The 72,089-nt window shown below is 40.4% G+C and overlaps 3 protein-coding genes across 5 annotated transcripts; all 3 read left to right on the top strand.

Annotated features, from left to right (window-relative positions):
* Nucleotides 1–1,482: 1,482 nt before the first annotated feature.
* On the top strand, nt 1,483–7,157 carry LOC135617307 (WEB family protein At5g55860-like). Its single transcript, XM_065117382.1, has 3 exons — nt 1,483–1,616; nt 4,116–4,302; nt 5,266–7,157. Exons 2-3 carry the CDS (start codon nt 4,141–4,143, stop codon nt 7,045–7,047), a joined length of 1,944 nt encoding a protein of 647 aa, XP_064973454.1. The 5' UTR covers nt 1,483–1,616; nt 4,116–4,140; the 3' UTR covers nt 7,048–7,157.
* A 7,128-nt stretch (nt 7,158–14,285) lies between these two features.
* On the top strand, nt 14,286–29,856 carry LOC135617306 (altered inheritance rate of mitochondria protein 25-like). 2 transcript variants are annotated; one of them, XM_065117380.1, is made up of 12 exons: nt 14,286–14,435; nt 14,709–15,299; nt 16,225–16,311; nt 17,847–17,888; nt 17,993–18,037; nt 20,448–20,513; nt 20,609–20,665; nt 20,767–20,828; nt 21,869–21,989; nt 22,263–22,340; nt 22,419–22,525; nt 29,425–29,856. In XM_065117380.1, the coding sequence occupies exons 2-12, from the start codon at nt 14,745–14,747 to the stop codon at nt 29,453–29,455; spliced, it is 1,251 nt and encodes a 416-aa protein (XP_064973452.1). In that variant the 5' UTR covers nt 14,286–14,435; nt 14,709–14,744; the 3' UTR covers nt 29,456–29,856. The 2 variants fall into 2 exon arrangements, with proteins under 2 accessions (XP_064973452.1, XP_064973453.1); XM_065117381.1 differs by lacking the exon at nt 22,419–22,525 and having other exon boundaries at nt 22,263–22,371.
* Nucleotides 29,857–30,780: 924 nt separating this feature from the next.
* LOC103991993 (transcriptional repressor ILP1) lies at nt 30,781–49,821 on the top strand. 2 transcript variants are annotated; one of them, XR_010488672.1, is made up of 4 exons: nt 30,781–30,957; nt 31,119–33,981; nt 34,867–34,960; nt 49,742–49,821. XR_010488672.1 is itself a non-coding variant. In XM_009411545.3 (2 exons), exon 2 carries the CDS (start codon nt 31,140–31,142, stop codon nt 33,957–33,959), a length of 2,820 nt encoding a protein of 939 aa, XP_009409820.2. In that variant the 5' UTR covers nt 30,782–30,957; nt 31,119–31,139; the 3' UTR covers nt 33,960–34,214. The 2 variants fall into 2 exon arrangements, 1 of the variants encoding a protein (XP_009409820.2); XM_009411545.3 differs by lacking the exons at nt 34,867–34,960; nt 49,742–49,821 and having other exon boundaries at nt 30,782–30,957; nt 31,119–34,214.
* Nucleotides 49,822–72,089: the final 22,268 nt, after the last annotated feature.

Genomic DNA, 72,089 nt, shown 5'->3' with positions numbered 1-72,089 from the left:
AGGGCATTCATGATAATGTCCCATGTTAGTAAATAATTCAGATTATTTGACTAGATTTTTGAATAAAGAATAATAATGTATAAAAGTCCTTTTATAATGAGCTTTGAAAACTATTATTAAAAAAAAAAAAACGTTAGTTATACAGAACGATGTGTGTCTCTTCCGATTCCGAGCTCAATTACAATCGTGGCATATCAGATCCGGAACATAGTAGTAGTAGCTGATCCATTATGCTTGCTTATAGATTTTCGATTAGTCTAATGCACATTTTAATAGATAATATATTCGTAACCATCTAAAAACATAAAAAAAATCACTTATTTAATCAAATCTTGTTATCTTGATCATCCATACGATTAAATATATTATGAAAACTAATCGAATCAAGATGAGGGCCCACCACCATCTTAACCATTGATTTGTTTTTCTTTTAAAAAATAATGATCGAAGTAATTAAATAGTTTACTCATTGCTATATTTTGATATTCGATGCATTAGTATCATTAATACCCATCCTTTGATATGATGATGTTGAAATTGAAATTGACATTACTAATTAAAAAAAAAAAAACACTCAAAAACATAACAAAGGAATTTTTAGTAATTAAATCATTTAGTTTATTGAACGGATCTCCCAGAGAAATAATACATATTTGAAAAATGTTGGTATCAAAATTGACTGCTGATTCACGTCACGGGATCAAACTGTTGTGGCTCACTTGTGAAAAATCGTATGTCATCGGAACGCTGTGCCGTAAGCATCGCCCCCATACAACGAGCATACTTGATGATGAGCCACTTACCCAAACAATATCCCCTTCCCAACTCATCATGATGTGGTAGGCTGACTAATTAGGCTCCCCATATTAAGTTACAATTGGTATGAAATACTAACTATATTAAAAGTAAATTATATAATATAATATAATATAAATATAAATATAAATATAATATAATATAGAGGAACGAATGTCCTATTTTTAAACTTTTAAAGGATAGAGATATAAAACCTCAGACCAAAAAAAAGGAGGAGAAACAGCTCCGTGAGACGGGAATCCAAATCCAAATATATTACAACTTCAAATCGTCCCAACACGCGCACTTGCTGCGCTTTTCATTTCAGTTTTCGGCTCAACTGCCTCCGAGCAGATACCAGACAAGAAAGGAATCGTTTCCATTGGTCGATTCCCGTGGGAGCACTGCTGTAACGTGCCGTATCACCCGGGACCCGCGTGGTCCTGCCTGTTCCAAATCAATCATAACAATACTAGGACGCATTAGCTGTGCCGAACTTTTTTTGGGATCCAAATCCTTACGCACATCCCGACGAGTCCGCCTTTACCCCCTCCCCTGCCTTCGCCTTCCTTTTCTTCACCCCTTGCGCTCTCTCTCTCTCTCTTTCTCTTTCCCTGGCGTCGCTCCACTTCTCCTGCTCTCTCCGAGACGCGCCCGGCGTCCGACGCCCGACGCCGCCGGCTTCTTAGCTTTCGGCGCCGGAGTCCCCTCCGGCGGGCGTGTTCGCCGTCGACCTCTTTGATCGCGCGCTGTCGCTCCTCTCCGTGGCCGTTCTCTCCTCGCACCCTCGACGGCCGCTTCTCGCCGACTATCCTTCCGAGGTTTGCTCTCTGATCTCCTTTTCTCCCTTCTTCTCCAACTCGTGCTATTATCCTCGGTTGGAGCCGTAAATCCAAGTCTCTTCTGTGACCCGGTGCTTTTATGACTCCTCTCCCTTTCCTCTCATGCTTCGCGGCTTCTAGCGTACTCGATTCGATGGAAAGATAAAATTATGTTGTCAATTATACGTACGACGGCTATTTTTTGGTTGATTTTATCAGATAAGTTGCTCCTCCTTTTTGTGAAATCAGTATCTTTATGATGATAGTTATTAAGAAGAGGCTCGAGAAATTTGAATGTTTCGGTGAAGGGACGAGACTGCAATGATTTTGGAGTAAAAAAACTAAATTTTATTCGACTCGATAATGTTTTGTTGATCTGGTCTAGTGGTTCCTTTGCTATGGTTGATCACTTCAGGAACTAAAAGAGAGATTGCTTTTCATTTTGGTGTGTGTCAAGAGAGCAACGAACTGCATGTTAGAATATTATGATTTTACTGGCTGAGGACGGAGAGTTGACTGTATCGTTAGTTATATAACTAGTTGTTATCTTTTTGAACTACATATGATCCTTTCAAATTGGGATTATAGGCTTTACAATCAATGCCCAGAGAAATGTTTGTTTAACTTTCATTTTTCTTGTGAAAAATTATGATTACATCAGCAAGCACCATTTGATCTACTTTACTACTTATTTCATGGAATTATTTGTTAGATTTGTTATATCTACCAAGCTTAGTAGCCTTTTAGCCCCTCCTTTGACTTCTACTTCTGCCAAGACATCAAATTATTTATTTCTTTGACAAGAAAATAAAACCTACAAAATTCAGGTCCTATGCCATCCATGAAGCTGTCTCGGGTTTGTTTAATGAAAAACAGAAGAAAGAAATTCAAGCCTGAATTCTTGAAAGAACTAAACTGAAGGGGAACATTCATAATATCTTCCTTTTAGTGAGGTGATTAAGAGTCATGGTGTTTACAAGGCTGTAAAGATTTGAGCTTACACCATTGGGAAACCATTAAAGACAACTTCTTTCTCTGCATTTCAACATTTGCTACAGGCAAAAGTTTGTTTGTTTTTATGTACTTTTATGATTACTTCTAATTCTAGCATCGTCTTGCATTAGCTGGATATTTCAACAGAATAGTCTCAGATGTTCAAACGTGGATAACAATTTATCTGTTGACTTGCAAGATCCCCATTTTCAGTAAGCATATTGTCTTCATGAAATCCACATCTGTTTATAAGTGGTTGATGACAATGTTGTCTTAGAGTGCTTTGTAAAAGTCAATTTATGCTTTGTAAATGTCAATTTATAGTTTATGTATAAATAATATATTGCAAGATTCTTCTCCATCTTAATATTTATTCTTGACTGTCAACTGCAGTATTAATCTAGCTCACACTGATATCTGTGCGTATATGTGTCTATACGATATCATTATGGATATCTCATCATGTACTTTATACTGTTTATTATTAGCACTAGACAACCAAGAATATTTCATGCTAATTACAACTCATGTGCATTTTATAGTAACATAAATTATGTTGCTTCTCAAATTTGTAAAATGTATGTATATAATTTTTTAAGCATCATGACTATTTTCAACAAATAACATAACCTACAGAAATGCTTTGCTAAGAGCTTCATTGTATATCAAATCTCATTAGCTCATATTTTGCAACTTACCCATTCATTTTTGTAATAATTTATAGGTTTGAGTGGTTCTTAAACTTTTACTTACAATTGAAAGCTCAAGATGTTTAGTAATGCCATGAAAATCCTAGAAGATATAGATAATTAACTGAAAGTTAAAGAATTGCGGCGAAACTTGTTTTGTTTAGTACAATAGAACCGAGTTTATTATCTTTATTTAGCTTTAGTACTTTAGGATGTGAAGGTCTAAGACTTCCATGAACTGAAGGATCTTTTGAGTAGTTGTCCCTTGGTAATAGGGCAAGATCTACTATGCCAATCTAGGGTTGAATGTTCCTATAGTTTGAGATTTAGTCATCGAGATACTCAGAAAGGCCTGGATGGAGCAACGTTTGCTCATTTGATTATTCATATCTCTAACAAATGTGTTCTGCCCGAGGTTGATCAACGATGTCTGACGTTTTGATGGCTAGCCTTTGGTCACTGTTCTAATATGTTTTTTCCATTGATATCATTCCTTAGAGACTTGTACCAATCTGCTTTAATCCTATCACTGAAGTAATTATTATTGACCCTCATGTAACCCATCAGTTCAAATACTATGTTGCTCTCTTGAGTTTCTAATCTCGACATTTTTTGGTGTGAACGTAGTGTTAGTAGCATAGACATGAATCATTGAACATGCTCAAGCTTCTCAGACAATTTTTTTCTTTTCAGATCTATGCATATTAATTATTTTAATTTTCTGTAATTGCTTACGTCACTTAGAAACTGAAGTTAATAAAATTCTTGAGACTTTTATCAGTCCAGAATGAAAACTCTTTTGCTATTGGTTGTGCAGGCTGACACAGGTTAGAAAAAGCAGCATGGGGACAAAAGTCCAACAAAATTCTATAGATTCACCTAAAGCAGAAATAGACACAAGGGCACCTTTTGAATCTGTCAAAGCTGCTGTCAGCCTCTTTGGTGAGGTAGCATTTGCATCTGACAGATCTACTGCGAGAAAGCTAAAGCCTCCACCCATTGAGGTTTATGTTACATTTTTTTCTCTTTAAATTTAGATTTAAATTAACTCCATCACAAACGACATTGCTATCTGTTTTTTATATTAATATATTTCTTTTGTGAAAAAGTCTATAAGATACCCCTTTCTTGTGAAGTAATTTGGAGCTAATCAAGCAAAGCATATCAAAGATATTTAATTAGGATGAAAAGAAAATGCAAAACTTCGAACTCTGGAGGTCATTTCGAGTTTTCATCATCGCTTCATTTGCATTACTTCTTGAGTACTTTAAAGGTCTAGCAATTATAGCAAAATTCCAAAGCATAACTGTATTCACCATGATACATAGCCATTGTGACTGGATACCATCTTTATTGATGTTTGATTACTTATCTTTACCAAATTCTGTTTCAGCTGCCTAAGAGAATATAAGGAATGATATTTGGCTTTGAACTTCTATTTTTTCATTTAAAGTAGATGATCATCTATGGAAATAATAACTTTTTTCTTTTTTGTTCTTTGGAATCTTGTAGAATATGAATGGAATATCTGACGCTATTTGTAGCAGGCATGATATAGATGCTGATATTTTATCATGTATTAGTCCTGCCAAATTTTTAGCATAGTAGCTTTTGGCTTTTATTTCAAAACTGGTAGGTCTTAGAGAAAAGCACATTGTTCACTGTGATTCATCTCAAACTGTGATTCAAGATTGCTCAAGAAGAATAATACATCATCAATCTCATGCATTTAAAAAGCAAATGGTTTTTGGATTCTGGGAATTGCCTAATTGGCATTCATAATTGAGTCATAATCTAAAGAGTAGTCAAATTCTCTCTTGGACTATGTTCTTTGTGTTCAACCTAGGACAAACTTTTTCTGCTCTTGTTGTTGGTTTTATATAGGTTAGTGATAGACTGCTTTCTGCAATTTTATCAATCAATTGAATTGCAAAAATTATGCTCCAACATTCTCTATCTTTTAATAGAGGGCTTTACCCAAGGAGACACAGCTTCACTTGGCCAAAAAAGAGCTTAACAAGTACAAGGAACAGCTTAATAATGCTGATATAACTAGGATCCACGCACTTGCTGAATTAGAGAGGGTTAAAAGAACTGTTGAGGAACTGACTAACAAACTCAGTACTCTAAATGAGTCGAAGGAGCAGGCTTTAAAAGCTACTGAAGCTGCAGATAGTCAAACTAAGAAACTTGAAGATGTGAGCTCTGTTGAGAGTACTACTCGTAAGGATGCTGGCTGGGAGCAGGAATTTGACAATGCAAGGGAGCAGTATGCAGCTGCCATCACGGAGCTTGATGCAGCAAAACAGGAACTTAGGAGAATCAAGAAGGATTTTGAGACTTCGATGGAGGGAAAACACATTGCCATTCAGCAAGAAGCAGAATCAAAGCGGCTATTTGATGCAAACACTGAGAAAGTTGCTCAGCTTTCTAAGGAGATATCAGCTGCTCAGGAATCACTTATGCATGTGAAGCTTGCCGCTGATCAAGCCCGACAAGAGGAGTCAAAGATTCACATTGACAAAGATACTGCCAAACTGTCCTACAAACAAGCTCTAGAAGAAACTGAAAAGAAATTGGCATCTCTGAAGAAAGAGTTTGATCCTGAAGTTCATTATATGCTTGAGGCAAAACTGGCAGAGACAACTGCTGAAATTGGAGCTGTGCAGAAGGAAATGGAAGATACCAGGACCTCAGATCTGGAGTTTGTTACTACAGTGACTTGTGAGCTCGATGGTGCTAAAGAAATGCTGCAAAAACTTGCTGAAGAAGAGAGTTCACTCAGAAGTTTGGTGGAATCCCTGAAGCTTGAGTTGGAAGGTCTAAAGAAAGAGCATGAAGAGCTCAAAGAGAAGGATGCAGAAACTGAATCTGTTGTTGGTAACCTTCACCTTAAACTTCAGAAATGCAAAGCTGAGCTTGAGGCAGCCATGGTTGCAGAATCCAAAGCGACTTCAGCATCTGATGATCTAGTATCAACCCTTCAGCAGCTATCATCTGAATCCCAGAATGCATTGCAGGAAGCAGAAGAAATGAAGAAAAGTGCTGAAGAACTGAGAGCTGATTCAGAGGCAGCCCAAACCACCTTACATGAAGCAGAAAAGAAGCTGCAGGTTGCTTTGAAGGATGCCGAAGAAGCAAAAGCAGCAGAGGCAAGAGTCCTTGATCTTATCAAGGAACTTTCTGAGAAAGCAAATGTTGCTCGTGCATCAACTTCTGAGTCTGGGGTGAACATAACAATTTCAAAAGAAGAGTATGAGTCATTGACCCGAAAGGTAGAGGAGCCTGGGAAGCTGGCGGAGATGAAGGTTGCTGCTGCGATCGCCCAGGTGGACGCTGTAAGGGCCAGTGAGAATGAGGCAGTCAAGAAACTTGAGGCTGCTCGGAAGGAGATGGAGGACATAGAGACAGCGACAGAGGAGGCACTGAAGAGGGCAGAGATGGCTGAGGCTGCAAAGAAAGCTGTTGAAGGAGAGCTGAGGAGGTGGCGAGAAAAGGAACAGAAGATGGCTGCCAAGACTGCCTCAAGGATACTGGCCGAGACACAGATGTTGGCAGAAGCACTACCACCAAAACCGATGGTTCATAGTGCAAAGGGTGTAGAGAAGATGGAAGAGAACCGAAAGGTTGTTAGACCAACGGTTTCAAAAAAGGCACTTCTCCCAAACTTGAGCGGCATATTTCATAGGAAGAAGAACCAAGTTGATGGTGGCTCCCCTTCTCATCTCCCAGGCGAGAAGCCTGTATGATCTGATGCTATCTTATTCTCTTGTATGATTTGACAGGGTTTTTAGACCTGAGGGGATGTGCAAGATATTTGTGTATGTATAATAGTTCTGAAGGTTTTTCTCTTTGTTCATTTCTGAACTCTGTTCTCGTGGTTCCAGTTTCACTGTTGCTACATGCTCATCACTTTTATGGAACTTGTCTGGCTTGCTCCTATTAGTTTCTCAATATAGATATTGAAGAAAGATGAGAGTTTTATTATCTCGTATTAGAGACATGGAACCCAACATGTAAATTACCAAAACCCTTGAAGCATAGAGAAAGATAAACAGCATCCTGGCTGGGCTGTGGTTGATGTCGTTAGAATTGTTGAAGTGGGTATGAATGGATTCTTAGAAGATTTGAGTCATGGTAAAGAGGTTGTGGCGTTGCTATAAAAAATGAATACTATTTCTGAATTAATTAAGGATCAAACTAGAAAACATAAAGCCACCTCATAATGAAAATAATTATATTAGTGATTCCACAAAAAATGAGTACAAAATTTACATACAATGTAATTAATTAAGACTTTCAACAATGCATAAGAGACAAAATCTTCAATTGTGGATGTGTGTATTGAAACGAGTTAGTGTGATGAAAATAACATGACATTTAGATGTAACACCCAAGTTTGAGAATTGATTAAATTAACTAAAGAAGTTACTCAAGTCAATGTAAAATAATTTTTACAACTAACAAGGCTACAAGATAATTTTGACGGATATAAAATTAGATTGGAACTACTATGGTTTATATTTTGATCCATCATATTTTTAGAGGTCAAGATACAGGGAGGGACCGGGCAAAACTTGATGCAGCAGCACATCATGCTTTGCGTGATTAAATGAACGATTTAGGTGAAAACATTGGTTGCATTGCATCAAGTAATACTATATTAATATATGGGAGACGGGACTTGATAGAAGATAAGATTTTCCCAATAGAAGATAAAATTTCTCCAACTATATAAGGAAATCTCTCTATTCTGTTTATTCTGTTGAGGGAAATCTTTCCTCGTAATATGTATAAATAGGAGAGGGAACATGTTAATATATTGGTAAAGCTATTTCAATAAAGCTTCTTGGTATCAGAGCAGTGAGAAAAGCGAAGCTTCGCTCTTGATTTTGGCCAACGACCAACGTCGCTGAGAAAAGCAAAGCTTCGCTCTTGCCTTTGGCCATCGACCAATGCCGTTGAGAAATCGAAGCTTCGCTCTTGCCTTTGGCCAGCGACCAACGCCATTGAGAAAAGCGAAGCTTCGCCCTTGCCTTCGGCCAGCGACCAACGTTGCTGCAGCCACATTCCAGAGAGGCTCCACGACCAATCCTCATCTTCCTCACCGCGGTAGTCTTCGCTGATCTACCAACAGTCGGCGAACTTAAGGAGAACGAAGGGCGGACTGTCACAGACAAACTTCTAAATAGGATGTTTGATATAATGCTTATGTATGTCCGTGTCTTTTGGCATGTTCATGCCTTGTACAGCATGTAGAGGGGTGGCCGAAGGCTTAATGGTCCCATTTTAGTTGGGTTGGTGGCCTCTTTAGGCTTGTAAATACAGGTTGTGTCATGTGGACACGTGCGAGAGATTTTTGATCTGTAATGGATAATTTTACCCTTTGTTGTGCAACAGTTCAGAGCTTGTAAAGTCTGTTTGTAATTTGCATTGTCTATGAAGTGTTTTTCGGAGATGTTTGTTTGTGAATCCCGATTGAGGCGTTCTCTCGAACCCGTTCTCTCTTTTGTTGGTCCTAAGGGACAATGAGAGGCTTCGGGGAAGCTCACCTTTGCGGACGGACATGCAAGGGTGCCGCACGACTTATGCAAAACTAGCTAAGTCCGTGACAGATGGTATCAGAGCGGGACAAGCACTCATAGAAACACTTAGCATGCAAACGTGGGGGACCTAGCGGGGCTGCGTTGAGGGCAGTCAGCACACGCGCGACCGTTTGGGGGGAAAATGGGCATGGAGATGTAGGGAAAAGGAGTCGCTCAGAGGAGTGGACATCTGATATTGACATTCAGAGGAATGGCCAACCCTTCGCGCAAGAGGTACCACGAGAATATGCAAGCTTGGAAGAATGCAGAGCGCACAAAGGTTGGGATGGCTGAGTTTGAGCTACGGCTCAACGTTGACAACTATACTTGATGGTGCTCAAAGCAAGTGAGGCGCTTGGTAAAGGATGAGACCATGCAAGGTGGAATGAGTTGCTCAACGACCAAAAGAGTTATGCAAAGCTCACAGAGGTGAGGGGAATTGCTAACTTGAAGAATTTAGTACTCATGCATGGGCTTGTATGCGGACGATGGAATGTTCGTGGCCATCCCAAGGCAACCGAAACTCGGCGCCATGGAGCATTGAAACTTTCTCTTCGGCATGTGATGGATACGTCCGTAGGAGGCTGAAGTGTGCAACGAGTTCAGCATGTTGCTTGGCCTTGAGTGGTGCAGCGGGGGCTGTATTGACGTGGAGTCACAATCTAGCAAGTGCGTTTGCAGGAAGTAGAACAATGCACAGTTTGTTCAGCAGATCGGAGTAGTCCAAGGGGATGGTGGTCTCCGAAACGAAGAGAGATGTTGCTCCAACGGGACAGTTATCCAGGAGGGATAAGTCCCGGTTCTCCAAAGGGAGAATTATGTGAGACAGACCTCACATGTTAAGGAGGAGTACCTCAACAAACAACGACTCCACGAAGCTCAATGGATTGAGCAAGTGACGAGGAGTTGTCGCATGATCTCGCACGAGAGAATGCATTGGTGGATACATTGCCAGATCAAGTGGGAGAGCAACCCAAAGTAACCCAAATGAAGGCACACTTAGAGTCGATGTGGAGATCAGACTCAAGGGAGGGCTGACCCGTGGAATGGTGGGCGCGAGGGCCACCATCGACTCAATGCAAAAATGAGGAGCGGAGCAACTTGGGTGTAACTTAGCGAAGTACCCAAGCCGCATGAAGGAAGCCAACATAGAAGTTGAAACATAGAGCAGAGGCACAGTGCTTTCCTTAGACAGAGGTCAAGGACATGAACTCTTACAGAGACAAGAGTAGGATCATGTTGTTCCATGGGTCCTTCCTTTTGACGGAGCGGACTCATCTTGCATGGTGCCAAAGACGAAGGGAGCTTCTGGGCACATGCACCTTATCTCGGAGAAGCATTTGATGGAGGAACTAAGGTGACTCAATTTGCGGAGGCGAAATTGGGTTCAGAAGGCCTTAGCACGGGGCAAGAGGACTTAGAGGTGGGTACTCTTGAAGAATATGCCATAGTGTTGCCATTCAAGTTGCCATGAAGGAAACGGTGTGCAACGGAGATTGTGCTGGTAGGGGCAGAGGCCCAAGATCCAGACAATGGTGCACAAATTACAATGAAGTCGGTGGACTTCGGGAGCTACTAGGCGATGGACTGTCCTAGAGCGGTGCTTCATCTAGGTGTGACCCAAGAGTGGGTGGATGAAGGTCGATTGCCAAAGGAGCGAACGAAATCGAAGGTGGAAGAGACCCTGTGATGTATTGGTAGAGGCCACACATGGAGGGTTCACAATTCGAGTTTATTCCACAAGGATCAGAATGCAATGGAGATGTCACCAGGAGGCAACATGGTGTAGCGGATCGTGGTGGAATGGTTCGTGGCAATGCGATACACACGACATAGTCCCGTGAGGGATTAGATCATATGGAGGTATGATCGGGAGCTACTGGAAGCTCCACTTCGGTGAACAACACGACGACAAGAAGGGCTATGGATTCAAAGAGTGAAGGCCATGGTACCGCAGAGGCGGGTCTTCCATGCGTGCATCGAATTTTGCATCGGATGAAAACCTTGGTCATCAGCATATGGGGGCTAGGTTCCACCAAGGGAAAAGTTCGAACGCAAGTACTAGTGAGTTCCATGGGAGGGACTTGATCATGCAGAGGTATGATCGAAGCAACTGGAGAGTTGGACTACTCCAGAGCTCATATTCGCTTAAGGGAGCCCGGCAAGTCAGAGGACAAGGTCGAGTAAGCGAACGTTGCTACCAAGGAAGCTGAGGAGAACAGAATCGGTGCAAACCCTACAACGCGATGGCAGAGGCCATGCATGGGAGTTGCAGTCTGTCTTTCCATCGACCAAACAGACTGTTTGGAGAACACAGAGGTGTTGAAGCAAGGGGTCGAAAGGGGCGAGGAAGCAACGACGAGTCCAGAGGGACTTAGCTACCCAAAATCAAGCATCAGTTAGAATGAAGGTGGACTTAGAGGAGTGCCACGGAGACATATCTACTGATCGTGAAGAAAAGGGATGCAGATGCGAGGCGACGGATAGTAGGGCCATGGGCATGGCAGCGCCATGGTACCGCAGAGGCGGGACTTCCGTGAAAGTCATTGATCCCTTGCTCTCATGGAGGGAGAGCGCTTGGTCGTGAAAGGGGCCGAGGAGGTGAAGCATGCAGAGGCAATCTCCAAGTATCGAGACAAGGCTAAAGGGCAGAGGCCGAGGAACTTCGTAAGACCGGTGTCAATGAGCTTCTCAACAAGATAGCCGAAAGTGAAGTACTTCGGGTCATGCAAGAGTGCATAACCAAGGAACGAAGTAGGCAGTACGCGGTGCTGTACCTTTGCTACTCAATGGAGTAGGCGGCAGGGTTGATGGAGAAGACGGTACAATCCCAGAGGCGACCAAACCTATGAGAGAATTACTCCAAGTTGGGGTGAAAACTTCCTGCATTCCAGAAGTTCGATGGCATTGAGAAGGTGAATCACAGTAACTAACTCAACGCAAGGAGTGCAAACATTTCAAGTGCTTCAGAAGTGTGAGCAAAGAGCAGGCGAAGGCTAATAACCAGCTCGATGCATGGAGTACAACCTCGAGGAGGCGGATGAAGTCAAGTAACCTTTGCCTTCTCAACTCTTAAGAGAATGGGCGAAACCGAGTACCCTAATTCTTTTATCTATCCAGCAGAGGAGCTCTACACAAGTTCAAAGACCCTTCGAAGATAATGGAAGACAATAGTTGTCAAATCCTCACCAACGGTAATCAGGGCTACTGAGAGTAGATTGTCCGCTTCATTTCCCAACGAAATGCCAATCGAAAGCGGAAGTGATGCGAACCTACTTGGATGTGACAACTAAGTGAAAGAAGAGTCAATGAGCAAATTTTGTGGAGGAAGGACCCAAAACTTCAGAAGTTTGCGAGACGATGCTCGTTAAAAGCTCCAACAAGCATCCACCCAGTTCAAATAGCATGAGGCATTTGAGAGACTGGCGCAGTAAGGATGGTCTTTTCCTTCATCTGGTGGATCCGCAGGAATCAACAAGGATCAACACAACTCAGCCAACCCCACACCAGAGTCAGAGTCATTGGTGAGTTGAAGCAGCATGGCGGATCAAAGGTTCGACTACTCAAAAACAGCAGCGGAGAGCAGCTAGGAGCCAAGAGGCGCATTGTAGCTGGAGCAGAAGATTGAAGACTTGGCAAAGGTGAGGAGTTGCATTGTCGACAAAGGCTTCAACGAGGACGTCGAAGGAATAAGTGGGGGAGAATGTCACGGACAAACTTCTAAACAGGATGTTTGATGTAATGCTTATGTATGTCCGTGTTTTTTGGCATGTTCATGCCTTGTACAGCATGTAGAGGGGCGGCCGAAGGCTTAATGGTCCCATTTTAGTTGGGTTGGTGGCCTCTTTAGGCTTATAAATAAAGGTTGTGTCATGTGGACACATGCGAGAGATTTTTGATCTGTAATGGATCATTTTACCCTTTGTTGTGCAACAGTTCAGAGCTTGTAAAGTCTGTTTGTAATTTGCATTGTCTATGAAGTGTTTTTCGGAGATGTTTGTTTGTGGATCCCGATTGAGGCGTTCTCTCGAACCCGTTCTCTCTTTTGTTGGTCCTAAGGGACAATGGGAGGCTTCGGGGAGGCTCACCTTTGCGGACGGACACGCAAGGGTGCCGCACGACTTATGCAAAACCAATTAAGTCCGTGACAGGACGTAAGGAGAATGAAGGGAATGCCTGTGCCCTCACAGCAATAGCAATCGCAGCAACAATAGCGATCTGCTCTTGCTCTACTCACGAAGCCTCTCGCTTTAAACCATTCTTTGCATCGATCCAAGATTAGTATCCTTATCAGGAGCACCATCTTGCGGGGGGGCATGATAGAAGATAAGATTTTCCCAACTATATGAGGAAATCTCTCTATTCTGTTTATTCTGTTGAGGGAAATCCTTCCTCCTAATCTGTATAAATAGGAGAGGGAACATGTTAATATATTCAAGCTAAAGCTATTTCAATAAAGCTTCTTCATTTCTTCTTCAATAAAGCTTCTTCAATTATTGTTCTTATCTTCTATTATTTCTACCATGATATTAGACCAACGTCGCTGTAGTCACATTCCTGAGAGGCTCCACGGCCAATCCTCATCTTCCTCACCGCGGTAGTCTTCGCTGATCTACCAATAGTCGATGGACTTAAGGAGAACGAAGGGCGGACGTAAGGAGAACGAAGGGAACGCTTGTGCCCTCACAGCAACAACAATCGTAGCAACAACAGCAATATGCTCTTGCCCTACTCACGAAGCCTCTCGCTTTAAACCATTCTTTGCATCGATCCCTTATCAGGAGCACTATCTTGTGGGGGCATGATAGAAGATAAAATTTCTCCAACTTGATAGAAGATAAGATTTATTCAATCCTTCCTTCTAATCTGTATAAATAGGAGAGGGAACATGTTAATATATTCCTAAAGCTATTTCATTTCTACGATAAAGCTTATTCAATTATATTATTCTTATCTTCTATTCTTTTTATCAGGACTAACTAATTAGTTATCGATTTTATCGATGGAAATATTGTATGTATTGTTACCAAAAATAATATTAAAAATATAATTTTATAATATTATTTTTATCAATGAAAAAATAAGAGAGAGATTTTGTTGGGAATACTATTCAATTATTTCGTCTCTTTTTTTTGTCTTTAGAAGTTTTATTGAAAAATGGAAAGAAAAAAAGTGCTGATTTCTTGACTGCTGTTTTCGATAAAGTTATATAAAAAAAAAATCTCGATGAGAATAATATTATGAAATTATCATTTTAATTCTGTTTTAGTATTATTTTCTGCGTGGCATGTGTGGTATTTTAATTAACAAAATCAACGAAAAATAAGATTAAATATTAAATTAATATAGTTTTTAAAAATATAGCGATCGAAAGTAACTGAGTGCAATGACATTAGCTCTATTAGACGCCCGGCTTCAAAAGCTCTTCCACCAAAGTCGCCAATTACACTCGAACCCTCCTCCTGGCGGAGTCCACCGTCGGTCCCCCTCGTCTCTCCCATCGGCGACCAGAGGCTACAGGCGGCGCTGGCAGCATCTGTCGACGGTGGAAGGTGAATCTCCTCCTCCTCCTCCTCCTCCCCCTCTTTCTTCTCCTCTTCTTTATTTTCCCTGCTTGCCCCTCTTCCCCCTCTCCCGGCCGCCTGCCGAAACCTTTCGTCGCCGCGCTCGCTGTCCTAGATCGAAATCGGCTCAAAACATTGATCCGATGTTCTTTTCTCGGCTCTCCCTTCGGTTTGTTGTCGATTATGCCTCGTTCCTGAATGAATACATTCGACAAACTGATGGCTTTTGAATAACTGGCGTAATTGTTGGTCCATTTGAAGGCTCCTGAAACATCCGCATTAATCTCAAAAGCTCAGATGTGGTGGTTGAAGAAATGGCTTGCATCTCCCATCAAGTTTACCGGTGGGATCACTCCTTTTGGCTCGTTAACCGACCGGGCTCCTCAGGAAATAATGAACGGGAAGCTGCATCACACAAGATACAGTGTTACTGCACTCTTACAGCGGTTTGGCTCAGGAAGTGCAAATGTGCTGGCGAATGCATCCAACTCACAGTTCGACATTAAAAGACCACAAACTGTGCTGCATGGTCGCCTAATTGGCTGTCGAGGGTTTTCAGATTCTGCTGGCAAAAAACGAACTCTAAGCAGGGATTGGTTAGCACGACTTTGGGTTGAAGAGAAACGAAACATGGAAGTAAGAAGAAGGGGAATTAGAAAGAGGCAGCCTGCTCCACGCGTTCAAGATAGGGGTAGTTTATTTGACACCTTTTCTTCTCAGCTTCCATTTCTGAAGTCAGTCTTAAGAAAACCAGTTCTGGCTGGCCAAGATTCTGGTATCAAGGAAACCATGCAACAACCGCCGATCAGTCAATATGATGGTGATCTATTGTCCCCTGGTTCTCCTGAAGACGTGAGTTCTTGTGCACAATTTATTCTTTTTATCTTGCTGAGTTCTCCGATTTGGTTCGTGATGTTGTTTCATCTCACATCTGGCAGTTCACAGATTTTTTTTTTTATTATTAAGTTCTTCTTTGAAGCATGCATGTTCTAAGCACAACAGAGCATGCATAATGCATAGTAAAAACCAATTTTTTTTTTTCAAATGGGGTATTTTTTGATGATTTTTCTTCATTGTTTTATATAGTTTAAGATAACATTGTATGCACTACTTGCCTCATAGTTTCATGTAGGGAAAATTTATGTTATTGGTCATCTAGGCATATCACATGTCCTTGTTAGTCTTACGTAATTAAGATATTACATCTAGGTCTTGGTTGAATGAGTAGGCTGAGTCAAGCAAAAAGTTAGTTAGTTGCCACTGAACGGATTTCTGATCCATAAGAAATGATACCTTTGAAAAGATTTTGAAAACCAGCTTTGTTAGGTTGGAGGTTTCTGAACTAATTGACAAAATCAAAGTACCTTTCATTAGGTCAGCACTTGCAAGATCTGAAAGTTCTGTCTTATAACTTGGGAAGTGCTTGTAATTGTAACTTTAGAGTACATGTTAAGCATACATTGCCAATCAGGAGTCAGGAGTATTTGCACTATGCTTTAGGTTCTGGTTATCTCACTGGGACATCTGGTTGATCATCATCTTTTTTACATGCTACCGGTGGCATATGAGATCCACCTAGATTCAAATTGATAGGAATGACTTTGGTTTTTGTTGAGCATGTAATGTTTTGTCTTCCAACCATTCTTTGCATAAGATCTAGAACTTTTTTGTTTCCTTTTCTTTGTTTCTTTGGTGTGTTGTATGTGATATTTTCAGGCTGGATTTGCATGACCTGGCTCTTGATAATGATTTGTTCCTTTGGCTTCCATCTTTCTAGGTCAGACTTGCTCCTCTTCTTTCCAGAGCCAATTTGCTTATTACCAGAGACATAGAGTGGGCAAATATTATGTTTGCTTTCGAACAGGTAACTGTTTTCTTTCATAATTAATGATGCTGTTAAGCATGGAAATGATAATGTAGTGTATATATGTCGCAATAATTATAGTAAGTTTTGCATATTTTATAAGGCTGTGTTATTTCTGCTGATTCTCTTCATGCTTGTGAATCAATTAGATGTTCATATGACAGTTTATGCAAATAATCAGTGCTATATACTCTTGATATTATCTCTGGAAAGACTAGTTATCATTACCAGAGACCTCTCAAGCTTACAGCCTTTTTCACTGCAACATATCATTTGAAACTCAGGTCCTCCCTTCAAATCAATTAAGCCTAGAAGGTATCCACTTGATTGCTTTCTTGTTTAAAGATGGAGATGTTAACTATGTTTGAACATGAGGGAACCTGGATGCTACTGCAAATTTTCTGTTAATTATGTATCAAAATAATATGCATAAAAAATGCAAGGTTAATAAGGTATATGATGTAGATCAAGAGGATGGAGGACTAGAAGAACAAAGAAAATATTTATTTTATTTATGGATTTGATAATCTTAAAAGAGAAAAGAGGGAGAAGATAATATCTGATTCACTCTAGTTCCTAAGGATCAAACTTATGGGTTTTTGTCTTGCACCAGATTCACATGTACATGTGATGGAATCACACAAATGAGAAAAAGATGGCCACACTACTGATGCAAAATGTGGGAAAAGTCAGATTTTTATTCAGTCACATTCTTGATTACAACCCTTCTTGCCTTTCACCAAATACAAGGAAAAAGGAAAGCTAGACAATGAATCTCTAATTTATAAGATCAAAATGTAATCAAATGACAGCCCATTGGCCATGTTTGGAGAACTGTTCACATTCTATTCTTGCTTCATGATATATTTTTTTTCTTATCCGAAAGATCGTTGGGTAGGATTGGTTCCTTTACTTGGATAACATTGTTGATCAAGCACATCTTCCCAAGTCATATTTCATTTTTTTTCCTTTTGGACAATCTTGGTAAGTGATGTGGAAATACATATGAAGATGTTGTGTAGAAAGCTTATTACTTGAAATAAAACTAACAAAATGTACAAAGACTGTAACATATGCATCCATTACATTGGAAACTTAAAATACTACAAATATTCCCCCTTACCTTTAAACAAGAGAGAGGGAGAGAGTAGGAAATTGAATTATTATATTACCCTCATTTACTAAATCTTGTATCATTTCTTTTAATTAAAATGTAAGAGTATATATGAGAGTGGATTTTATAACAAGAATGAATATAAAATCTCTTTTGCCTTTTTGATCTGAAATTTTTTTTTTCAGCAGACAAAATGTCAAAACTTTTATATAACTGCTAATGCACTGATACCACCTGCTGCTGCTCTAAACCTGAGACTTCTCTTTTTTTGTGGTTCTCTGCAATGGATCAAAATGAAATATTTTGTTTGGCATGAACAGAAATTTTTTGTAAGCCCAATGATTTTAGGCACATGATCACAGCTCAACAATTGTTATTTCTTCAGAACTTATACATATTTATTTGTCTTGTTGTTTTGCAGGAGAACCGCTATGTGATAGTGGATGCTTGTTATCCCCAATTAGTATGTAACTAAAGTTATTTGTCAGGCTCCATCTAAACTAAATTTTGTGGGTTGTTCCTGTTTGGCCTCAAAAGTATCATTAATGGATTTTTTTTCTCCTTCAGCCTGTGGGTTTCATTCGGGAGAGTAGTAATGTTATCTTTAGGCAGGTGCGCGATCTCCGAACTGTTGTTTTCACTAACATATTTTAATTCTTGTGTAATTGAAGTGGTTTTATTTTAGTAGATAAGATTTACAATTTATTTGATTTTTAGACCTTAACTCACTGTGCCTCATCATCTTTTGTATACAAACAAAGAGTAATCATTCCTTGTTTTTGTATTGGAATTCTCATATAAATCATGTAAATTTTTGTCATATATTTTATAGTTGTTTATAAGTTCATTTAACATTTTTAGATTTTAGTATAATTTTATATATTTAGTTGTTACGAGTGGGTGGAAGAAATAGAAGAAAGCCTTCGTTTGCTTTGTGTTCCATGTACCTTGCTTTTCTCTTCAAGTGCAAAGCTTTTTGTTATTATTATCTGTCTGATACATGATCTTTTAAATAGGAACCACTAATAATACCTAAACTAAGTTCACTTGCCACCATCTTCAGTTGAAAATTAGTGAAATCTATGACTCTGTATGGTCATGTGACTACTCTATTTATCAAGTTTTCAGCTTTTGTCATGAGGATATAGAGTGTTAGATTGCATCATAAGTATGAGAATGTCCAGCTATCATATCTTTTTCCAAAATTTGTGCAATTGGTTTGCTTGGTTCTTCACTCTATAGTTGCCATTGTTGCAACTCTTGCAATTAAAGTGGTAATGCATAATATCAATACTAGATTGCATTGTTTCCTTTTTTTTTAAATTTCAAAATAACATTGCTATTTTTTTGTGACCAATCTACTATAAGTGTAATTTTGTCTTGGTGTTCAAATTTAAAAATGCTATTTGCTTCTAATTAAAGTGTCTTGGCGAACATTGACCTTCCTTGCATGCACTAGGTACGTCCTTTTTTATTTACTTTTAATTAAAAATATTTACATCAATTTCTTGTGGCACACACTTCTTTGTCTAGACTCACTTAATAGGCATAATTGGATTCTGATGAGCCATTCTATTTAATCTTTTCAGATAACAATAATGTAGTTTATGTTCTAACCTATTTGTTGTGATGCAAAATATAGATGCTTGTACAATTCTGTTGGAGGGTGTTTTGAACTAGTTATGCTCAAAATTCATGGTGGTTATTTAAAATTCATGTATGATGTCTATGCGTGGTTTGAATACCAACGTATTCAGTGCTTCACAGGTGCTTCGTTAAAGAATTTAAAAGATCTTGTCTAAGGCTAGGAATTGCCAGAGGCTGAAAAATCTTATTTGACATGGGTGAAAAAGATAAGGGGGAGCATGGTGGAGCAAAGGAGTGGCATTGCAATTTCATTTTCAATTACACAAGTGAACCCACCTTAGATGTTGAGCACAACATCTCTATATCTTTTGGTTGTAGGTTTGATGATTAGTTACATTTATGAGTCCTAGTGGCCTTTCTACTATATGTTTCCTCTAGCCTATCCCTTGTAGGAGACATATTAAGTGTGAGGATCAGTGTAGTCATTGATTACTATATAAAGTGGTAAGTGTTTCAAAATTAGAGAACTTTCACACATCTGATTCTGGATTCACGAACGACAAATTGCCTTTTTGATTGAAGCCATGTGTTCCAGAAATAGAGATAGTGCCAAGTTTTTACCAGGCACTCCCTTTTTCAAAATGCCCTTTCCATCTTTCATCATTATCATGCCTACCCTCTTCTCCATTGTCCAACCACTATGATTGTCTCTTACTTATACATATTGGTTACTTGATCAAAGATTAAAATCTCAATTTAGTACTGAGAATCAATGGTGTATGCTATAATTATATGATAAATCTGGTTATCATTGGTCACCTTAAAATGGTTTGCAGTATACACATGATCTACATTTTCTATTACCAAACTAAGCATCCTTTTGAGAAGTTTAGTATGATTTTTTCCATTGGTATTCCTTTTTTGGACTGTTGTGACTGCTAATAAGTATCAGTATCAGATTGGTATTTGAATCTGTTATGTGCTATAAGCAAATGATATATAAGTCCTGTTATCCTTCATCATTTTAAAATAATTTGCAGCATATCTCTGACTTGTATTTTTCATTACCAAACAAATCATTGTTTCATAGTTTTAGTATGCTTAATTTGATTGAATATACTTTTATGCACTAATGCTGTTTGAGGTTATCTTTGTCTTTTTTTGTATTTGTCAGTTGCTAAAGCTGTTGTCATGATGGGCATCTCTGAAATCTATAATCCTCAATTTCCTTGAATAGTTATAGTTTTCTGCATGTTTCTATGCTTGGTATTCTTAAACTTTGTCTAAACTCACGTAAATGGACTTCCACATTGTTGTTGTTTATGATGATTATTTTACGTGATTCTGATGCTCACAATACACTGATCGAATGTAAGTCATTCATCATTTTGGTATAGTTGCTGAAGCATCATGTCATTTTTTATGTGCCTTGCAGCTACTCCGTGGAAGACGTCCATTTGTTGCTTATATATTTGATGCCATGGGCAATGAAATATTTAGAGTATGAAACTACTATTAAATCTTCTAGAAATTTCAAGTTATATAAAATGTAGTATATTGCAGTGCACATCCAAACTATATGTAATTTATGTTTAGGTTCGCAGGCCATTTTGGTGGATAAATAGCACAATATATGCAGAAATAGATGGTAAGGTAAGTAAATTATGTTTAGTGGCATGTCGCTTCTAAACTGTTTTCTTCATTTTGTATGATTAAACATTTTTAAATGGTCTCAATCTTTTTTCCTTGTTTAGGAAGTGGGTGTTGTCCATAGACGTTGGCATCTTTGGCGGAGAATCTATGATTTATACTTGGGGTAATTTTAATTTTATCTTGTTCTTCATGTATATGGATAAAGTTTCGTATCAGTATTTCCTTTCTTCTTTGTCCAGTGTGAGCCCAAAAATATGGGCCCAAATTATTATATGAAAACTCCAGTAGTGATGTTTCTTGGATATCATATTATACATCATGTTAACATGAACTAACCTTGGAATGAAAAGATCACCTCATGATTAACTCAAAGTATGCCATTGGAAATACAGGTCCAGGTGAAATGTTTTAGTATGATGGAAACATTGAGGACTTAAGGTGTCCTAATAGTGTAATAGTTACCTCAATTTCAAATTTTGTGGTGGCATCCTTATTTACTTGAGACAGTAAAAGTTAACTCTATTTATCTATTTTCTCCCTTTATATCTTTTTCTGTCTTAAGCAGTGGTGGACAATGAACATTGAACATTGCAATAGTTGTGGTCAAATACTGCTGAACAGTAAAATACTGGTGGTAGACGATAAATGTGACAGTTGCAACAACTATCAAATTCAACATCGCAACATCTCCTCTCTCATATTTGCAATTTTATTTTTGTTAATTTTCTATCTTTACTTCTCTGATCTTCATCCTCTCCTGCGCCGCTTCTTTTTCAAATCAGTTATTATCTGCTGACATTGGCCAACTCAAGTTGAGTTTCATCTACTCTTGCTATGTCAAATTATAAGGCTGAGAAATTGGGTCAAACCTGATTGGTCTTTTTACTATATCAATACAAATTAGGTTATGGTATTGGAATTAACTTATATCACAAACTATACACTGAAGTAGCTGCCCAAGCATGCAATGCATGTCTAAATCTGGATGCACAAAAAATATTTTTTCTGAACCATTTTTGGACTTTTCGGAAAACTAAATAATTAAAACTGAAACAGTAAATTAAGTAGGAATCCAGTAAAAGTTGTCAAACATCTGGTGTTTGCAGACATTGTGTTGTCTTGTTCAACAATTTTTGGGAATTTTAAACTCAATATTTGGCTAAATGCTGGACTGAAAATGTTATTGTTATTGTGGAATTTTAGAAACACACAATTTGCTGTGGTTGAAAATCCTGGCTTCTGGAATTGGACATTTACTTTAAAGGATGAAGATGACAATGTACTGGCTCAAATTGATCGTGATTGGAGGGGTATTGGTTTTGAGGTAGTCATCTTCACTTGATCTTCTGTTTTCATAATTTATTTTTTCTTCACTTGTTGGATTTTCAAATCTTTAATATCTTTTTTGATGAGTGGGAGAATAGGAGATAAGGTGGGATAAGTTTACTTTTTTGTTCACAGCATACAATTCTTGGACTCTATTACATCAGACTTCAAGTATTGGAAATCCACAGTTTTAAACATATTGTGAATGAATATATCTATTTGTAAAGAGTAAGTCAAGGGACATTGATTTTTGTATTTTATTGTTCTGCAGCTCTTCACCGATGCTGGTCAATATGTGATTCGATTTGGGGACTCTAATTCACTTCCTATAACTGAGCCTGCTTCAGGGGTTACTGAAAATTATGATTGTTTATAAACAGGTATAGCTTTTTGTTGGATTGTCTGTGACCTATGCTTTGCATTTCAGATTCAAGAGTTAGAAGTTGCTCGCCCACTTACTCTTTCTGAAAGAGCGGTGGCTGTCGCTCTTGCTGTTTCTCTGGATAACGACTATTTCTCCAGGAGTAGAGGCTGGTTAGATTACTATTTCACCTGTCTTTTAACTCACTATTTATGATGTATGAAACATAAAGTTGTTCCAAATCTTTGTTGAGATATTCATTCTCTTTGGAATTACTACATTTATTAATAGTTTTTCTAATTTGGTTTTACTGGATTGATGACAATTGCTTTGCAATTGGTCACCAGTCTGTTTGGGTAGAAGTTCTTTTGATGGAAATGTAACAATAGACTGTACGGGCGGTACGTACCGGTCCGAGTGCACTGTATCACTGTAGCAGTGCACTATAGCACTGTAGCAGAGCTACAGTACTCGGCACACCTGAGTATACCGCTCGGTACACCTGGGTGTACCGCTCTGTCACGACCTTAGCTGGTTTTGCCTAAGGCGTGCGGCACCCTCGCGCGTCCGTCCGCAAAGGTCAGCCTCCCCGAAGCCTCCCATTGTCCCTTAGGACCAACAAAAGAGAGAACGGGTTGAAGAGAACGCCTCAATCGGGATCCACAAGCAAACATGTCCGAAAAACACTTCATAGACAATGCAAATTACAAACAGACTTTACAAGCTCTGAATAGTTGCACAACAAAGGGTAAAATGGTCCATTACAGACCGAAAAGCTCTCGAACGTGTCCACATGACACAACCTTTATTTACAAGCCTAAAGAGGCCACCAACCCAACTAAAATGGGACTATTAAGCCTTCGGCCGCCCCTTTACATTCTGTACAAGGCATGAACATGCCAAAAGACAACGGACAGACATAAGCATTACATCCAACATCTTGTTTAGAAGTTTGTCCGTTACATTCTCCCCCACTTATCCCTTCGACGTCCTCGTCGAAGCCTTTGTTAACACTGCAACTCTTCGCCTTTGTTGAGTCTTCAATCTTCCGCTCCAGCTGCAATGCGCCTCCTGGCTCCCAGCTGCTCTCCGCTGCTGTTTCTGAGTAGTCGAACCTTTGATCCGCCATGCTGCTTCAACTCGCCAATGACTCTGACTCTGGTGTGGGGTTGGCTGAGTTGTATTGATCCTCGTTGATTCCTGCGGATCCACCAAATGAAGGAAAAGACCATTCTTACTGCGCCAGTTTCTCAAAATTTCCACATGCTGCTTGAACTGGGTGGATGCTTGTTGGAGCTTTAACGAGCATCGCCTCGCAAACTTCTGAAGTTTTGGGTCCTTCCTCCACAAAATCTGCTCATTGACTCTTCTTTCAGTTAGTTGTCACATCCAAGTAGGTTCGCATCACTTCCGCTTTCGATTGGCATTTCGTTGGGAAATGAAGCGGACAATCTACTCTCAGTAGCACTGATCACCGTTGGTGAGGATTTGACAACTATTGTCTTCCATTATCTTCGAAGTGTCTTTGAACTTGTGCAGAGCTCCTCTGCCGGATAGATAAGAGAACTGGGGTACTCGGTTTCGCCCATTCTCTTAAGAGTTGAGAAGGCAAAGGTTACTTGACTTCGCCCGCCTCCTCGAGGTTGTACTTCATGCATCGAGCTGGTTACTGGCCTTCGCCTGCTCTTTGCTCACACTTCTGAAGCACTTGAAGTGTTTGCACTCCTTGCGTTGAGTTAGCTACTGTGATTCACCTTCTCAATGCCATTGAACTTCTGGAATGCAGGAAGTTTTCACCCCAACTTGGAGTAATTCTCTGATAGATGAGGTCGCCTCTGGGATTGTACCGTCTTCTCCATCAACCCTGCCGCCTACTCCACTGAGTAGCAAAGGTACAGCACCGCGTACTGCCTGCTTCGTTCCTTGGTCGTGCACTCTTGCATGACCCGAAGTCCTTCACTTACGGCTATCTTGATGAGAAACTTGTTGACACCGGTCTTACGAAGTTTCTTGGCCTCTGCCCTTCAGCCTTGTCTCGGTACTTGGAGATTGCCTCTGCATGCTCCACCTCCTCGGCCCCTTTCACGACCAAGCGCTCTCCCTCCGTGAGAGCAAGGGATCAATGACTTGCACGGAAGTCCCGCCTCTGCGGTACCATGGCGCTGCCATGCCCATGGCCCTACTATCCCTCGCTTCGCCTCTGTATCCCTTTCCTTCACAATCAGTAGAGATGTCTCCGTGGCACTCCTCTGAGTCCACCTCCATTCTAACTGATGCTTGATTTTGGGTAGCTAAGTCCCTCTGGACTCATCGTCGCTTCCTCGCCCCTTTCGACCTCCTGCTTCAACACCTCTGTGTTCTCCAAGCAGTCTGTTTGGTCGATGGAAAGACAGACTGCAACTCCCATGCATGGCCTCTGCCATCACATTTTAGGGTTTGCACCGATTCTGTTCTCCTTAGCTTCCTTGGTAGCAACGTTCGCTTACTCGACCTTGTCCTCCGACTTGTCGGGCTCCCTTAAGCGAATATGAGCTCTGGAGCAGTCCAACTCTCCAACTGCTTCGATCATACCTCTGCATGATCAAGTCCCTCTCATGGGACTCACTGGTACTTGCATTCGAACTCTTCCCTTGGTGGAACCCAGCCCCCATATGCTGATGACCAAGGTTTTCATCCGATGCAAAATTCGGTGCACGCCCGGAAGACCCGCCTCTGCGGTACCATGGCCTTCACTCCTTGAATCCATAGCCCTTCTTGCCGTCGTGTTGTTCACCAAAGCGGAGCTCCCAGTAGCTCCCGATCATACCTCCATATGATCTCATCCCTCACGGGACTTTGTCGTGTGTGTCGCATTGCCACGAACTGTTCCACCACGATCCGCTGCACCATGTCGCCTCCTGGTGACATCTCCATTGCATTCTGATCCTTGTGGAATAAACTCGAATTGTGAACCCTCCATGTGTGGCCTCTGCCAATACATCGCAGGGTCTCCTCCACCTTCGATTTTGTTCGCTCCTTTGGCAATCGACCTTCATCCACCCACTCTTGGGTCACACCTAGATGAAGCACCGCTCTAGGACAGTCCGTCGCCTAGTAGCTCCCGAAGTCCACCGACTTCACTGTAATTTGTGCACCATTGCCTGGATCCTGGGCCTCTGCCCCTACCAGCACAATCTCCGCTGCGCACTGCTTCCTTCATAGCAACTCAAATGGCAACACTGTGGCATATTCTTCAAGAGTACCCGCCTCTGCGTCCTCTTGCCCCGTGCTAAGGCCTTCTGTACCCAACTTCGCCTCCGCAAATTGAGTCGCCTTAGTTCCTCCATCGAATGCTCCTCCGAGATAAGGTGCATGTGCCCCGAAGCTCCCTTCGTCTTTGGCACCATGCAAGATGAGTCCGCTCTGTCAGAATGAAGGACCCAGGGAACAGCATGATTCTACTCCTGCCTCTGCAAGAGTTCATGTCCTTGACCTCTGTCTAGGGAAAGCGCTGTGCCTCTGCTCCATGTTCCAACTTCTATGCTGGCTCCCTTCATGCGGCTTGGGTACTTCGCCAAGTTACACCCAAGTTGCTCCGCTCCTCGTTTTTGCATTGAGTCGATGGTGGCCCTCGCGCCCACCATTCCACGGGTCAGCCCTCCCTTGAGTCCGATCTCCATATCGACTCCAAGTGTGCCTCCATTTGAGTTGCTTTGGGTCGCTCCCCCACTTGATCTCGCAATGCATCCACCAATGCATTCTCTCAAGCGAGATCATGCGACGACTCCTCGCCGCTTGCTCAGTCCATCGAGCTTCATGGAGTTGTTGTTTGTGAGGTACTCCTCCTCAACATGTGAAGTCCGTCTCACATGATTCTCCCTCTGGAGAGCTGAGACTTATCCCTCCTGGATAACTATCCCGTTGGAGCAACATCTCTCTTCGTTTCGGAGACCACCATCCCCTTGGACTACTCCGATCTGCTGAACAAACTGTGCATTGTTCTGCCTCTTGCAAACGCACTTGCTAGATTGCGCCTCCACGTCAATACAGCCACCGCTGCACCCCTCAAGGCCTAGCAACATGCTGAACTCGTTGCACACTTCAGCCTCCTCCGGACGTATCCTTCGCATGTCGAAGAGAAAGTTTCAATGCTCCATGGCGACGAGTCTCGACCGCCTTGGGATGGCCACGAACAATCCATCGTCCGCATACAAGCCCATGCATGAGTACCGAATTCTTCGAGTTAGCAATTCCCCTCACCTCTGTGAGCTTTGCACAACTCTTTCGGTCGCTGAGCAACTCATTCCACTTTGCATGGTCTCGTCCTTTGCCAAGCGCCTCGCTTGCCTTGAGCACCATCAAGTAAAGTTGTCAACGTTGAGCCGTAGCTCAAACTCAGCCATCCCAACCTTTGTGCGCTCCAAATTCTTCCAAGCTTGCCTGTTCTCGTGGTGCCTCTTGCGCGAAGGGTTGGCCATTCCTCTGAATGCCAATCTCAGATGCCCGCTCCTCTGAGCGACTCTTTTCCCTACATCTCCATGCCCGTTTTCCCTCAAACGGTCGCGCGTGTGCTGACTGCCCTCAACGCAGCCCCGCTAGGTCCCCCACGTTTGCATGTCAAGTGTTTCTATGAGTGCTTGTCCCGCTCTGATACCATATTGTCACGACCTTAGCTGGTTTTGCCTAAGGCGTGCGGCACCCTCGCGCGTCCGTCCGCAAAGGTCAGCCTCCCCGAAGCCTCCCATTGTCCCTTAGGACCAACAAAAGAGAGAACGGGTTGAAGAGAACGCCTCAATCGGGATCCACAAGCAAACATGTCCGAAAAACACTTCATAGACAATGCAAATTACAAACAGACTTTACAAGCTCTGAATAGTTACACAACAAAGGGTAAAATGGTCCATTACAGACCGAAAAGCTCTCGAACGTGTCCACATGACACAACCTTTATTTACAAGCCTAAAGAGGCCACCAACCCAACTAAAATGGGACTATTAAGCCTTCGGCCGCCCCTTTACATTCTGTACAAGGCATGAACATGCCAAAAGACAACGGACAGACATAAGCATTACATCCAACATCTTGTTTAGAAGTTTGTCCGTTACAGCTCGGTATACTGTACCGTACCGGTACCGAGCTCAGGTCGAAACACCGGTACGGTACGGTATTGCGAACCTTGTTTGGAATCATCTTAGCTCCAAAGCTGTATTCTAGTAATATTAGTGTTGTTTAGCTTAAGGATATTCTTCTTGGGTATCAATTATAGTGATCACTGCTTGGACTAGTTTGATATGTTGCTGTGGGCACAATACTTTCTGTTATATAACAACAACAACAACAAAACCATGGAAAGGGTAATGTTACATTATACTTGATGGTATCAATTGGGAAAAATAAAAAAATGAAAAATAACAAAATAATGTTTATGTTGCAAGGTCATTGATTGTCAGCTGATGACATTATGGAAAGGGTTATTGGAGTGAGAGGGACCATTGTCCTTAAGGAACAGAGGAGTAAAAACTTGGTGAGAAAGAGAGGAAGGCATTGCCATTGCAGAAGAGATAAGGGAGAATATCGATCATATTTAGCTTATCAAGCTCTCACAACCTGAAATCTAGTGGTTCTTGTCTTGGTCTTGTTTTATACAACCTTGTATGGCTGGTATTTATTGCAGCAAGTCATTCCATGGTTTGAAGTTTCATTTTCAGGTGGGGCCACAGCCTTGGTTTTGGAAATTTTTAGTGTTTCTACATAAATTTGGCAATTTCCTTTAAAAAGATTTAATATATGATGAGAAAATAAAGTAAAATAATGTTCAGGTTGGTGTTCTCCTAGATAATATTTTCAGAAAAGTATATAGTCATTAATCTAGGTTAGGATTTTCTGGAAAATGTTGTGGGTATATGACAGAGTATTAAAATCCCGACCAATCAAAGATATTGTTAATGCTATTAGTTTTATGTTTCTCAAGCAGAACTAGGTGATCTCATGAAACCAAAGTTTATGTTTAAGCTCAACCATCTAGGGAATACTAGTTAGTGGGGAACTTCTCCTTCAGGTGGATGCAAAAGGTTACACGTTTGTGAGAGCATCAAAATTTTGGAAGTTCTAATCATGGATGTGAGGTAAATAATAAAGGCAGAAACATGATTCTAGATTTTGTTGTTGTTATGATCTCTTAATTCTCGATACAAATTTGAAGAAACAAGATGAATATTTGATACTTGGAGTAGAGAGATTGTACCATGTAGAGATTTTCTCACTAGGTTATTGGATAGAGTTGCATGCAATGACTGTAAAAGTATTTTTGACGTAAGTGAATTGGAGTATCTTGAAATGGAATGCAAATCTGAGCCATTTTGGAGGTCCAGGTTGGGACGTGTCTAATTCTGTTCTTTTGATATTTTTCTAGGTGGCTACTTTAGATAGTCTTTGAAGAAAGATCTTTACATATTTTTGTACACAGGTCCTTTTCTCATTTGTAGAGGGTCTTGTAAGCTAACTAAATTATAGCATTATTATTTATGAAAAAAATAATGATTTAAGGTTTTACTTTTCTATTTTTGGCGTGAGGTTATTGATTTATTGCTAGCATGAGTTATGTAGATGTTTGAGTCCATCACTGAAGTTTTGTACAAGTTATTGCTTCATATATTTATGTTATCAGTTCATACTTAGATTTTTTATTGAAAAACTAGTGACAGGTCGTAGTCATACATTTCTTCCAAATTTTAATATACGATTAGTTGCATTCAGATCTCTAGAACTTATATGACTTAAAATTGCACCCAGTATACTGTTTGAACCACAGGCCATAATAAAATTGAACGATCTTAATTTCTGAATTGTGTCAGATTTGGCTTTGTTCATTTTTTGGTCAACCATGGCATTTTCTTTCATCGTTTTGGGGTAAGGTATCATCAAATTTTCTCCTCTTTAAAGTTGGCGAAGATCTTAGATCATGTGGCTTAGCATGCCTACATCTGCCACATTGAAACAGCATATTCTGATGTCACTGGCATTGTGGTTTTGATTTGTTCTTGTTTTGATAATTGTGATCATGCTAACTACTGTCTATTATTCCCGTCTCCAGGGGACTTCCGATTCTCGTTGCCGGTGAATAGGAAATCTAAAGGCCTTCTGAGATTGCTTTCGTATTATTGTTCCAAGTGGTGACTTTGCTCTCCTGTGGTGTGGACCCTCTTATCTCGTCTAACCCACATTTTCTTTGAAAAAAGAATAGGTGCATCTTTGGAGATCTCCGATATTAAGAAAACTCAGACATCATGTTCTTGATGATATATATATATATATATATATATATATATATATATATATATATATATATATATATATTTCCTTTTATACTTTCATACGCTGGTATCTTCTACCCTCTTGTGGAGAACTCCATCCACCAAATTAGTATAAGCCAGTGATCAAGTTAAAGTTGGATAAAAAAGAATGGTTTTCTTCCTGATACTATTGAAGAGTGATCTCCATTAACGTTGTGGTTTAGCAGATATCATTCCATTGTTATCTTGATTGATTCTAGTTGTTAATAACAGATCACTTGATGCCAGCTGGGCTTTAGGATGAAACTGATCTTGGTATTTGCTGCATGAAGGTTGATCATTTGATATCACCACCTCATTATGCCTTTCAGCTGCACCTGTTCTTTTGAAGTTGATGCACGACTTGTAAAGCCCGCAATCTTCCTATTATGCCTATCCTTTATAAAGGTATCTTATGGATGGACTTGTTCTTGCAGTATTAGTCTTTTAATTCTGTATAATATAATCTTTTAAGGAAATATATTACTTTGACTACTTCTAAAATGTTCTCGTTCTACTGAAATGTAGGTATGGTATGAAAACTGAAAAGTATGAGCTGCATACTTACCTCTTTAGATCTAAGTTTAGAATTTATATCTTTGTAAAACTCGAACATTTTCAAATATGAAAACTTAAAAAACTCTCAAATATATAATTTTGGTTAAACAGTATAATGATGATGGAACTCTGACAAGAATGCCCTAAAAGAGTATAATAACAATAACAAGCTATAATGTGCTGATTATTTAAAGTAACTTACATAGATCTTTTTCCTATGATTTTTTTTTTGTATTAATACCGGATATATTTTTATGTACATATTATCGCTCCTAAATTAATAATTAATATTTTTAAAAATTAAGTTCAGAAAATAAGAAGTCAATTAATCGGTATTTAAAAAAAATTATTACCATTTTAGCTTATAGTTTACCATGATTGGTAAAGCTACTTAGGTATTTAGGGGAAAATATACGCTGTATTAGAAAATACGCTCTTATTCCTGTGCCAGGGCGAGTTGGATTGATGTTGAGTGAACCGAGCCTCATGGGCCGAATCGAACCGGAGAACTCACGGTCGACTCGGCTTGTTTGTCTCGGATCATCAATTGGACGGTCAGAATGCTCCTACGACGTCCCTCACTGCCCGTTGGATTTGGAAACCGCCCCCTTCGTCGCATGAGCTCACACCTACATCCCATGCCGCCCTGTCCCTCTAATCATCATCAAGCGCCTCCGCCTGAAACCCTTCAAACAAAACCGAAGGAGAAATAGATCAGAAGCACAAAATTGAACTTGGTAGGTTTCGTTCCTCTTCGTCCTTCGTTTCCTTTCGATCTTTTACATATCCTTGGAAGCTTTTGTGGTTTTCGTAGTTTGTTTTTCCTCTTTTTCTTGTTCCGTTTGACGTCGGAGGAGAGAACAGGCTTACGGCAATTTGTTTGTCCGATTCGTGGCAGAAAACGAAGGTGCTTGGATCGATGAGTAGCAGCAGAGTGAAGAACTTCCGCCGCCGCTCCGAGGCGGATGATGCAAACGGCGAGGAGAAATCCGCACCGAGTCCGGCCGCCACTAAGAGTCAAACCCTAATTCAAACCAAATCCAAGACCTCCAAACCGGAAGCCCCGAAGCGGCTTAGCTTCGCCGACGATGAGGAGGAGGAGAACGACGATCGCCCTGCCACCGTCCGTCGCCCCGCCCGGACCCCGGCCTCCTCCTCCGCCACTTTCCACAAGCATACCTCAGCCAAGGACCGCTCGAAGGCCTCGCATTTGGCTCCTCCCATCCCTTCCAATGTTCAACCGCAGGTCGGCGAGTATACAAAGGAGCGGCTCCTTGAGCTCCAGAAGAACGCCAGGCCCCTGGGCAGCACGTCACGGCCACAGCGGCCGCAGGCAGCCGCAGAGCCCAAGTCGAAAAAACCTGATCCGCCTGCTGAACCTGTTATCGTTCTTAAAGGCCTCCTGAAACCAGCCTCGACCACTGTTGTGCCTGGGAGAGACAGCGAGAAGGATGTTGTGCCGAAACGGCAGGAAGAGGATGAGGAAGAAGAAGAGGAGGAAGAAGATGATCACAATGGTGGTCCACTGACTGGGATGAGGTTGCCGGTGATACCTGATCAGGCAACCATAGAAGCTATCAGGGCAAAGAGGCAGCAGCTTCAGCAACCACGTCATGCTGCACCTGATTACATCTCTCTTGATGGCGGGATGCCAAGTAGCCACCCTTCTGCTGGCGCATCAAGTGATGAAGAAGACAATGATTTTCAAGAGAGGATTGCTTTGTTTGGGGATAAGGTGGATGATGGGTCGAAGAAGGGGGTTTTTGAGACTATTGGGCAGAGGATCAATGCAGCAGAGGTGAGGTTTGTGGATGGTGGACTCAGTAAAGTGCATGACAATGTGGATGATGATGAAGATGAGGAGGAGAGAAAATGGGAGGAAGAGCAGTTCAGGAAGGGACTGGGAAGGAGAATTGATGAGGCTTCCACTCAGAGAGTCAATTACAGCATTCCAACCATTCCTGCTATCCAGCCACTGCCAACTGCCTACACTGGCGTCACCCATCAGCCCTCAGTGAGCAGCATGTCAACTTCATTTGGTGTTTCACGTAGTGCAGAGGTTATGTCAATATCTCAGCAGGCTGAGGTTGCAACACGAGCTCTGCAGGAGAGCATCAGCAAACTTAAGGAATCACACAAAATGACGATGAATTCATTGGTGAAAACAGATACAAATATCACTGAAGCACTATCTGAAATTACCAATCTTGAGAAGTCTTTGAAAGCTGCTGATGATAAGTATGTATTTATGCAACAATTCCGGGACTTTATTTCGGTGATGTGTGATTTTTTGAATGACAAGGCTTATTTTATTGAGGAACTGGAAGAGCAGATGCAGAAGCTCCATGAGAAGAGGGCATTAGCTGTTGTTGAAAGAAGAGCTGCTGATATTTCTGATGATTCCAATGAAGTGGAAGCTGCTGTGAATGCAGCGATTGCAGTTCTGAATAAAGGCTCTGGATCGGCTTACATTGCTGCTGCTACAGCTGCAGCTCAGGCTGCCAATGCTGCTGCTCAAGAAAGTGCAGATTTACCTGTTGAACTGGATGAGTTTGGCAGGGATATCAATCTAAAATTGCGCATGGATTTTGCACGGAGGGCAGAGTCCAGGAAAAGGAGGAAAGCTTGGGCTGAATCCAAAAGAATCACATATATTGGTAAGGATAATGTTTCCCAGCAGATTGAAGGAGAATTAAGCACCGATGAGAGTGATTCTGAAAGCAATGCATATATTTCTAGCCGAAATGAGTTGCTCCAAACTGCTGAAGAAATTTTCAGTGATGCATCGGAAGAGTATTCTAACCTTACGACTGTGAAGGAAAGGTTCGAAAGATGGAAGAGCCATTACCTTTCTAGTTATCGAGATGCTTATGTCTCCCTAAGCATACCCTCTTTGTTCTCTCCGTATGTGAGATTGGAGCTTTTGAAGTGGGATCCTCTTTATGATGCAACAGACTTTTTTGACATGGAGTGGCACAGACTTCTTTTTGATTATGGATTGCCAGGAAAAGGTCAAGATTTTGAACCTAATGATGCAGATGCTAATCTTATTCCAGAAATAGTTGAAAAGGTAGCGCTTCCTATCTTGCATCATGAAATTGCACACTGTTGGGACATATTGAGTACCCAAAGGACGAAAAATGCAGTCTTTGCAACAAATATGGTCATCAGCTATGTTCCAGCTTCAAGCAAGCCTTTGCGTGAATTGTTGACTGTTGTCCACAATCGCTTGAATGAGGCCATCAGTAGCCTTAATTTGCCAGTTTGGAGTAGTGTTGTGACAAAGGCTGTGCCAGGCGCTGCACAAATTGTGGCATATAGGTTTGGTACATCTGTTCGGCTTCTTAGAAATATTTGCCTGTGGAAAAATATTCTTTCCATGCCAGTTTTAGAGAATCTTGCCCTTGAAGAGCTTTTGGGAGGGAAGCTCCTGCCTCATGTCAAAAGCATCATGCCCAATATTCATGATGCCATCATGAGGACAGAGAGAATCGTAGCATCACTTGTAGGGGTTTGGTCTGGTTCTGAGGTCACTTCACGACCCAGTCAGAAGCTGCAGCCCTTGGTTGATTGCATTGCAGAGTTAGGGGGCAAGTTGGAGAAAAGGCATGCATCTGGTGTGAGCGAGGAAGAGACTTGTGGGCTTGCTCGCCGTTTGAAGAATATGTTAGTGTCCTTGAATGAGTATGACAAAGCTAGAGCAATTCTGAGAATCTTTCAGCTCAAAGAAGCACTCTGAGATTGTGGACGTTCTTGTACCTGTGTAACTAGCTTTTCTCTTTCTATAGCATTATCTCCTGGTTGAATGTCTTTCAGCTTTGTACTTTAGAAAGAGAGAGGACACTAATTGTTCCGAAGGCATCACTAGCTTCCAGTTTTGCATTGGATTACACAGTTTTTATTCTCCATTTGTTTTGCACTTCATGGTGGCTTTTGCAAGAAATGCCCTCTTATCCATTGTACTGAATGTATTGGAAAGCTTTTTGCAACCTCATGCCTACTTTTCGACCGAATCTGAAATTAAATGTGGTTGTTGTCATTCCAGTTAAACTTAACTAAATTTCCAGCAAGCAATTTTCATATATATATTTTTTAAACTTCAGTTTTACTTTTCTAATTCTGGGAAATGTGTTTCTCATTCTCATAGGATCACATGTGCTGATTTTCTCCTGTTGTTTGCTAAAGTTGTTAGTTAACTCTTTTAATCTCTAAAATTCCAGGTCACTTAAACTCTGTTAAGAACTTGATTCTTTCCATGTCAATGAGTCAAAACATTCTGAACACATTTAAAAAATAATGATTATCTGTACAGGTTTTATTAGAATGAGCTTCCTAAAATTTTTTTAGGTTGAGTTTTCAAGTTGTTTGTTGCACAGTTGGCGTGGCAGATCATTGTTCAAGGATTTCTTGATTAAATGCAGAAATTTTCTCTACCAGATCTTTACCATCCCTGCAGAAACATTTATATATTGCTTCATATGGCTATGCATATTTTTTGCATTCATATGTTTCGGCTATGTTTGTATAATATTTATGTTATGAAATATTAATCCATCACAATAAGAATAAGGTGACACCATGATTAATCAAAATATCACACATTATATAAACATCATGATGCATTTTAGCCTTACGCTTTGATACAGGTCATCTCAAACATCTTTGGAAGTGCATGGATGAGGTTTGCATTTTAGAGAAAGCCTTCAACAAACAGAGCTAGTTGTGAGTCACAAATTGGAGGTACTAATACTATCTCAAGTCTGTTATTATTATTACTATTTTCTTCTGAAAGTACTTCTAGTTAACTTTTTGAGATAAATACTCTGACAAACTAAAATAACTGTTCTTCCCGCATTTTTTAATTAGAATTTGCATACTACTCAATATTAGGGCCTGCCATTTTTTTGGTTATTGCTGCTATTTGTGATCAAATTTCTACATTAACATTCTCGATAATAAAAGATTGATGGACAGAAGATGTTTCGATGGGAAACTTTTGTACATTCATGAAATTAGTATTTGATTTAAATAGAAGTTGACGAAGTGGATGAATCATGTGTTTTATTACTTTGATGTTATTGCTTTGTAACTATTGTTAAAAATCATTGTTTGCTTTAGTGAAGACCATGACAAGCCAGAGTGAACACCTGCATTTTCTGTTTTTTGGTTTAATTGTTTTGGAGCAGCCAGACTTTGAACCACTGATGGTGTCATGTCAGCACTATATAAGGTTTAGGTTCTTTCGACCGGATTCTCCAATTTCTAGTGATATTGACTGTTTTCTCTTGACCATTTTATGATACTCTTTAGGCTAAAGGGGAGAAATAAAGTGTTTTAGATGGATTAATGGGAGCACCATGTTTTGTTGTTTGAGATATAAAGATGGAGGGGTTTAATCTAATGATGAAATACAATTATGGACATGACAAGTAGTCTTCAATACTTGAAATACCTCTAAACTTGACGTTACAATTTCAAGTTTCTATAAATATGATCTTGAAAATAGTATTTGATACCCAAGAATGTTAATGACTTCATCTTTTGATGCTAAAGTGCCTCATTATGGACACAGATAGGGTTGCAGATCCATAAGGCATCGGGAATTTTCTTTTATAAGTGCTGAAAGTGTCCATAGATATGATTCTGTTGAGTGACAATATTTCCTGAAACAGGACTTTTCTCGGACAAGGTCTCTTACTGGTTAATCATGAATATGAGATGATGAAAGCCCTTGAATCTACACTTGGTATTGCCATTTTTATTTATATGAAAAAAAATAGAGAAGACTAGTGGTGTTTCTTTTTTTTCTTATTCTTTATTGGGATGACTTTTGTCCTTGAATTGGTCTAAGCCCTGGCAGGAAGGTCATGTTCTCATTAATTTTGAACTTGATCTTTTGGATCTATGTACATTTTTATCATTGTGCTATGTATCATAAAGATAGAGGGTTCAATGATTATTTGGATCCAAAACTCTTGATAATTTGATTATTCTGAAACTTTCTGATATGACTGTAGCCTAGCATCTTAGTTCACTTTTGCTGTTTTGTTTTCTCCAAGTATTTCCTTTTAACTATATTTCTTATCAAGGTTTGAATTCACAACAATTTATGTCCAAATTGCATTGGTAGAAGTTGGGCTGTATAAGTTGCTGAGCAACAAATTAAAAATTTGAGGTTAGCAAGCACTCATGTTTAAGTTACATTTTCCGTTTCTAGAATATACGAAATGAGGTACCTGATTAGAGTATATACTTTTAGTTTACTTTTCTTCAGCTTGGTGATTACCCTTTGTAAGCAGAATATCATGTATGATCTATAATCTATATTAGAGGATAATTATTGTTCTCACATTGATCGTGATCATGTGTATGAGTGTTGAATTTTATTTTTGGAGTCAGATATTTTAGTAACTGTGGTTGAAGCCTCAGGTGTCCAAGGTGACTGTACTTAATTGAACCAAGACTATTTGATCAATTTCATTCCCAATCAGGTCTGTAAGGGTCAGTTCTGTATATGCTAGGTAAGACGAAGTTTTCACTTTATGTCACAGTGTAATATTCTCAATTTGGTGACAGAATTCACAACCTGATACATTTTGTTCAGATGCTAGCTATTTCTTCTTTAAAAATTATAACTTAGTCCTCTTATTTAGTTTTATTGGTTATCAAGCTCCTCTTACTCATTTGAGATTGGTACTACCTGGATTATTATGAAATCATCAGTGGTCATACCCTGTAATTATTGTTTTCAAGTTTAAATTTGAGATCCTAGATATATATTTTACACCAAAACAAAGAGCAAAGTTACAAATTGAATGAATTTGTGCTAAAGATTTTTTTCACATGCTATTTCAAAGCTTTATTAATTTTGACACAATGACTCTAATACTTTGTCATCTGTAAATTAAGAACATTGTCTGGGAGCAAAAATAGTGAAGTATTCTCCCCTTTGCAAAAAGAAATTCTTCTCTGCGATTAAATTAGCTAGTCGATGGGCTGCACTGCCGGCCTCATGACTGACGACCAGACTTCACAACATTAATGACTTTGGCCAACTCTAGAATATCAGATATATGCCATGGAGACTCATTGGGACCATTGACTTCTAGAATCAGATATATTCTAGACTTTGGCTAAGTCTAGAATATCAGATAACTTCCAAAGCATCATTATTGATCCAAATGTTATGGATGCCTTCCCTTCTTTCTCTTAGTAGGCCTTGGAGAATAGTTTGACATTCAGCATGAAGGGCATTGTGGTTTCTCCCATGTAAGCATCCAGCAGCAGCTTTCTGCCTGTGTTAGTGTCTACAAGAATAGAGTCTGGTTGAAGATCAGATAATTCCAATATAAAGTTTCAGTGAAGTCATTCAGATGGGACATCCCATATGAGGTCTGGATGGTAAGTAGACCCCTCAGATCTATTCTGGAGCTCCACCTGTTCATAAGTGGTAGCAACCACCTAGAGGTGGCAGAAGTGGTAGTTGTTCCCTCGAGTTAAGCCAGAGAGGGAACAACTGTTGTCATACAATTGCATTCATGGATAAGTTCTTACTAAACTGTCAGTTAATGTTAAGGCATTCAGCTTGTTTCTAGTGGATCTGAAATGATGATTGTTAGCTCAAATTGTCCTCTCATGCAAGGATTGAAATATCATACTGTACCGAAGTTTCGATGTTCGCTCGGTATGGTACGATACTATATACCGAGCGGTATATCGTTTTGTCACGGCCTTAGCTGGAATTGCCTAAGGCGTGAGGCACCCTTGCGGCCAAGACGCGAACTTAGCTTGCGTTGCCTAAGTCGCGCTTCGCCCTTGCGATATTGTTCCGCAAAGATCAGCCCATTTGCAACCTCTTGCAGGTCCCGAAGGACCTGTAAAAGAGAAAGTTGATTGGTTCGAAAGAACGAGCAACGGACAAGTCCCGAAGTCTCGTGAAAAGGGGAAGCTTTACAAGCAATTCAGCGAGCACCTTGCGTGCACAAGAGAAAAGAGGGAGAGGGGGAAAACAAGGGCTTTAGAAGGTTGAACAAACAGCTGCAAGCCCACAAACAGCTGCTCACCGAGTCCCGGGCGTGACAACAAGTTCCCTTCAAGGCAACGTGCGAACTTGCGAAGGAGTGTTCAACGCCCGGTACTATACCGAAGCCCCATCTAGCCCTGTGCCACCCGTGGGGTTCCAAGGGGCTGAGATGGCTGACGTTTTGGTGAGCGGAGGCAGATTCCAGAAATCAGCCCGCGACACACGAAAACGGAGCTGTTTTGGGGCTGTTTTGCTCGGTTCGGTGAGCGGTCGCTTTGTAATGCTGCAGCTTGTTCGAACTTACATTTTTACAAGCACAATGACTCAAAACCAAGGCAAAACAGGCTGCCAAGTAGCTGTACATGTAGATGAGAGCGACGAACGGTTCGTTGAACGGAGTTGTTGCGGGTGCGCGACGATCGTTCGTGACATTCTCCCCCACTTAAACTGTCGACGCCCTCGTCGACGCTTGTTGGTAGTTGTTGATGATTTTTTCTTCATGTCGTAGGGCGTCTTCAGGCTCCAAACTGGCTTCAGTTCGGGGAAGCTTTCGTCATTCACCAAGTACTCTGTCTGCTCAGCTCCGTTGGGTAGCTTTATCTTGCGGTCCGCCAGAATGGTTTCAACTCGCTTCTCGTAGGAGGCTGTGATGGGAGGTAGCCGAGTTGGAATACTTCGGCAAGCATCTTGCGGATCCGAGTGGTAGGCTTTTAGGTTGCTGGCGTGAAGAATGTTGTGAATTTTGAACCACGCCGGCAGCTGTAACTTGTAAGAGACGTTGCCTACCCTGTTGATAATTGGGAAGGGCCCTTCATACTTGCGCACCAATCCTTTGTGGACTTTGTTCCTAAAGAATTGGAGTGATTCTGGTTGGAGCTTTACCAACACCAAATCATCAACTTTGAACTCTTGTGGTCGCCTTCCCAAGTCTACCCACTTCTTCATCCTTTTTGCCGCCTTCTCCAAGTAAGCCCGCACAATATCTGCATTTCGATGCCACTCCTTTGCGAAATGGTAGGCTGACGGACTACAGCCAGTATATACCCAATTGCCATGGTGTCACGGACTTAGCTGGTTTTGCCTAAGTCGTGCGGCACCCTTGCGTGTCCGTCCGCAAAGGTCAACCTCCCCGAAGCCTCCCATTTTCCCTTAGGACCAACAAAAGAGAGAACGGGTTAGAGAGAATGCCTCAATCAGGATCCACAAGCAAACATCTCTGAAAAACACTTTATAGACAATGCAAATTACAAACAGACGTTACAAGCTCTAAACAGTTGCACAACAAAGGGTAAAATGGTCCATTACACACCGAAAATCTCTCGCACGTGTCCACATGACACAACCTTTATTTACAAGCCTAAAGAGACCATCAACCAAACTAAAATGGGACTATTAAGCCTTCGGCCGTCCCTGTACATGCTGTGCAGCGCATGAACATACCAAAAGACACGGACATACATAAGCATTACATCAAACATCCTATTTAGAAGTTTGTCCGTGACATTCTCCCCCACTTATTCCTTCGACGTCCTCGTTGAAGCCTTTGTCGACATTGTAATTCCTCGCCTTTGCTGAGTCTTCAATCTTCTGCTCCAGCTACAATGCGCCTCTTGACTCCCAACTGCTCTCCGCTGCTGTTTCTGAGTAGTCGATCCTTTGAGCCGCCATGCTGCTTCAACTCACCAATGACTCTGACTCTGGTGTGGGGTTGGCTGAGTTGTATTGATCATTGTTGATTCCTGCGGATCCCCCAGATGAAGGAAAAGACCATCCTTATTGCGTTAGTCTCTCAAATTCCTCATGCTGCTTGAACTGGGTGGATGCTTGTTGGAGCTTTAACGAGCATCGTCTCGCAAACTTCTGAAGTTTTGGGTCTTTCCTCCAAAAAATTTGCTCATTGACTCTTCTTTCACTTAGTTGTCACATCCAAGTAGGTTCGCATCACTTCCGCTTTCGATTGGCATTTCGTTGGGAAATGAAGTGGATAATCTACTCTCAGTAACACTGATCACCGTTGGTGAGGATTTGACAACTATTGTCTTCCATTATCTTCGAAGGGTCTTTGAACATATGCAGAGCTCTTCTGTTGGATAGATAAGAGAATTGGGGTACTCGGTTTCGCCCATTCTCTTAAGAGTTGAGAAGGCAAAGGTTACTTGACTTCGCCCGCCTCCTCGAGATTGTACTCCATGCATCGAGCTGGTTACTGGCCTTCGCTTGCTCTTTGCTCATACTTCTGAGCACTTGAAGTGTTTGCACTCCTTGCGTTGAGTTAGCTACTGCGATTCACCTTCTCATTGTCATTGAACTTCTGGAATGCAGGAGGTTTTCACCCCAACTTGGAGTAGTTCTCTCATAGGTTTGGTCGCTTCTGGGATTGTACCGTCTTCTCCATTAACCCTGCCGCCTACTCCCCTGAGTAGCGAAGGTACAACACCGCGTACTGCCTGCTTCGTTCCTTGGTTATGCACTCTTGCATGACCCGAAGTCCTTCACTTTCGGTTATCTTGATGAGAAACTCATTGACACCGATCTTACGAAGTTCCTTGGCCTCTGCCCTTTAGCCTTGTCTCGGTACTTGGAGATTGCCTCTGCATGCTCCACCTCCTCGGCCCCTTTCACGACCAAGCGCTCCCCCTCCATGAGAGCAAGGGATCAATGACTTTCACGGAAGTCCCGCCTCTACGGTACCATGGCGCTGCCATGCCCATGGCCCTACTATCCGTCGCCTCGCATCTGCATCCCTTTTCTTCACGATCAGTAGATATATCTCCGTGACACTCCTCTGAGTCCACCTACATTCTAACTGATGCTTGATTTTGGGTAGCCAAGTCCCTCTGGACTCGTCGTCGCTTCCTCGCACCTTTCGACCCCGTGCTTCAACACCTCTGTGTTCTCCAAGCAGTTCGTTTGGTCAATGGAAAGACAGACTGCAACTCCCATGCATGGCCTCTGCCATCACGTTGTAGGGTTTGCACCGATTCTGTTCTCCTTAGCTTCCTTGGTAGCAACGTTCGCTTACTCGGCCTTGTCCTCTGACTTGCCGGGCTCCCTTAAGCGAATATGAGCTCTGGAGCAGTCCAACTCTCCAACTGCTTCAATCATACCTCTTGTATGATCAAGTCCCTCCCATGGGACTCACTGGTACTTGCATTCGAACTTTTTCCTTGGTGGAACACAGCCCCCATATGTTGATGACCAAGGCTTTAATCCGATGCAAAATTCGATGCACACACGGAAGACCCACCTCTGCGGTACCATGGCCTTCACTCCTTGAATCCATAGCCCTTCTTGCCGTCGTGTTGTTCACCGAAGTGGAGCTTCCAGTAGCTCCTGATCATACCTCCGTATGATCTAGTCCCTCACGGGACTATGTCGTGTGTATCGCATTGCCACGAACTGTTCCACCACGATCCGCTGCACCATGTCGCCTCCTGGTGACATCTCCATTGCATTCTGATTCTTGTGGAATAAACTCGAATTGTGAACCGTCCATGTGTGGCCTCTGCCAATACATCGCAGGGTCTCTTCCACCTTCGATTTTGTTCGCTCCTTTGGCAATCGACCTTCATCCACCCACTCTTGGGTCACACCTAGATGAAGCACCGCTCTAGGACAGTCCGTCGCCTAGTAGCTCCCGAAGTCCACTGACTTCATTGTAATTTGTGCACCATTGTCTGGATCCTGGGCCTCTGCCCCTACCAGCACAATCTCTGCTGCGCACCGCTTCCTTCATGGCAACTTGAATGGCAACGCTGTGGCATATTCTTCAAGAGTACCCACCTCCGAGTCCTCATGCCTTGTGCTAAGGCCTTCTGAACCCAATTTCGCCTCCGCAAATTGAGTCGCCTTAGTTCCTCCATCAAATGCTTCTCCGAGATAAGGTGCATGTGCCCAGAAGCTCCCTTCGTCTTCGGCACCATTCTAGATGAGTCCACTCCGTCAGAACAAAGGACCCATGGAACAACATGATCCTACTCTTGCCTTTGCAAGAGTTCATGTCCTTGACCTTTGTCTAAGGAAAGCACTGTGCCTCCGCTCCATGTTCCAACTTCTATGCTGGCTCCCTTCATGCGGCTTGGATACTTCGCCAAGTTACACCCAATTTGCTCCGCTCCTCGTTTTGCATTGAGTTGATGGTGGTCCTCGCGCCCACCATTCCACGGGTCAGCCCTCCCTTGAGTCCGATCTCCATATCGACTCCAAGTGTGCCTTCATTTGAGTTGTTTTGGGTCGCTCCCCCACTTGATCTCGCAATGCATCCACCAATGCATTCTCTCGAGCGAGATCATGCGATGACTCCTCGCCGCTTGCTCGGTCCATTGAGCATCGTGGAGTTGTTGTTTGTTGAGGTACTCCTCCTCAACATATGCGGTCCGTCCCACATGATTCTCCCTCTGGAGAGCCGGGACTTATCCCTCCTAGATAATTGTCCCATTGGAGCAACATCTCTCTTCGTTTCGGAGACCACCATCCCCTTGGACTACTCCGATCTGCTGAACAAACTGTGCATTGTTCTGCCTCCTACAAACGCACTTGCTAGATTGCGACTCCACGCCAATACAGCCCCCGTTGCACCACTCAAGGCCTAGCAACATGCTGAACTCGTTGCACACTTCAGCCTCCTACGGACGTATCCTTCATATGCCGAAGAAAAAGTTTCAATGCTCCATGGCGTCGAGTTTCGGTCGCCTTGGGATGGCCACGAACATTCCATCGTCTGCATACAAGCCCATGCATGAGTACCAAATTCTTCGAGTTAGCAATTCCCCTCACCTCTGTGAGCTTTGCATAACTCTTTTGGTCGTTGAGCAACTCATTCCACCTTGCATGGTCTCATCCTTTACCAGGCGCCTCGCTTGCCTTGAGCACTATCAAGTATAGTTGTCAACGTTGAGCCGTAGCTCAAACTCAACCATCCCAACCTTTGTGCGCTCCGCATTCTTCCAAGTTTGCCTGTTCTCGTGGTGCCTCTTGCGCTAAGGGTTGGCCATTCCTCTGAATGCCAATGTCAGATGCCCGCTCCTCCGAGCGACTCCTTTTCCCTACATCTCCATGCCCGTTTTCCCCCAAAACGGTCGCGCGTGTGCTGACTGCCCTCAACGCAACCCCACTAGGTCCCCCATGTTTGCATGCTAAGTGTTTCTATGAGTGCTTGTCCCGCTCTGATACCATCTGTCACGGACTTAGCTGGTTTTACCTAAGTCGTGCGGCACCCTTGCGTGTCCGTCCGCAAAGGTCAGCCTCCCCGAAGCCTCCCATTGTCCCTTAGGACCAACAAAAGAGAGAACGGGTTGGAGAGAATGCCTCAATCGGGATCCACAAGGAAACATCTCTGAAAAACACTTCATAGACAATGCAAATTACAAACAGACTTTACAAGCTTTAAACAGTTGCACAACAAAGGGTAAAATTGTCCATTACAGATTGAAAATCTCTCGCACGTATCCACATGACACAACCTTTATTTACAAGCCTAAAGAGACCACCAACCCAACTAAAATGAGACTATTAAGCCTTCGGCCGTCCCTCTACATGCTGTACAGGGCATGAACATACCAAAAGACACGGACATACATAAGCATTACATCAAACATCCTGTTTAGAAGTTTGTCCGTGACATTGGTGTGTGGAGTTGATGGTTGTTGTCCTGTAATGATCTCGAAGGGGCTCTTGTTGGATGCAGAGCTCTGCTGCAAGTTATAGGAGAATTGGGCAATGTCCAACAGCTTCACCCAATCTTGTTGGTTGGCACTCACGTAGTGCCGAAGATATTGCTCCAAGAGATAATTTATCCTTTCAGTCTGGCCATCCATCTGGGGGTGGAGGCTTGTAGAGAAGTATAACTTTGACCCCAACAATTTGAATAGCTCGGTCCAGAATCGTCCCAGGAACCGAGCGTCTCGATCACTAATGATATTGTGCGGGACTCCCCAATACTTCACCACATCCTTCATCATCAGCTTGGCCGCCTCTTCTGCTGAACAGTGTAGGGGAGCAGCAATGAAAGTTGCATACTCTGAAAACCGATCGACCACCACGAGTATCGATCCGAGTCTCCCTACCTTGAAATGCTCTCCCACGACTTTTCTGGTACGGGTAACGGCTCCAAAAGTCTCATCGGCTTCCGCTGCTCCACCTTGTCTTGTTGGCAAGTAAGGCATGTTCGAACATATTCCTCCACATCAGTCCCTATCTTCGTCCAGTAAAAGGCCCTCTCCACGAGGGCCAACGTTCTGTGAATGCCTGGGTGTCCAGCCCAAAGGGAATCGTGACACTCTTTTAAGAGTTCACGCCTCAAATTGTCCACTCGAGGAATATAAACCCTATTCCCTTTTGTGTAAACGAGTCCCTCCTGGACCCAAAATCGTCGTGCCTTGCCTTTTTTGATGAGCTACATCAGGATAACTACCTGGGGGTCACTATACAGTCCATCCCTGATCCTGGAAAGGAAGTTGGAGTGCAATTGACTTGCTTGGCCTCCGCCCTCCAATTGTGCGGCATTCACACGCTCCACTTTCCGACTTAATGCATCGGCCACGACATTTGCCTTCCCGGACTTATACTCCATTGCCATATCAAATTCAGCCAGGAAGTCCTGCCATCGTGCCTGCTTTGGGGAGAGCTTCTTCTGAGTTTGGAAATAGCTCAGAACGATGTTGTCCGTCCTCAGCACAAATCGCGACCCGAGGAGATAGCGTCGCCAAACTCGTAGACAGTGGATCACCGCTGTCATCTCCTTCTCATGCACTGGATACCGTCGCTCGGTCTCGTTGAGTTTGCGGCTTTCATAGGCCACCGGATGACCCTCCTGCATGAGTACTCCAATAGCGAAGTTCGAAGCATCCGTATGGACTTCAAAAGGCTCCTCATAGTGTCACGGACAAACTTCGAAACAGGATGTTTGATGTAATGCTTATGTATGTCCGTGTCTTTTGGCATGTTCATGCCTTGTACAGCATGTAGAGGGGCGGCCGAAGGCTTAATAGTCCCATTTTAGTTGGGTTGGTGGCCTCTTTAGGCTTGTAAATAAAGGTTGTGTCATGTGGACACGTGCGAGAGATACTCGGTCTGTAATGGACCATTTTACCCTTTGTTGTGCCACTGTTCAGAGCTTGTAAAGTCTGTTTGTAATTTGCATTGTCTATGAAGTGTTTTTCGGAGATGTTTGCTTGTGGATCCCGATTGAGGCGTTCTCTCTAACCCGTTCTCTCTTTTGGTGGTCCTAAGGGACAATGGGAGGCTTCGAGGAGGTTGACCTTTGCGAACGGACACGCAAGGGTGCCGCACGACTTAGGCAAAACTAGCTAAGTCCGTGACAATAGTCTGGCAATTTGAGCACTGGTTCTTCCATAACAGCAGCCTTCAGGTTTTGGAATGTTCTTTCACATTTGTCCGATCACTACCAAGGCTGCTCCTTCTTCAGTAACTCCATCAGTGGAGTTGCATGCTTCGAGTACCCCACTATGAAGCGTCGATAGTAGTTGACGAAACCAAGGAAGGATCTCAACTCTAGCACCTTCTTTGGAGTTCACCATTCCGCAACCGCTTGCACCTTCGACTTATCCATCCGAATGGAGCCATCACCGATTCGATGCCCCAAGAATAAGATCTCATTTTGAACAAAGTAGCATTTCTCCCTTTTCACGAACAAAGTGTTCTCCCTGAGAACCTTGAAAATTGTCCGAAGGTGTTTGATGTGCTCCTCGAGCGTATGATTGTAGACGACGATATCGTCCAAGTAGACGACCACAAACTTATCCAAATACTCCTTGAATAGCTGGTTCATGAGAGTGTAGAACGTGGCCGGAGCGTTGGTTAAGCCGAAAGGCATAACCAAGAACTCAAATGCTCCATACCTGGTCACACAGGTAGTCTTCGCTTCGTCGCCTTCAGCAATGCGCACCAGCCAATACCCCGACCGAAGGTCGAGCTTCGAGAAATACTTAGCTTTGCCCAACTGGTCGAACAAGTCTGCGATGAGCGGGATAGGATACTTGTTCTTCATTGTCACTTTGTTAAGGGCTCGGTAGTCGAGGCATAATCGGAGGCTCCCATCTTGTTTCTTTTGGAAGAGAACTAGAGCTCCGAAAGGTGCTTTAGTGCTGCGGATGAGACCACCGCTTAGCAATTCACCTAACTGCTTTCTGAGTTCCGCCAACTCTGGCGGGGACATGCAGTAGAGTGGTCTCGCTGGAGGCTTCACTCCTGGCTCCAGCTCGATGCTGTGATCCACACCTTTGCATGGTGGAAGAGTCTTCGGCAACTCGGGTGGTATAACGTCATTGAACTCTTTCAGGACGTTCGCCACCACAACAGGTTCTTGAATGGCCTTCTCGTTGAGTAGCTCTAGCTTCATAGCAGCCACGAATGTTAATTCGCCTTTTCGCACCCCTTTCTTCAGTTGTAATGCCGATATGTGTTGGGGCTTCTTGGTTCCTCTCCGAGAGACGGGAACCACGCAGGGGTCGTCGCCTCCCATCATACACAGGGAGTTCAAGAACGACGTTGGCACCAACTTTGCCGCGTGCATAAACTCCATTCTAAGAATCACTTGGAAGTCATCCAGTGGCACTGCCATCATGTTGGTGTTCCCGCTCCATGTCCCGATTTTGATGGGAACTCCCTTCGCCTGGCTTCCGAGTTCACCGTCTTCATTCGCCTTGGGCTCTTCTCCAAGATCAACCCAAGTCGCTGTGCTTCTCGATCAGCTATGAAGTTGTGGGTAGCGCCCGTGTCCACCATTGCACGGGTTGTTTGGCCATTTAGCTTGATGTCCACATACATTGCCTCACTATTTCTTGCTTTTTGTAGCTTTGTCTTCATGTTCTCCCCCACTTGACCTCGTATGACGATCAACAAACGCATTGCTCCCATTCGGGGTCCTTGCGACTCCTTGTCGTCGCTGCTGGATTCAGAACTGCTCGAACTAAGAGCAATAGATTTGCCCTTGTCCGATCGGGGGGGTGGATGGAAGCCGTCAAAGCATTGAGTGCCTGTTTTTGTGGGCACTCCCTCACCATGTGCGGTCCTCCGCACAAGAAACATCCTCCAGGTTTTGAGGCCTTGCCTTTCGGGTTTGGCCCTTTGTGGGAACTCTTCTTCTTTTGTTCGCCCCCGAGCTCCTTCCCTCGAGAATGTTTTGGAGGGCGATTGCCTGAAGATTGTTTCCTTCTCCCTGGGTCTTCGGAGGAAACAAAGTCGGTGAGCCTTTTTGCAGCAGCAATTGCCCCGACCACATTGGATTTAGCCCCTGTTGAGCCCATGGCTTCAAACCATCAAGGAAGTTGAACAACTTGTCCTTCTCGGACATGTCCTGTATGTCCAGCATTAGTGCAGAAAATTGTTTCACATAGTCTCGGATGGTGGTACTCTGGTGGAGTTGTCTCAACTTCCTTCTTGCGACGGACTCTGTGTTCTCCGGTAGGAACTGAGTTCTCAACTCCCGCTTCAAGTCCCCCCATGTGTCGACTCGACACCGACCTTGTTGGATCTCCTCCCAACGGGTTCGCCACCAAAGTTTCGCATCTCCGTTCAGATACATTGTTGCTATAGAAACTTTGGTATCTTCAGAATCGGGCCTCGTAGCTCGAAAGTATTGTTCCATGTCGAACAGAAAGTTCTCGAGCTCTTTGGCATCTCTGGCCCCTCCATATCCATGAGGCTCGGGTGCCCTCAAATTTTGTGGCGGTGCAACGCAGGTGTTGCTTCCTCCCGCATTTAGTGCTCTAGTGAGCGTAGTCACCCTTGAAGTGAGTTCCGCCACAACTTCCTGTAGGTGTTGCACGGAGTCTTTGGTGTCATCTGACAGTCGGTCGACTAGGGCCTCGACCTTGTCGATCCTGGACTCCGCTTCCTCTTGCGAGCTCTCTACCTCGACAAGCCTTTGTTGGCCATGGTAGAGTTCCTCCACGCTTGCTTCAAGAACATCCAGGCGGGTTTCCGCTATTGTGAGTCTCTCCTTGTGACTCTTTTTCCCAGTTAGCGCTCTAGATTGCACTTCCTCCGCTCGCGGAGAGTAGCCAATTTCTCGCTCATCATGTTCGCTGCCGCACTCCTCTTGAGCGGCTCCAACAGCATGAGAGCGAGTGTCAACATGCAGCCCACCTACGGCTGCTTGGGGCAAGGGTCCGGCTTGCCCCGTCTTGCTTGATTCGCCACGATGCTTTGCCATGGCGAAGTTGCGAAGTTCGTTCGCTGCTCGCTCGAAGTGCTTGCCCGCTCTGATACCATAATGTCACGGCCTTAGTTGGAATTGCCTAAGGCGTGAGGCACCCTTGCGGCCAAGACGCGAACTTAGCTTGCGTTGCCTAAGTCGCACTTCGCCCTAGCGATATTGCTTTGCAAAGATCAGCCCACTTGCAACCTCTCGCAGGTCCCGAAGGACCTGTAAAAGAGAAAGCTGATTAGTTTGAAAGAACGAGCAACGGACAAGTCCCGAAGTCTCGCGAAAAGGGGAAGCTTTACAAGCAATTCAGCGAGCACCTTGCGTGCACAAGAGAAAAGAGGGAGAGGGGGAAAACAAGGGTTTTAGAAGGTTGAATGAATAGCTGCAAGCCCACAAACAGCTGCTCACCGAGTCCCGGGCGCGACAACAAGTTCCCGTCAAGGCAACGTGCGAACTTGCGAAGGAGTGTTCAACGCCCGGTACTATATCGAAGCCTCATCCAGCCCTGTGCCACCCGGGGGGTTCCAAGGGGCTGAGATGGTTGACGTTTTGGTGAGCGGAGGCAGATTCCAGAAATCAGCCCGCGGCACACGAAAACGGAGCTATTTTGGGCTGTTTTGGGGCTGTTTTGCTCTGTTCAGTAAGCGGTCGCTTTATAACGCTGCAGCTTGTTCTAACTTACATTTTTACAAGCAAAATGACTCAAAACCAAGGCAAAACAAGTTGGCAAGTAGTTGTACATGTAGATGAGAACGACGAACGGTTCGTTGAACGGAGTTGTTGCGTGTGCGCGACAACCGTTCGTGATAGTTTGCTGTATATATATATATATATATATATTTTTTTTTTTTTTATAAAAGGCGACGTCGCGTCGCCAAGACGACGTCGTGTTGCCTTTTCCTTCTCCCATGCGGGGCGACGTCATCGAGGCGACGCGACGTTGCCTCGTTTATATATATATATATATATATATATATATATATATATATATATATATATATATATATATATATATATATATATATATATATATATATATATATATATATATATATATATATATATATATTCCGTCCGATAATAGGCGGTCCGTGTACCGATCAGCTGACGGACCAGCATGTACCGCTCGGTACGGACAGTATTATTTGAAACTGTATACCTTGCTCTCATGTATAACTTCCATACACCATAGTTGGCACATTGCTTATTTCAATAATAAGATCTGTCAATTAACCAAGGAGTAGATTTTTCATAAATCCTGAAAATGAATTGCATCCACCATTATATTCCTTGTGCTGTATAATTTATCATTGCAATTCCTTTATGCCAGGTTCATTGGACAGAAAAATTAAGATTATAACAGATGACGGTGGCTGGTATACTTCATTCGATAGGCAAAAGTAAACCGTGATACAACAACAATAACAAAACTGTATGTCCTAATTATGAATAGACAAAGCTGCATTTTTTTCACATGTAAAGAAAAAAAATTCTATAGCATATGTTTCTCAGATTTTTGTTTAGTTTGTGTAGGGATAATTTAATTTTGTTTTTTTGGAGTATCTCAGTTTTGCATTCTTGACAGATATTGTGTAATGTACTACCTTTCTTCACTGAAAATCAATATTAGAAGCACAAAAAATTCGAGCCATCTTGGCCATTGGAAGAAGTTATGATAATATCTATTTATCCTAAAAAAAAAGCTAGTGGTGATGAGTAAGAATTACTATCAAAACATGTTAATAGAGATAAATTCATTGTTGTTTCAAATTATGATTCAGTTTATATGACAAGTTTGTTACTTTATATATGTGACGGTTCTATTTTTGATGACAACTTTGGCTTGTAGAATGTTCCATTTTGGTGGGACTAATTATATAAATGAATGTGAAATTAGGGTTTCCGTAGCATCTTAATTTCATATCAGAACCATTGATTTGCTTCCTGTTTTTGCTGTAGTTTCCAAATAAGATGCAAGACTGCAACAAAAGCCTATGGAATCCAGTGTATGATACATACAAATAACTTAATCCAATCAGTTTTTATCTTTTCTTTTTGTTATGAGATCATGGTGCCCCTCAGATTGTAAAATTTTTTGGATGTATCCTGCCATTATCTCCATGAATACTTGTCATTTTTTGTTGTACCAATAATACAAAGTATGTTTTGATGGAAATACAGTGAACCAAATGGTGTCCTTTCCCTTTGGTGCATTGATTCTGTATTAAATAATCATATGTATGTTTTCAATGCACCATCCTAATGCAGTTATAGTGTGTAGCCACTTCTGACAAAAAAAAATTGGAGCACAAAAGAATCACAAGACTGCAAGTGCCCGGTGTGGAATTATGATGAGGTGCTTTATTTTTACTATAAGTAGTTGTTTGTGTTTTCTGTACAGGGTACATCCACTTGATGAAGGCCGAGAAATTTGTGTTGAATCCTGACCTCCTAAGTGCAATTTGTGCCTCATTTCTTTTAGTCTCTTTGGTACTAATTTGAGGTAAGGTAACATTTTCTATAATCTTGATCTGGTTTGCTCGTCTCTCCCATTCCTCCAAGCTCTATGTACCAGATGAATAACAATCAAGCTGATACCTACATGAATGGAAAAGAAGGTTTAACTTACTATTCCTGGTCCTACTACCTTGGTGGATGTTCTACTTTGCTCCGTAAACAGAAGATTTCATGAAATGAATAGTTTATTTATTTTCTTCATATAATGGTGAACTTAAAGAGGTTTCCCTAACAGAGGAACTTGTCTGACATCTCATGAAATGAAAAGTCTGATTTATTTTCTTCACATAATGGTGATCTTAAGAGTTTCAATCTTTTTCTGCTGGATATTAATGTTTTTTTTTCATAGTCATTTTGGACATGTTAATTGTGTTTTTATGATGAAAATGGTTGCATCTGCTTCAATATTTCCTTTTCCTAACCTTCTCTTGGTTTTGGGTGGATACTAAATCTTCTTCCTTTGTGTTGCAGAAAATATATGTTGCAACCATCAAGAACTATGGATTTCTATAGCCTGGTATTTTAATCGATTTAATGAAGATCAACTTGCTCCTTCATGGGATCATCTGAAGACCGAGGATCATAGTTCACCGACAAATTATCATCTACAGATTTGGTGCCATTTTGCAGGTGGAGTTATATAAAAGTCTTTGTCATGGTTGTGTGATGGTGCCAACAGGGATGTGCTTCAAAACATATATTTTCTATTCCAAAGACCAGCCCTATTGTATACATTAAGGCACATGCTTGTGATAATGGGTTTCACTTGTTGGGATGGATATCAGTAAGCTGCAGGGGTAGAAAAATAGTCTTTCTTCTGCACTTGTGCCTCTTGATCTTGAGATCCTCCCTAATATATCATTTCCATGATTAATAGTTTCATGATGGTGGAATAAACTCAATGTGATTGATTATACTAAAAATTCATGCCCCCTTAGTTTATTCTTGTTGCACAAAACATGATCTGATTCCCATGTTATCAGGACCAGCAGAATTCAATGCTAGCTCATGATTGTTTTTCTCAACAATAGGAGAGTATACAGGCAACTTAAATCATGTTTTGTGCAGTAGATAAGACTAGTATTGTTTATATGATCATTGGCAAGACAATACACCATCTTAATCATGTCTTTTCATCTAGTATACTTTGTTAAGCGATGGACTCATGAGCTGAAATAAACAGGGAGCAGATTGTGAGAACTAGGAAGAAGGCTTAAAAATTGTGAAGCAATGCACTGGTCAAACAAGAGGAGACGTGCTCCATCACCATGGATTCCCCTCTGCATGATCCTGATCCTGTTCTTGTTCATCAGTGGCCCTGGCATGTTCAAGATCATCAAGATGCTAACGACAGAAGCAGCAGCAGAAGAGGGAAGAAAGGGACGTACCTCGCCCTTTATACTTGTCTTCCTTGTCGTTCTTCTCATGACAATCCATCTCCGCAGCTCTTCTCACGGCAATCCATCTCTGCAGCAGCGTTTCGTTCCCATCTCGTTGTCAGCGGCCACCATCATGTACTTTTAATTGCAGTACAAGTCTAGGTTTGGCATGGAGCTTCATCTTGATCGGAATACAACATCATCATCATCACAATTTGCTCAGTCTCCTCTATTCATTATCACATAAGCTTGGAACGGAAGGCCTTGCAGTTAGTAGTTCCTTACCAAACTTGGTATAGATTTTTGATCCATATGCTTCACACATACTGAATCCAAATGTGATTTTGGCTCTTTAGTGTGTTTACTATAATGTAAAGTTCTATTATTAGGACGGCCTATGAAGTAACATTATACTTTGTAGTAGCAGTTGCAACTAGGGACGGGCTGATTCATGCCTTACAATGAGTTCTTGTGGAATCAGATACTGCAATCTTATGTTAATGATAATATTAAGGCATAGTTATGCCATAGGTTGGTTTCAAAGTCCAAAGGATATATAAGTAAAAACACCTATAATAATGATGAACAACACACTAGGATATACGTCAGCAGTTCAACTACCAGCAAACAGACAATATAGAAAAAAGACGCCAGTTTTGTCCTTATATTACATCATAGACACCGGGATGTAGGCCTAGTCTCCATCGCACACCACGACACTCTTCACCCGTTTTTTATCGGGTGGCAAAAGGACGTGGGCTCCGGAAGCGCCCCATAACTCTTCCCAATCATCAGGCTGGTACGGGAATGAGACGGAATTCCAAAACAGGGAGAGGTGTTTTATTACACACGGTGTGGTCGGTAATCCATCTCCATCGACATCAACCTAATTCCTAAAAGCAATAACCCACTTGTGAGCTCTATAAGCAGGGAGTAACAGCGGCTCCTCTGTGACTCAGTTGTCTTGGCTTCATCAAAGGATAAGAAGACTGCTCGCTCCGATGCTCTGGTTCAACAACTGGGGAGGTGGCCCGTCGCCGCTGATCCCTCTGCTGACGATCGTGGTCTTGTGCTTCTTCATCAATGGCTTGGGCGTGTTCGAGGCATTCTCCGGCGAGGGGGAAAGAGGAGGAGGTGAAGACGAAGAGGTAGGCGGAGGCAGCAACAAACTCCTCCTTATGTTGATCCCTCTCGTCCTGGTCCTGCTGATGATTCATTACTGTAGTGAGTCGCTCCCTTCTTTCTCGTGGTCTTTTGGAGGCGGGCAAGAAGGCAACTCGAGCTGTGATGACGAAGGCTACGGTCTTGGAACGATACTGTTCTTAGTGCTGTTCCTCGTCCTTTATAACTTTATGTAGTCAAGCTCCCTCTATATATAGAATGCAATATTCGCATACTCAATTCTTGTTTTGTTCGTCATGTTTGTAGAATCCCAAGTGTCCTGCAAGAGCTTATCCATCCTCAATTTGTATATTTTATGTAGAATTGAAATATATGATTCTTTGTTATCTGATACTGTATCCTTATTGTCCCCATACAAACAGTTATCAGACTAGCTATCTCCATCATATGGATGAGTATACAATATACTAATCTAGCCGGTTATCTCGATGTCCTTCTCGAGTAATCTATGACCAGAATTATTTAGGGTCTATGTTTAAAGGTGAATCAGTTTCATTATCATGATATCCGATTCCCATTACATAAATCCATTGACATCACAATATATATACATATATGCAACAAGCAATATAAAGTGATAAAAATGTTAATATATAATAAGCAATTAGAATGCGTATCATGTCACACGTGTCATCACTCACGTGATTGGCTTGTAGGGCACTTATGACTAGCAATATTCCACTTGACCTAAATCCAATCACCTATATGTCTGATCCCTATCAGACCCTTATGATGCTCAAAGATAATCTGAGATAACGACTTTATTAGTGGATCTGCGATGTTATTTTCGGATGGAACTCTTTCCACTTCTACATCTCCTCGAGCCACGATCTCTCTAATAAGTTGGAACCTCCCTAAAGCATTTTGATGAGACCCTGGTTCCCTTATTTGAGCAATCAGCCCGTAATTGTCATAATATAAGGTAATCGACTCCTCGCTATCCTGCATGACTCCCAAAATTTATAATGAGCTTCTTCATCCAAACTCCCTCCTTTGCTGCCTCTACTACAATAATGTACTTCACCTCTGTGGTCGAGTTAGAAATAGTATCTTACTTAGGACTCTTTCAGCATACTGCTCCTCCATTCAGGGTATGCACATACCTCGAATTCAACTTGCTATCATCGACATCAGACTGAAAACTTGAGTCCTTCTCAAGTACTTAAGGATACACTTTATTGCTTTCTAATGCTTCAAGCTTGGATCCGCTTGGTACCTGCTCATGACACTTAGAGCATATGCTATATTAGACTTGGTAAATAGCATAACGTACATGATAGATCTTATTGCTGAGGCATAGGGTATTTTATCAATTTTTACTCTTTCTTTAGGAGTCTTTGGGGACATATTCCTAGAAAGTGATATCCCATATCTCATCGGTATGAGACATCTCTTAGAATTTTCTATGCCAAACCTTTTGACACTGGTATCTATGTACCTGGATTGGGACAAGCTAAGCAAGCATCCTCTTGGATCTGTCTCCTTTTGACAACTCTATTCTCAAGAGAGAACCTTTACATCCCCACTCACTTCTTTTGACAACTCTATTCTCCTTTTGACAAGTTTAGGAGAGAACTTTTACACCCCCACTCATTACTCTCTTAAACATAAATCAATACTTAGATTAGACGAGGAGAACTCTCACAAGATTACAACAGAGTTTTTCCTTATTTTTGTTCTCAATTCTTGTGTATTCTGAGCAGGGATGAGAGGGGTATTTATAGGCCCTAAATGAATTTAAACTTGGAGCCAAAACTAGTCTCATCCCGGGTCTTCGGGGTACCACCACCAGTATTGGGAGGGACCACCACCAGCTAGTCTGATATTGGGCAGTACCACCATCTAGTCTGGTGGTACCATCGCTTGATAGAATCTCAGAGACTAGGCTTTGGCGGTACCACTACGTGACAGGGCGGTACTACTGCTTGACAAAATTAACTATCGATGGTACCACCGCCTAGTATAGGCAGTACCATCGCCTAGTTTGGGTTGTACTATCGCCCAAACCTCTTGGGAGGCTGAACCTCAAGCAATTCCACCACTTGGCATGACTTCAAGTGGCCGAGTGGGCTATCCATCTAGCCTAACTCAACCTTAACTTAGGCCTAATGGACTCCTAATTGAGTTGACCTAATTATAACTCAATTATAACTTAAAACTACTTCGATCTAGACAATTATTACAAAGCATTAATCACATATTGTCCGGCATATCATTGGTTCATCAACACTTCGTCCAATCCTTTGGCACATCATCCTTTTTTACGGTCTTTTGCCTAATTGGCATGTTGACCTCTTTAACTCCGATCTCCTTAGCGTAATGTCCTCTCTTCTAGGCTCAATACCCAAACTCATGGCACAAAGCCTTATGCCGACATGTCGACCGATCCTTCGGCTCGAGTCCAATCTTCTGACATGTTCGACTCCGGCCCAACATTAATTCTTCATACTTTAATTGTTTCTTCATAATCGAAGCTAGTCTTGCATTACTCAAAACACATATTATATCATAAACTCTATCAATTGGTTTCATCATCAAAATATGAGATTCAATAATCTCTCTATTTTTGATGATGATAATCAATTAACGACGGAGTTTAACTAAACTCCCCCTATCAATATGCCATATTAATATAACTTTTAAATTCATAGAATTATAAGTATTTCACCATAGTATGCATCATGAATATTGAAAGACCCAATTAATCATATCATTGCATGCAATATAAAATCATGCATAATCAAAATATCCAAGTACATCATCCCATGCATAATTATCATCATAACTTATACATCATCATTGTATTTTCTCTCCCTTTGTCATCAGTAAAAAGGAAAAGTACGATTAGCAAGTTTTTGATATATGCAAGTTTTACAACATACAAGCTAGCAACAATTTTGAGTTATGCAAGTTTGTAAATTTGTTTTTCTTCACGATGTTCAAACTAGCAAGTTTTGAACATGTAAGCTAGCAAGTTTTTTACATATGAAAATTAGCAAAATTTTTGTATCTTTTGAGATGTGCAAGATAGCTTATTTTTGCATCTTCTTTAAATATGCAAACTAGTAAACTTTGCTTTTCTTTTGAGATGAGCAAGCCAGTAATTTTAGCAAGTTTTACATCATGCAAGCTAGCAAGTTTTCTTCTCTTTGAAATGTGCAAGCTAGCAAGTTTTTTTTCTTGAAATGTGTAAGCTAGCAAGTTTTTCTTCATTTTGCAATGTCCAAGTTTGTAAGTTTTACATCTTAAGCTAGTAATTCTTTCTCCCCCTTTGTCATTGCCAAAAAGAGGAATATAATGGTACAAAATTTTTCTTTTTACATCAATTTTCAGATTATAACAAATATTAATAACCACAATACGTTTACATAAATATTTCAATCATAAAAAAAATGAAAGATCAAGTCATGAATACTAAAAGATAATGAGTCATTTTGACAAATCTTCTCTTTAGTAAATAATAAAAAGAAATCTTAGGAGATTAAATAGTTAATGATCTTTAAAGGTAATCTTATGTTATAAATTTTGAGAAATCAAGAGAAAAATTTGAATAAACGTTCTCTTTAGTAAAAGAAGGAATCATAAAAAAAATCTTGATTCATAAACAAATTCAAGTTATGATTATGAGAAATCAAAAGAGAAACTATGATTCATTTAGATAAATCTCAATAAGAAGGAATGATACGAGAACACATAGAGATCTTGATTCATAAACGATTTCAAGTTATAAATTTTAAGAAATCAAGATTTCAATAAAACTCATTAAATTCAAATCATCAAAATCATTTTCATAATTCACAAGATTCATAACATAAATAGATTCATTAATCTCTTATTAAAAGATTTAATAAGCTTTTGGGGATAGAGTCATTTTCAGAAATAATGCAATCCTCTATGTGATTAATTTCATGCTATTGTTTTAAACTAAAAAAAATAAATTTCATCATAAAAATCATCAATATCAATAAACCATAAATCACAAAAATCATCATTACTTTAAATAATCATGCATAATTAAATCATTAAATCATCAAGCATGATTTCATTAAACATAAAGTATTTTCAATCAAAATTATTTTGAAAATCATTTTTGACATAAAGTAAAATGATTTATAAATTCAAATTATCATAACTTAAATTTATAAAATGATAATTTTAATTAAAATGATTAAGTGAATCTAACTCGTCATACTTAGTGCTAGGAGTTAACATACAATTGTCATGCACAATTTTTATTTTTCAAAATCACTAGAAAGAGAAGCATGATCCTCTTTTATTTTATTTATTTATTTATATTTTATATACTAATTTAAAATACCTTATGAAATGTATCAAGTAATTTCATAGTAAAGTAAAGATGTTTTGGTTAAGTCACGTACCTCGTTATCGAAAGCCACCAAGGCGTAATTCACTACCTTTTCTTTGTCGATTTACTTCTTGTCTTTGGATGTACTTGATATTGAATCTCAGATTTTGATGATGAAATCAATTGGTAAATCATTTGATCTAATCCATGTGTTAAGATAAGTGTGCAGGATTAACTACGATAGTAGTAAGTCGTAAAGCATATGATGGGCTGGAGTCGAAGACTCGGATGATATATCGGAAGCTCACCGATAGTTCATCGTGAGATCACCAGAAGCACGCTAGAAGACTCACCGAAAGCTTATCGGGAGATCACCGGAAGCACACCGGAAGACAAGCCGAGAGTTGGTTGGGAGTTCGCCGGAAGCTCACCGGAAGACTCATCGAGAAGTTCGTCAGAGGATCGTCGAGTGAAAAATCGACACACCGGACCATGCTTGCTTTAATCGTAGTTAGACCGATAATTAGAGTTGATTTGGGAGGTAATCCCATCAACTCTGTTAGGGGCCAATTGGGCTCGGAGCTAGGATGGTTTGGGCCGAATACAAAGCCCAACCAGGTTGTTGGACTCTGACTAGTGGTGGCACCGTCAGGGCCAGCGATGGCATCGCCTGGAAGACCCAGTCTCCCAGGTGGTCTGGGTGGTGGTACCACTGGCAGTTAATGCTGCCAGCGGTGGTACCACCCTTGTCAGGCGGTGGTACTACTAGTACTCAATCTCCGACCTCTGTCAAGCAGTGAAACTGGCCAAACTGAGCAGTAGTACCACCCAGTGTCAGACTACAAGCGGTAGTACTGCCCAGTAATGGTGGTGGTACCACTAGTACCCTAGAAAACCGGGATAAGACACTGTTTGGTTCCATTTTTGAAGCCATTGGAGTTATAAATATCCTACCCTTTTCTACATGAAAAGGCACTGAAGTGTGATTATAATCTTAAGTTATTGGGGTATAAAAGTATTGTAAACAAGTGCTAGAGTTCTCCTCCTCCCTTTCTATGTTTTGAGATCATTCAAGAGAGGTGTGGCCTTTAGTGGACGTTGGTGACCTCGACGGAGGAGGAATCTGAAAGTGGATGTAGGTCATATTTGTTAGGATCGGAGCGGCACTAAGAGGGGGGGGTGAATTAGTGCAGCGGATTAAAACATCGGTTTCGACAAATCTTTCGTACGATAAAAATCTAACTCGGAAGTGCTTAACTTGAAAGCGTATTCGCAAAGTTGTGTAGCAAAGGTAATGAGGAAATAAAGCAAGTAAGAAGGTTTGCAGTAATGTAAATAAAAGTAATGAAATGCAAACCAGATATTACGTCGATTTTAAAGTGGTTCGGTCAAATGACCTACATCCACTTGCGAGGCCCCTCTTCGATGAGGCTCCCACCTTCCACTAGCAAATCTCTTGAAGGGGAAGGGTAAATACCCCTCTTACAACTTTTTACAAGCGGTTCACTCTCTTATAGATTTTGAGCAAGAAAGAAGGAGATGAATACTAGCAAATTGAAAACAAGACTAGCTAAGACTTTTCTAAGACCTTTCTCTCAATCAATTGCTTCTAAAAAAGTTGTAATCTCAGCTGAGATTTGAGGGGTATTTATAGGCCTCAAGAGGATTCAAATTTGGGCTCCAAAATTTGAATTCTCTTTGGTTCCCGATGCTGGCGGTGCCACCGCCTGTCAGTGTCTGACACTGACAGTGGACTGGCGGTGCCACCGCCCAGCTCTCGGGTGCTGGACGGTGCAACCACCCAGTCTGGCGGTCCCACCGCCTGACCCTCCGGTTCACTGGTTGGGCTTTAAATTTAGCTCAAACCAAGTCTAATTTTGGGCCCAGTTGGTCCCTAACCAGGATATAGGATTATCTCTTAATCCTAATCCTAATTACATGTGAACTACATAACTAAAAACATTCTAAACAAGTTTTCAACCGCGAACGTCAAGTCTTGTTCCAGCGAGCTTTCCGACGAACTTCTTCCGACGAACTCCCAGCAAGCTCCCGATCTTGTGATGACTTTAACGAGTAGCCGAGCCTTCTCGGTGACCTCCGCGAACCTCCGATGATCTCTTCGGCGAACTTCCGAAAATTCCGACAGGTTCCCGATTTCTTCTCGGTTGGTCCGGCAACATCTCCGACGATTCTTTGGTCTCTTAAACGTCCATCGAACTTGACTCTGGTATTCTTGCTTTGTGTTTTCTAGTTATCGTAGTTAATCCTGCATACTTAACTCAATAATATAGATTAGATCAATTAACCCATCAATTGATTTTATCATCAAAATCCGAGATTCAACAATCTCCGCCTTTTTTATGATGACAATCAATTGATGACGGAGTTAAACGTAACTCCCCCTATCTATATGCCATATTATGAGAATATAAAAACACTTGAATTCCATCCCATTGAATTCAAGTATAAACCAATAAGTTCTAACCGTAGAACTTATTGTTATTCTCATTAAGCAATAGTAAATACGAAACTTCGATGAAAATCATTTTCAAGTAAAGTGATAAGGAATGATTTTTACTATGACAGGAGATAAAGCTTTTCAACATGAATTTCATGATATAGATGTAAGGCATGCTTTCAATATGATCAATCAATCTTGCGATATTCTCAAAGATTTTGCAAGGCATATGAGATATTTGTATTATACAAGCTTTTGTAAATCATATAAGTCATATTATCGATGCACATAAGACATTTTCATTGAGTCATGCTATCGAAATGGTATAAGTCATCACTTAGTCATCATTTCTCCCCCTTTGTCATCAATAAAAAGGGAATGAGACTTGAAGCACATAATTTGTGATTATAACATCAGGAATTCAGCATTGATCATACAAAAATTCATCATTCAAAATTAAGTATGCTAAAATATTTACGCAGAGTTCATCTTAAAAGAAAATTTAGCATTCATTCATTTTATCAAATCTCTTCTTTCTATGAATAACAAAAATTGTAGGTGTACAAAGAAGAGATTGTGATGAAGAAAAAATTTCAAATAGTAACTCCAATAAGTCAAGATCATAATTCGAATACAAACTCTTTCAAATTGAAATCGTCAACTTGAAACTCATAATCAAGCCATCAAAATCAATCTCGAGATTCACACAATATCATAAAATTATTAATCTTGATCAGATGGGAGCGGTGTTTGACTCAAGATAGGATAAGGTAATTTTAACATGTCATTTAGAATCGAAAAAGAAGGATCAAATCCACCGAGGAATAGAGAGAGGATGAAAAAACTTTACGAAAAATCCATTCAAACAAGTTTATTCTTAGGGACAATTTAACATACCTAATTCCCTTCTAATGAATTCAAATTGGTCTTCATTCAAGGCTTTTGTAAATATATCTGCTAATTGATGCTTTGTGTCAATGAATTCTAGAACAACATTATTGTTAAGGACATGATCGCGTATGAAACGATGCCTAATATCGATATGCTTAGTTCTAGAGTGCTGAATTAGATTTTTGGTAAGACATATGACACTAGTATTATCACATTTTATGGGAACGTTTTTGAAGTGAATTCCATAGTCTTCTAATGTATTTTTCATCCAAACAACTTGTGCACAACATGCACTTGCAGCAATGTATTCGGCTTCCACCGTAGATAGTGCAACTGAATTTTATTTCTTGGAAGTCCAAGAAACAAGTGCATGTCCCAAAAATTGGCATGTTCCGGATGTACTTTTTCTATCTATCCTGCATCCGCTAAAATCGGCATCGGCATAAGCTATTAAATCAAAAATTTCTAATTTTGGATACCACAATCCTAAGTTGGGAGTTCCTTTAAGATATCTAAATATTCTTTTAATGCTCTTAAGATGAGATAATTTAGGATTGGATTGAAATCTAGCGCAAAGTCCTACACTAAACATAATATCCGGTCTAGTCGCGGTGAGGTAGAGTAGACTACCTATCATTCCCCTATATGTTTTTTGATCAAAATTTTCACTATTTTCATCCATATCTAACTTAGTCGAAGTACTCATAGGGGTGTTTGTTGTTTTTGAATTATCCATATTAAATCATTTTAACAATTCTAATGTATATTTAGATTGGTTAAGAAATATACCATCACTAAGTTATTTGATTTGTAATCCCAAAAAGAAAGTTAATTCACCCATTAAACTCATTTCAAATTCATGACTCATACATTTGGCAAATGATTCACATAGTGATTCATCCGAAGAGCCAAAAATAATATCGTCAACATAAATTTGCATAATAAGAAAATTATTTTCAAAATATTTGATAAACAATGTAGTATCAACCTTGCCTTTGGTAAAATTATTTAAAATAAGAAAGGAACTAAGCCTTTCATACCAAGCTCTAGGAGCTTGTTTCAAGCCATAGAGAGCCTTAGTCAATTTGAATACATGATTAGGAAGAAGAGAATTTTCAAATCCGGGAGGTTGTTCGACATATACTTCTTCGAAAATAAAACCATTCAAGAAAGCACTTTTGACATCCATTTGAAATAGTTTAAAATTATTACTACTAGCATAGGCAAGGAGCATCCTTATGGCTTCTAATCGAGCCACAAGAGCGAAGTTTTCTTCGTAATCGATACCTTATTCTTGGTTGAAACCTTTGGCCACTAATCTAGCCTTGTTTCTAACCACGATACCATTTTCGTCTTGCTTGTTTCTAAAGACCCATTTAGTACCAATGACTAAATGGTCACTAGGTCTAAGAACAAGCTTCCATACCTTATTCCTCTCAAATTGATTTAATTCCTCTTGTATTGCAATAACCCAAAAATTATCTTTTATGACCTCGTTAATGCATTTATGTTCGATTTGAGAAAGGAAGGCGGCGTTAGCATAAAAATTCTTGAAAGAGGAACGAGTTTGAACCCCTTTTGATGTATCTCCTATAATTAGCTCCTTTGGATGAGCATCTATATACTTCCATTCCTTGGGTAAGGAAATTTTGGAAGAAGGTGCATCCAAGTTGCTATTTTGAGGAGGGGGTTCATTTAAATTCAAATTATCAAAACCAAGATCATCATCAAAATTATTTTTCTTTAAATTAAAAATTTTATTAAAAACTACATGAATAGACTCTTCTATTACTAAGGTTCTTTTGTTAAAAACCCGAAAATCCTTAGAAACGGAAGAGTAACCAAGAAAGATGCCTTCATCGAATTTACCATCAAATTTTCCTAAGGCATCCCTTTCATTCAAAATAAAGCATTTACAACCTAAAACTTTAAAATAGGAAATATTTGGTTTTTTGTTATTCCATAATTCATAGGGAGTTTTTGATAGGGCTGGTCTTATTAAGACCCTATTCATGATGTAGCAAGCCGTATTTACGGCTTCGGCCCAAAAATACTTGGGTAGACTATATTCATTTAACATCATTCTTGCCATTTCTTGTAGGTTTCGGATGAAACTGAGTGAGACCATTGGAGACATGTACACCCAATTTACGGATGTCGTTAATGGTCTAAAAGGACTTGTAAAAGTTTCTCGGATTTTGAACTTATTAATACAATTTTAAGATCCCTTCCAAAGAGTTGGGACCCTAAAGTAACGGCCATTCAAGAGGCCAAGAAGAGCTTGAGGACACCCTTCCAAAGAACAGGAAGGATGTGACACTAAGAACCCAAGAAGACCACTTAAAAGAAAATTTAAGTGATGAGGACCTTGATGTAGATTTGACTCATAACAAGAAAATTCAAAAAATTCATAAAAAGGAATAAATTTAAAAATGACACTAAAAATAAATTTGAACCCAAGAAAGATCAAATAATATGCTACAAATGCAAGAAGCCGGGATATTACAAGAGCGAATGTCCCTTAGCTAAAAAGAGGCAACCAAAAAAGAAGGCTCTCATAGCAACATGGGACAACTTAAGTGCATCCGCAGAAGAGGAGCCAACCAACACCGAGCAAGTTGCTCACTATGCACTAATGGCTATCGAAGATGAGGTAAGTAATTCAATTGATGCAAATTTATCTTTTGATGAATTATTAAGTGCTTTTCATGATTTGTTTGATGAATGTAAATTAATTATAAAAAAATATAAATTGTTAAAAAAGGAATATGCTTCTCTTGTTAGTAATTTGGATAGATTAAAGGTTGAGCATAATAGTAGTTTAACTCCTTGTACGAAATGTGATGAACTAGAAATACTTAAAAAGGAAAACTTGCTACTCAAAGAAACCTTAGAAAAAATTGAGGTTGGTAGCAAGTCTTTGAACATGATCCTTGCCAATAAGGGTCACGTTTATAGGAGAAGTGGAATCAGGTTTGTGTGTAGCTCTCACCAAAATCCAACCACCTTTGTTAAAGGCCCGACCTTGCATGTTTCACCTCACACCAAATGTAATTTTTGTTGCAAACTCGGACATATTACCTATAAATATCCACTAAAAGATGTATTCCATATAGATTGATTTGAGTTCCTAAAAGAACCTCAAATGACTCAATACAACATGATAAGATATGTAGATCGATTTTTGAGGCACCCAAGGTCAAATGGGTACATAAAAATCATCATTTTTTGTAGAAAAATATACCATCACAAGCTACAAGCAAGAGATGGTACCTTGATAGTGGATGCTCAAGACATATAACTAGAGATTCATCTCAATTCTCTAAGCTCACTAGCCTAGACGAAGGATATGTCATCTTTGGAGATAGCAACAAGGGTAAAATCATTGGCAAATGAACCATAGGTAATAAATCCAACCTTTTTATTAAAAATGTGTTGTTGGTTGATGGCTTAAAGCATAACATCTTGAGCATTAGTCAATTGTGTGATAAAAGATATATTGTTAAATTTGAATCTAATGCTTGCATTATTGAAAAACCATACAAAAACACATCTATGATTGCACTAAAATAAAATAACATATACACTATTGACATTAATGATCTTTGTAATGAAATGTGTTTTTTGATCTTGAATGACGATGCTTGGCTTTAGCATTGGAGATTAGGTCATACTAGCATGAAACTAATATCTCAAATCTTATCTAAAGAACTTATGAGAGGAATTCCTCATATTAAGTTCATAAAAGACAATGTGTATGATGCATGTTAACTAGGAAAACAAATAAAAGATAGTTTCAAACCAAAGAATCAAATAAGTACCTCTAAACCATTGCAATTGATCCATATGGACTTGTTTAGACCAATTACTACATCAAGCATAGGAGATAGCAAATATGCCTTTGTTATTGTTGGCGATTATAGTAGATATACTTGGATTTACTTCTTAGCATAAAAAAATGATTGCTTTAGGTATTTCTCTAAATTTTATAAAATTATTCAAAACAAAAAAAGTTTTATGATTTCGTCAATTCGAAGTGATCATGGTGGTGAGTTTCAAAATCGTGATTTTCAAGAATTTTGTGAATCTAATGGATACAAACATAACTTCTCTACTCCAAGAAATCCTTAACAAAATGGAGTAGTAGAAAGAAAGAATAGAAACTTACAAGAAATGGCTAGAACCATGTTAAACGAACATAGCCTACCCAAATATTTTTGGGCTAAAGCCATAAATACGATATTGTATATTATGAATAGAGTTCTAGTAAGACCATTACTTTCCAAAACTCCTTATGAGTTCTGGAGCAACAAAAAGCCCAATGTTTCATACTTTAAAGTTTTTGGGTGTAAATGTTTTATTTTGAATAAAAAATATATCTTAGGAAAGTTTGATGCAAAATCCAATGAGAAAATTTTTCTTGGTTATTCTTCTATTTCAAAGGCTTTTCAAATCTTTAATAAAAGAACTTTAGTTATAAAAGAATCTATTCATATTGTTTTTAATGAAAATTTTGAAGTTAAGAAAAATGATTTTGATGATGATCTTAAATTTGATACTTTGAATTTAAATGAATCCCTTTCTCCATCTAGTAACTTGGATGCATCTTCTTCCGAACCTTCTTTACCGAAGGAATAAAAGTATGTAGATGCTCATCCTAAGGAGTTAATTATAGGAGACACATCGAAAGGGGTTCAAACTCATTCTTCTCTTAAAAATTTTTGTGCCAATATTATTTTTCTCTTCTAAATTGAACCTAAATGCATTGATGAAGCCATAAAAGATGATTCATGGGTCATCGCAATGCAAGAAGAATTGAATCAATTTGAGAGAAATGAAGCGTGGAAGCTTGTTCCTAGACCAAATGACCATTTAGTTATTGGTACTAAATGGGTCTTTAGAAACAAGCAAGATGAATTTGGTATCATGGTTCGAAACAAGACTAGATTAGTAACCAAAGGTTACAACCAAGAAGAAGGTATCGATTATGAAGAAACCTTCACTCCTGTGGCACGATTAGAAGCCATAAGGATGCTCCTTGCATATGCTAGTAGTAATAATTTTAAGTTGTTTCAAATGGATGTTAAAAGTGATTTTCTTAATGGCTTTATCTCTTAAGAAGTTTATGTTGAACAACATCCCGAATTTGAGAATGATAATTTTCCTAATCATGTGTTTGAATTGACTAAAGCTCTCTATGGATTGAAACAAGCCCCAACAGCTTGGTATGAGAGACTTAGCTCATTTTTAATTCATTATAATTTCTCTAAAGGCAAGGTCGATACTACATTGTTTATTAAAAATTTTAAAAATAATTTTCTTATTATTTAAATTTATATTGATGACATTATTTTTGGTTCTACAAATGAATCATTATGTGAATAATTTGCTAAAAACATAAGTCTAGAATTTGAAATGAGCTTAATGGGGGAACTAACCTTCTTTTTAGGCTTATAAATTAAACTACTTAGTAATAATATTTTTTTAATCAAACAAAATATGCTTTAGACTAGCTAAAAAGATTTAACATGGATAGTTCAAAAGCTATCAATACTCCTATGAGTACCTCCACTAAGTTAGACATTGACAAAAGCGGAGAAAGCTTTAATCAAAAAGCTTATAGGGTTATGATAGGTAGTTTGCTTTACCTTATTGCAATTAGACATGACATTATGTTTAGCGTAGGACTTTGTGCTAAATTTTTATCTAACCCTAAACAATCTCATTTAAAAGCTGTTAAAAGGATATTTAGATACCTAAAAGGAACTCCTAAACTAGGATTATGGTATCCTAAATCTAAGAACTTTGAATTGCTTGGTTATGCTGATGCAGATTTTGCTGGATGTAGTTTAGATAGAAAAAGCACATCCTGAATGTGTCAATTTTGATGACACACACTCGTTTCTTGATCCTCCAAGAAACAAAACTCGGTTGCATTATCTATAACCGAAGCTGAGTATATAGCTGCAGGTGCATGCTGTGCTCAAGTTATATAGAAGAAAAATACTTTAAAGGATTATGGAATTGACCTAAAAAATATATCTATAAAGTGTGATAACACTAGTGCAATATGCTTAGCAAAAAATCCTATTCAACACTCTAGAACTAAACACATTGACATTAGGCATCACTTCATACGAGATCTTGTTAATAATTATGATGTAATATTAGAGTTTATTGATCCGAAATATCAATTAGCTAATATCTTTACAAAACCCTTAAATGAAGAACAATTTGATTTCATTAGAAGGGAATTAGGGATGTTAAACTGTCAGAATGCATGAATTTGTTAAATTTTCATTTTCGAACTTTCTTGATCACTCACCTGAATCATGATCTTATAGTATGCGCAATGAGCCATATGCATTTTTCCATACAAGTTTTTATGATGTTTACGTACAAATGATGAATCATGAACTTATGGTATGCATTTTACAATACAAGTTCAATATAATGTTTGAGTATGGTATGCATTTTATATAATGAATCATGAACGTACAATCTTCAATACAAATTTTCTTTTCTTATGATGTGAATTTTACATGATAAGGTTGTGTGGTTTATAACAATAAAAATCTTGCATGATAAGGTTGTGTGGTTACATGCAAATTGGTATTACCCCCCTCCCCCCGACACAACTACGTGAGCAGTGCTCACTGCCTACTGGTGGTAGCACCGCCCAGTTGGCGGTAGCACCGCCCAGCTAGCGGTGCCACTGCTCGTAACTTGCCCCCTTATAAACTCAAGTTAGGGCTAGTGGTAGAACCGACCCCAACACATTCTGCACTCCTCCAAACAGCTCCAAACCTATTGCTCTCCCTCTAGCAACTCAAAAATCCCCACTTCCCACTAGATCAAGGATTAATCTCCGACATTCCTTTAAAGATCACTAGAAATGAGAACTACCAAGGTAATCTCTACACCAAACTGATTCTCCTTTGTATTACTTGTTCTTGCTCCTTATTTGCCTTCATTATTGTAGTCTCAATGAGTTCTAGAAGATCCTTTAGGGACAAAGGGAAGAGAAGATTATATGAAAATTATGACTCTCTACTTTTCGATTCTAATCAACATACCTTAAAATTTTCAACCATAGAGTCTAGACATGTTCATAAGGGTAAATATGTTGATTTAGATGAATTAAGTGATTTAGAACCTATTCAATAGTTTGCTATTCTAGACATTCTCCCAATTCTTCAAATGAGTGAACCTATTTACCCTAGACTTATTAGGCTATTTTATAACAATTTACATGTAGATGAAGAAGAAAGGGTATCTACCTATCTATTAGGACATCATATATCCATTATGGATAGATCAATTTGTAATATCATAGGAATTCCAATAAAAGAAAGAGGATGTTATTTTAGAGGACAATGGGATAAAGAAATAGTTGAGACTACTTACGTTGATGCCTTAGGAACAAGTTTTGGTAATCCTAACTTAACTATTCTTCCAAAAAGCTACGAACATTTACTACCCTTAAGCACCCAAATACTTCATCACATCCTGATAAGTATCATTTGTTAGAAATCATTGAAGCCAACTTGTGTTTCTAAATCATTATAATGGAAACACAATAAAACTAACGCGGAAACAAAATAGCGTACCTACAACTATTGTTGTCAAGAATGTCTGTAGAGGTTTCTTCTTGAACTTTGACACTTCTCAGCTTAGAACTCTCACTTTAGATGGTGTAAGAAAGCCTTTTTGCTTCAAAGAGATGATTGAGCCCAAGGACCAAAATCCTCATATATATAGATGTTCTCCCATCAAGAACATTTATCATCACCAACTCATAACGTTCAAGAATTAATTCAAATTTGTAACGTTTAGACCATAATGAAGAACTTTAATGAAATTAAATATTTAATTTAATAATAACAGTTTCATGTATAATGAGTAAAAAATTGAAATAATTTAAACCAGAATAAATGAAGAAATTTATGATAATGAATTATGAATCTTAATGAGAATGGTTACATTATTATTAAATATAATATTTAATAATAACAGTTATATTCTCCCACTTGGTCTATACGTTTAGCTTAATAATTTGAATTAATCTTTCTTGAACAACTTTCTTAAGAAATAAATACATGAATCATAGCGATAAATCTTCTAAGAGCGAGTATTATCATCCATGTATCATGATGTATTTAGTTTCTTAATCTTAATGTGGTAATATTACTTAATGAATAAACCTTATATTTATTCTTGGTCTAGTAACAATATATTTTCTCAAAATAATATGCACATGAATGAGAAAATATCATAATATATAAGAGTTTTAATATCATTACAAAATGGAACCAAGTCCCATTTTCTTTACATGATCCTTGAATTTCAAAGGTGGCATGCCTTTAGTCAAAGGATCAACAATCATTAATTCAGTGCTAATATGCTCAATGACCACTTTCTTTTCTTTTACATGTTCTATTATGGCTAAATACTTAATGTCTATGTGTTTACTTCGACTTCCACTTTTATTATTTTTAGCAATAAAGATAGTAGCTGAATTATCATAGAAAATTCTTAATAGTCTAGAAATAAAATCCATGATTCTAAGCCCAAAAATGAAACTCTTAAGCCATACTGTTGGGGAATCATTGGGGGCGACATCATATGCGCAGCGGAAGAACAAGAAAACAAAATCCCCGATTCCCAAAAAGATGTTCGTCGTCGTGCGAAGATTGGTGCGCAAAATCCGCAAAAACACAAAACTGCGTATAGAGATTGTGTTACCTAGGGAGATCGTATATCCCTGTTTCCTTGCAGATCCTTAGGAGAGGGTGAAGGAGGTCAAGCGTCCTCCTCTCTAGCGGTGATCCACACAGCAGGGTTGCGACGATGCTCCTCAAAACTCCAGGCCTACTCTGAGGTGGAGAGGGAGAGGAGAATAGGAAGGGCAAGCAAAGACTCTAGCCTATGAGGCTGTGAATCCCTCCTATTTATAGAGATCCCGTGTCAAAACCCTAATGGGTCCTTTCCCTAGTGGGTATTGGATCTGCATCCAATAAGACAAGGGCTCCGTCGGATATCTCATATCCGAACCTCTACTCATCGCAATGCCTACCATATGTGTGTGACCCTCTAGGCCCAATATCGAGCTGGCCGTGAGTCATACCTGTCAGAACCCTTTCTAACTAAGTGAATTATTATCTCTGTAATAATTCACTCGACTCATCGACTACGGAAGTACTAGGCCACTACGCCGTAGTCCCCAGACGATACAGGGGAATCCAATCCATTAGACCTGTCTGTCCTCAGTTACCATGTACCTATAGTCCCTCATCCATCTAATATCCCAGAGACCGTATATCGAGCATGGTGCTGTCAGACCCATACGGTTTCTACTCGAGTCTCGCTTTAATCGGATTCTCCCGGAGAACTCTTTCTCTCTCAACCCGAATGACCCTGGCCAGGGATTTGTCTGAGCAAGAACACATGGGATATTCCTCTCATGATACCGAGAGTGGATGATCCTCTATCGACACTCAATAGCCCTCGTAAGGTCGACTACCACTCCCAATGACCAGCTGTACTAGATCTGGGAACAGCCAAACCTATAAGTCTGGTATCAAAGAGTGGAGCACTCATACAGGACATCCTTGGTGTCTCAAGTCTAAGAACCAGATACACCACTAGGACTACGGAATCGTTGTCTGACAATAAGGCATCATCAACCATCCAGCATTCCGTAAGCGGATCAATCAGTGAACTCATTCTCCAATGAGCACCTGTACTGTATCCCTAGTGTCCCTACACGAGCAGCTATGAGACCAGCTGCATCCATCATATGGACGGGTATACAGCACACTAGTCTATCCGGTTATCACGATGTCCCTCTCGAGTAACCTATGACCGGGATTATTTAGGATATGTGTTTAAAGGTGAATCGATCTCATTATCGTGATCTCATCACGATCCGATTCCCATTGCACAAATCCAAGGACATCACAATATATATGCATTTATGCAATAGTTATAAAGTGATATACGCCAAAATATAATAAGCAAAAAGATTCTGTATCAAGTCACACGTGCCATCACTCACGTGATTGGCTTGCTGGGCACTTATGACTAGCAATCTCCCACTTGACCTAAAGCCAATCACCTATGTGTCTGATCCCCATCAGACCCCTGTGACGCTCAAAGACAATCTGAGATAATGGCTTTGTTAGTGGATCTGCAATGTTATTTTCGGATGGAACTCTTTCCACTGCTACATCTCCTCGGGTCACGATCTCTCTGATAAGGTGGAACCTCCTCAGAACATGCTTAGATTTCTGATGAGACCTAGGTTCCTTCGCTTGAGCAATTGCCCCGTGGTTGTCGCAATATAGGGAAATCGGCTCCTCACTATCCGGCACGACTCCCAAATCTGTGATGAACTTCTTCAACCAGACTCCCTCCTTTGCTGCATCTGATGCAGCAATGTACTCCGCCTCTGTGGTCGAGTCAGCAGTGGTATCTTGCTTGGAACTCTTCCAGCACACTGCTCCTCCATTCAAGGTGTACACATACCCTGAATTCGACTTGCTATCATCGACATCAGACTGAAAACTTGAGTCAGTGTAGCCTTCAACCTTAAGGCTATTACCTCCATATACTAGTAAAAGATCCTTAGTCCTTCTCAAGTACTTAAGGATACACTTTACTGCTTTCCAGTGCTCCAAGCCTGGATCCGCCTGATACCTGCTCGTGACACTCAGAGCATGCGCTATATCAGGCCTAGTACATAGCATGGCATACATGATAGACCCTATTGCTGAGGCATAAGGTATCATATCCATGTTCGCCCTTTCTTCTGGAGTCTTTGGGGACATACTCGTAGAAAGCGATATTCCATGTCTCATCGGTATGAGACCTCTTTTGGAATTTTCCATGCCAAACCTTTTGACAATAGTTTCTATGTACCTGGACTGGGACAAGCCAAGCATCC

This window comes from Musa acuminata, chromosome BXJ2-7, assembly GCF_036884655.1.
Source record: "Musa acuminata AAA Group cultivar baxijiao chromosome BXJ2-7, Cavendish_Baxijiao_AAA, whole genome shotgun sequence".
NCBI lineage: Eukaryota > Viridiplantae > Streptophyta > Magnoliopsida > Zingiberales > Musaceae > Musa > Musa acuminata.
The sequence above is the reverse complement of the archived record's forward strand: the minus strand, read 5'-3'. Positions and strand labels throughout refer to the sequence as shown.

Bases quoted from the DNA above. Each gene is read 5' to 3' on its own strand.
- LOC135617307 (XM_065117382.1), top strand. From the start codon at position 4,141: ATGGGGACAAAAGTCCAACAAAATTCTATAGATTCACCTAAAGCAGAA. The intron at 4,303-5,265 runs GTTTATGTTACA...ATCTTTTAATAG, and splicing joins TAAAGCCTCCACCCATTGAG to AGGGCTTTACCCAAGGAGAC.
- LOC135617306 (XM_065117380.1), top strand. From the start codon at position 14,745: ATGTGGTGGTTGAAGAAATGGCTTGCATCTCCCATCAAGTTTACCGGT. The intron at 15,300-16,224 runs GTGAGTTCTTGT...CCATCTTTCTAG, and splicing joins CCCCTGGTTCTCCTGAAGAC to GTCAGACTTGCTCCTCTTCT. The intron at 18,038-20,447 runs GTGCGCGATCTC...TGTGCCTTGCAG, and splicing joins GTAATGTTATCTTTAGGCAG to CTACTCCGTGGAAGACGTCC.
- LOC103991993 (XM_009411545.3), top strand. From the start codon at position 31,140: ATGAGTAGCAGCAGAGTGAAGAACTTCCGCCGCCGCTCCGAGGCGGAT.